Source organism: Gigantopelta aegis, chromosome 14 (genome assembly GCF_016097555.1).
Source record: "Gigantopelta aegis isolate Gae_Host chromosome 14, Gae_host_genome, whole genome shotgun sequence".
NCBI lineage: Eukaryota > Metazoa > Mollusca > Gastropoda > Neomphalida > Peltospiridae > Gigantopelta > Gigantopelta aegis.
The window spans coordinates 31,102,383-31,174,471 of record NC_054712.1 but is presented as its reverse complement, the minus strand read 5'-3'; the positions used below and the strand labels follow the sequence as shown (position 1 = coordinate 31,174,471).

Sequence of the window (72,089 nt, the reverse complement as noted above, 5' to 3'; positions counted from 1 at the left end):
AAAAAAAAAATATTTTATCATAAAATAAATCCGCGAAAATGTTTTCATAAAAAAAAAATCCCATTTCCCTTTATTTTCAGGGATTTGTTTGTTATTGCACTTCCACTAAACCATTTTCTTAATGGCTGTTCGCTTACCTGCAGACAGTGTACTGCGATATAAGACTGATGACCAAATCACTTTTCAATCTGGGAGCCAGTTTCTTTAGGTGGAATCCCCGTACAGTCCTCTATGTTAACTTTTCAATCTGGGAGCCAGTTTCTTTAGATGGAATCCCTGTTTAGTCCTCTATGTTAACTTTTCAATCTGGGAGCCAGTTTCTTTAAATGGAATCCCTGTACAGTCCTCTATGTTAACTTTTCAATCTGGGAGTCAGTTTCTTTAAATGGAATCCCTGTATAGTCCTCTATGTTAACTTTTCAATCTGGGAGTCAGTTTCTTTAGATGGAATCCCTGTACAGCCCTCTATGTTAACTGTTCAATCTGGGAACCAGTTTCTTTAAATGGAATCCCTGTACAGCCCTCTATGTTAACTGTTCAATCTGGGAGCCAGTTTCTTTAGATGGAATCCCCGTACAGCCCTCTGTGTTAACTTTTCAATCTGGGAGTCAGTTTCTTTAAATGGAATCCCTGTACAGTCCTCTATGTTAACTTTTCAATCTGGGAGTCAGTTTCTTTAAATGGAATCCCTGTACAGTCCTCTATGTTAACTTTTCAATCTGGGAGTCAGTTTCTTTAAATGGAATCCCTGTATAGTCCTCTATGTTAACTTTTCAATCTGGGAGTCAGTTTCTTTAAATGGAATCCCTGTACAGTCCTCTATGTTAACTTTTCAATCTGGGAGTCAGTTTCTTTAGATGGAATCCCTGTATAGTCCTCTGTGTTAACTTTTCAATCTGGGAGCCAGTTTCTTTAGATGGAATCCCTGTATAGTCCTCTATGTTAACTTTTCAATCTGGGAGCCAGTTTCTTTAAATGTAATCCCTGTACAGCCCTCTATGTTAACTTTTCAATCTGGGAGCCAGTTTCTTTAGATGGAATTTCCTTACAGTCCTCTACGTTAACTTTTCAATCTGGGAGTCAGTTTCTTTAGATGGAATCCCTGTACAGCCCTCTATGTTAACTGTTCAATCTGGGAACCAGTTTCTTTAAATGGAATCCCCGTACAGCCCTCTATGTTAACTGTTCAATCTGGGAGCCAGTTTCTTTAGATGGAATCCCCGTACAGCCCTCTGTGTTAACTTTTCAATCTGGGAGTCAGTTTCTTTAAATGGAATCCCTGTACAGTCCTCTATGTTAACTTTTCAATCTGGGAGTCAGTTTCTTTAAATGGAATCCCTGTACAGTCCTCTATGTTAACTTTTCAATCTGGGAGTCAGTTTCTTTAAATGGAATCCCTGTACAGTCCTCTGTGTTAACTTTTCAATCTGGGAGTCAGTTTCTTTAGATGGAATCCCTGTATAGTCCTCTGTGTTAACTTTTCAATCTGGGAGCCAGTTTCTTTAGATGGAATCCCTGTATAGTCCTCTATGTTAACTTTTCAATCTGGGAGCCAGTTTCTTTAAATGGAATCCCTGTACAGCCCTCTATGTTAACTTTTCAATCTGGGAGCCAGTTTCTTTAGATGGAATTTCCTTACAGTCCTCTACGTTAACTTTTCAATCTGGGAACCAGTTTCTTTAAATGGAATCCCCGTATAGTCCTCTATGTTAACTTTTCAATCTGGGAACCAGTTTCTTTAAATGGAATCCCTGTACAGCCCTCTATGTTAACTGTTCAATCTGGGAGCCAGTTTCTTTAGATGGAATCCCTGTATAGTCCTCTATGTTAACTTTTCAATCTGGGAGCCAGTTTCTTTAAATGGAATCCCCGTATAGTCCTCTATGTTAACTTTTCAATATGGGAGCCAGTTTCTTTAGATGGAATCCCTGTATAGTCCTCTATGTTAATTTTTCAATCTGGGAGCCAGTTTCTTTAGATGGAATTTCCTTACAGTCCTCTGCATTAACTTTTCAATCTGGGAGCCAGTTTCTTTAGATGGAATTTCCTTACAGTTCTCTATGTTAACTGTTCAATCTGGGAGCCAGTTTCTTTAGATGGAATCCCTGTATAGTCCTCTATATTAACTTTTCAATCTGGGAGCCAGTTTCTTTAAATGGAATCCCTGTATAGTCCTCTATGTTAGCTTTTCAATCTGGGAGCCAGTTTCTTTAAATGGAATCCCTGTATAGTCCTCTATGTTAACTTTTCAATCTGGGAGCCAGTTTCTTTAAATGGAATCCCTGTACAGCCCTCTATGTTAACTTTTCAATCTGGGAGCCAGTTTCTTTAGATGGAATTTCCTTACAGTCCTCTACGTTAACTTTTCAATCTGGGAACCAGTTTCTTTAAATGGAATCCCCGTATAGTCCTCTATGTTAACTTTTCAATCTGGGAACCAGTTTCTTTAAATGGAATCCCTGTACAGCCCTCTATGTTAACTGTTCAATCTGGGAGCCAGTTTCTTTAGATGGAATCCCTGTATAGTCCTCTATGTTAACTTTTCAATCTGGGAGCCAGTTTCTTTAAATGGAATCCCTGTATAGTCTTCTATGGTCACTTTTCAATCTGGGAGCCAGTTTCTTTAGATGGAATCCCTGTATAGTCCTCTATGTTAACTTTTCAATCTGGGAGCCAGTTTCTTTAGATGGAATTTCCTTACAGTCCTCTGCATTAACTTTTCAATCTGGGAGCCAGTTTCTTTAGATGGAATTTCCTTACAGTTCTCTATGTTAACTGTTCAATCTGGGAGCCAGTTTCTTTAGATGGAATTTCCTTACAGTTCTCTATGTTAACTGTTCAATCTGGGAGCCAGTTTCTTTAGATGGAATCCCTGTATAGTCCTCTATATTAACTTTTCAATCTGGGAGCCAGTTTCTTTAAATGGAATCCCTGTATAGTCCTCTATGTTAGCTTTTCAATCTGGGAGCCAGTTTCTTTAAATGGAATCCCTGTATAGTCCTCTATGTTAACTGTTCAATCTGGGAGCCAGTTTCTTTAGATGGAATTTCCTTACAGTCCTCTATGTTAACTGTTCAATCTGGGAGCCAGTTTCTTTAGGTGGAATCTCCGTACAGTCCTCTAACATTAACTTTTCAATCTGGGAGCCAGGTGGCGCCAACTGCTATTTCTTATATAGATAGAGTGAAAATATTTCAGTTTCCAAATGAAAAATATGGTCGCATATGCGATCAAATCGGTCGCAATGTAGAGACCTGCCATACTGAACCCATTCTCTTTTCTACCGTCCCAAACAAGTATTCTTTGACTGCTGTATCAAAGATCTGTGGGAAAGTGCATATAAAAAATTCCTTGCTGACTATGGCAAAATTTGGCAGGTTTCCTCTGAAGACAATGAGTCAAAATTACCAAATGTTTTACATCCAATGATTATTCAGTCAGTTGGCCCTCATGATGTCATTAAACAAAACAAGTTCAACCTGATTCTCAGACATACATACACCCATGCACATACTTAATGCGTAACCCATTTGGTTATTATTCAAAGGTTATGATTTAAAGGTTAAAATTGCAGGAATTATGATCATTGCTATTCAAGGGAGTAAACTCTTGGTCATTTTTCCATTTAGGGAAATAGCAATTCTCTAAGCATCATAGTTACCCTATACTTAAGGGTTTTGATAAAGTAAATTTAAAACCAGACAAAATAATGTTTTGCTATGTTGTAGTTAAATATGAATTATTAGATGACTTTACATATGTTTTCATTTCCATTAAAGGCTATTTCAATTTTATATATATTATTGAAAATCTTACATTAAAATAGCTGTTTGGCTAAAAGGAGAAAGGTCCAAGAGTTAACTCTCTTGATTATTGATGTAGTTCATGTGATTTTCCTTTTGAATGGTAACGTAATTTGTGTGACTTGTTGTATAGTGTATGTACTGAAAACATTGTTTTCAGTTTGCTCAGTGGTACAGCGCTCGCTCGGTCTGGGATCGATCCGCGTCGGTGGGCCAATTGGGCTATTTCTCGCCCCAGCCAGTGCACCACGACTGGTATATCAAAGGCCATGGTATGTGCTATTCTGTCTGTGAGATGGTGCATATAAAAGATCCCTTGCTGCTAATCGGAAAAAGTAGCCCATGAGGTGGCGACAGCGGGTTTCCTCTCTCAATATCTGTGTGTGGTCCTTAACCATATGTCCGACACCATATAACCGTAAATAAAATGTGTTGAGTGCGTCCTTAAATAAAAACATTTCCTTCCTTTGTTTTCAGTTTAAAATGACATGTCCTTGTTTTCAGATAAAGTATAATAAAGGTATTTTTTAAGCTGCTTTGCAGTACTTACGTCAAAGCAAAATCATGAATAACCTGTTTCACTTGTTATTGGGAATACAAAGTATACAGTAAAATAGATTTAAACAAAACAGTTCAAACAGGGACATATCCAGGATATTTTGCCAGGGTCCAAGATCCGATGGAATTGGGGAAAATAGTGCGAGCAAATCATACTTGTTTTCAGTCCAATGAATAATGCAGTATACCACTGTTACATTAATGTACTGGAACCTGTAGACATAAATATATACACTGTATATATTGGGATTTTTTTTTAACAGAAATTGGGAATTTTCAGTGCCACTTGTTTAGGGCAAGGAAGGAAATGTTTTATTTAACGACGCTCTCAACACATTTTATTTACTGTTATATGGCGTCAGACATATTGTTAAGGACCACATATATATTGAGAGAGGAAACCCACTGTCGCCACTTCATGGGCTACTCTTTTTGATTAGCAGCAAGGAATCTTTTATATGCACCATCCCACAGACAGGATAGTACATACCACGTCCTTTGTTAGACCAGTTGTGGAGCACTGGCTGGAATGAGAAATAGCCCAATGGGTCTACCGACAGGGATTGATCCTGGACAGATTGCACATGAAGCGAACGCTTTACCACTGGGCAACATCCTGCCCTGTTTAGGGGAAGGGGCCTATGTTCAGACCCACAGAATGCCTGAATAAACCCTGGTTCATAGTTCATAATTTTATTATAATTAGATGGTTAACTTTTAAATGAGCGTTATTCAAAACACAGTGTACTGGGGTGTCATTAATCTGTTCACATGTTTCTTTCCTACATATGATTGTTTAAATCTCAGGGTATCTGGCAGGCGTCTCGCTGGCTGTTCTTGCTGATGTTTGGTCTGCCCACGGTGATCATCAGCGTCGTCTGCTACAGTTTGTGTTACATGGAGCCCATCGATGATCTCCCCGAGGAATCCGATGAGGATGAGATCGAAGAGGAGAGAAGTAATCTTAAAGTTTTTTCTTTTCTTTTTTTTTCTTTCCCCTATTTTTAAAAAATAAACTTTAATGTTAAAAGAGGAAGGACTTAGCCTAGTCGTAAAGCGATTAGAGGCCTGCATTATAGGCAGAAAATGGGGCAGCACGTAGCGCAATGGTAAAGCACTTGTTTGATGCTCAATCAGTCTGGGATCGATCCCTATCGGTGGCCCGATTGTGCGATTTCTCATTCCAGCCAGTGCACTACGACTGGTATATCAAAGACCGTGGTATGTGCTATCCTGTCTGTGGGATAGTACATATAAAAGATCCTTTGCTACTAATGGAAAAATGTAGCGGGTTTCCCTTCTATGACTCTATTAGAGTTACCAGATGTTTGACATTCAATAGCCGTTGATTGATTAATCAATGTGCTATAGTGGTGTGGTTAAACGAAACAAACAAACAAATGTCTTAACGTTAAAAGTTTGTTTTGTTTTAACGAAACAACTAAAGCACATTGATTTATTAATCACTAGCTGTCAAACACTTGATAATTCTGACATATAGTCTTCGAGAGGAAACCTGCTACATATTACCATTAGTAGCAAGGGATATTTTATATGCACCATTTCACAGATGTGACAGCACATACCACTGCCTTTGATATACCAGTCATGGTGTACTGGCTGGAAAAGAGAAATAACCCGATGGATCCACCGATGGGGATCAATCCTAGACCCGCCTGCACATCAAGCGAGCACTTTACTCATGGCCTACGTCCTGCCCCAATAATTAATGCTCCATTATAAAATGTCAGGATAATATTGAATCCTTTTTATACGCCTGTCTATGATGAGTCGTATTATGTTATAGTGTTGTCCGTCCTTATGTACGTATGTCTGTCCAACTGTTAAGTTTTTCTTGTCCAGACCATATCTTACATACAGATGCATACAGGATCATCAAACCTCACATGTAGGAACAACATAGGATGGCGGTGTGTCGCGTACTATTACTAGGTCACTGTGACCTACTTTTCGCGGTCTACTGCATTTAACACTAATAACAGTAAATCCTTGTCCGGATCATATCTTGCATACGGGACCATCAAATCTCACATGTAGGAACAACTTGGGATGGCAGTGTGTTGTGTATTATTATTAGGTCACTGTGACCTAATTTTCAGTCTACTGCACATAAAAGTAAATCCTTGTCCGGATCATATCTTGCATACAGATGCATACAGGACCATCAAACGTTACATGTAGGAACAACTTGGGATGGTGGTGTCTCTCACATACAATTACTAGGTCACTGTGATACCAATAAATCAAATAATTTGTCTATATTCTGAACATCATATGTTTTTTTGTCAAACTCCTGATGGGCGTATCATGTACTTCACCGGTACTCTTGTTGTTTTATCCTGCAATCACTGTATACATTGGCAAGATATGATGACTAGATAAATCTCTATATTTTTGGTCAGTGATATACATGTAGGTCACGTGACATAAGCCCAACTCGACTTGAGTATTTCAATAAACATACTCTTTAAATCATTTGTTGAAGTGCCGTAAATACAAATAACTTTAAGTTTTATGATAACAATACAAAACTTGTATATATATTTATGAATTAGAGTTTAGAAACAGTTTTTTAATGTGACAGAATGTAGCGAGCGTCTTACAATAATGATGTCATGCATCTTGTATGACGTCATTCGGCAAAAGCCTTGCTAGGTTGACAATACTCAATTTGCATACACAAAACTGGAATAAATAATCATTTTCCGAATATTACTGTAGAATTGCAGGATAAAAGAAATAACTGGTTACTGTCTTAAGATATCGGCTGTATCCTGCTCAGGTCGAATGGCGAATGCAGCTCGACAGAGCCTCGCTGCATTTGCCATTCTAACCGTCGCAGGATAAAGCCGATATCTTAAGACAGTAACCAGTTATTCCCTATATACGGTATACTGTTACAGATCAATTTTGACTTTCATGGCGATTTACCCTTTGTTTTTCACAGAGTCATGGCTCCTTGAAATTAGGAGATACGAAAATGTGTTGGGGCCCTGTAGAGGACGTATAATGCTTTAACAGTTCTCTCAGAATGCTTGTTCATATAACACCTATATTTCATAATAAAATACTATTTTACAAGCTTCTTTTTCTTAATTCTTAGTTTGTCTGTTTAAAAATAAAAACTGAATGATTTAAAATGATCATCTACATTGACTGAATTGTTTGTTTTTCAGTTGGAGATGGACAAGGCCACACCCATCCAAACTCTTTACATGCGAAAAGTGAATAGAACAAACAAATAAAAAACTGTGATCGCTGTCAGTGAATTGACAACAAACCATTCAAGAGCTGCAATGATTCTTGCCTCATCTCTAACAAATCAGCATTTAAAGCTATGACGGTTCTTGCAGTTATATCATAACCCATAAAGAAAGAGGTGCATTTTTTACAACAAACCAGGAATGATTGCATTGATTCTTATTGAATTTACAACAAAATGGAAAGAGTGCACTGGTTCTTACATAATTTACAACAAACCCAGGAATTAATACATTGATTCTTACAGAATTTACAACAAACCAAGAATGAATACATTGATTCTTACTGAATTTGCAACAAACCAGGAATGAATACATTGATTCTTATTATTGAATTTACAACAAACCAGGAATGACTGCATTGATTCTTACTGAATTTGCAACAAACCAGGAATGAATACATTGATTCTTATTATAGAATTTACAACAAACCAGGAATGACTGCATTGATTCTTACTGAATTTACAACAAACCGGGAATGAATACATCGATTCTTACTGAATTTACAACAAACCGGGAATGACTGCATTGATTCTTACTGAATTTACAACAAACCGGGAATGAATACATTGATTCATACTGAATTTACAACAAACAGGGAATGACTGCATTGATTCTTACTGAATTGTTACCAAATTGAAATGAAACCAGAAAAGAGCTGCAATGAATCTTGTTAAATTTATAGTAAATTAGAAAACGTTGAGAAAAGGGCTGCAGCAGACCAAGAGAAATGAACTAGTCATAATTATAGTATAATAATTGTAAAGTGTAATTATTTGTTATAAAAGCTTGGATTGGTCAAATTAATATCAGGGCCCATGTTTATAAAAATGTTTCGAGTCTATATTCAAATCTTATGACATCGCATGCATGCAGTTTGTATGCGTTGCCATGTCGTTAAAGTATCAGGAGACTTGAGTCAAGACTTTAAATGTTTTATAGTCACAGGGCAAGATGATTTAAAAACCTGGGCCCTTATTTTTCGAAGCAATCTTAGCGTTATGAAATCGTAAAACCATCGTAGGGTATGACGTCACTACAGAACACGCCACAGTGACTGCCTCAGCAGCCATATTTTATATTAATACCTTACCTGAATATTTTATGCCTGGAACATTAGCTTGTGTCAGATTTACAGTTTGTGACCTCTTAGGTGGAGTTGATATCACAACCTGGTCACAGTCAGATTCCAAATATGACCATAGTATGATATGTTAATAATATTTTGACAGAGGTTAATAAAAAAAAATGCAATACCTTTGATGTCAAATATTATTAATTCATTTTCAATTCATGTAAATAATTAATATAGACAATTGATTTAATTTTAATGATATTCATAATTGTGAAAAATGGAGCTGATTTACACACTCGAGTATAAACAGCTATGTGTTAGTGGATATCAAGATCTGGTTACTGTCAGATTCCAAATATGGCCAAAGAATGATATGTTAATAATATTTTGATTCTTGTTTTGACAGATGTTAATGAAAATGCAACAACTCTGATGTCAAATACTATTCATTCATCTTTTTAAAAAAATCAATGTAAATAATTTATAAAGACAATTCATTTAATGATATTCATAATTGTGAAACATGGAGCTGATTTTCACACATAAGTATGAACAGATGTGTGTTAGTTAATTGCCGTCATTGAAATATAAATTGCCATAGGTAGAGAACAACAATGGCAATAGGTCATATATTATCTGCCAATATTTAACACTTGTACATTTGAAATAGGTCTACATACAGCAAAATAACCTTTCAGTCTTATTTATTTGCTGCAAATGTCACTTTAAAAAAAATAAAAATTGGTGGAGACAATTTTTTTTAATTCAAGCCCTGAAACAGGATAAGTTTTAAAGTAAAAATGATACATTGCAGTGTTCGAGATTAAATTTTCTGGCCAGTATCCCAGTTGGATACTAACATTTCAAAATCTGGTATCCCACCTGAGAATTTAGGATTACACATGTATATGGCATCCCGGTGGGATACTGGGTTCTTGAAAAAAAGAAAGAAATGTTTTATGTAACGACGCACTCAACACATTTTATTTACGGTTATATGTCGTCAGACATATGGTTAAGGACCACACAGATTTTGAGAGGAAACCTGCTGTCACCAATAATTGGGCTACTCTTTCCGATTAGCAGCAAGGGATCTTTTATTTGCACTTCCCATAGGCAGGATAGCACAAACCATGGCCTTTGTTGAACCAGTTATGGATCACTGGTCGGTGCAAGTGGTTTACACCTACCCATTGAGCCATGCGGGTTTGGAGTCGGTATCTGGATTAAAAATCCCATGCCTCGACTGGGATCCGAACCCAGTACCTACCAGCCTGTAGACCGATGACCTAACCACGACGCCACCGAGGCCGGTACCATTCATTGGAAGTCCATCTCTGTACAATACATGTGATTGCACTTTTAACATTTTCTATGTGAAGGAAGGAAGAAAATGTTTCATTTAATGACACTCAACACATTTCAACTGGCCAGGGCCACAGTGAACTATGTGGAATTGTTTTCAAAGTCTTATATTATACTTCCAACAGCTGTGGTTTCAGAATGACACGCATGCTTGGAATTCTTCTGGCTTTGACCAACCATTTGTCAGATGTTTGTTTAGATAATAAAATATTACATAACAAAATGACTCTTTCACATTTGAATACGTTACGTAGACTGATAAACTACTCCCTGAGATTTAATTGTTAGATCATGACCACATAAGATGGAGTCTTTTTCTCCCATTCAATTGGTAAATAAACCATTATTTTACACGAACAGACAAAGATGGCTGAACAAGTAACTTTTTTATTTGACCATTTTATCATAAATAAACTACACTATCGTATTTGACGTGTTTGTTTCATGTGTTAAATAAAATTTAACACTACAAATTAACAGGATAGCTTTTATAATGAAGGTTTTAATAACAAAATATTAATTTAAAACTGTGTGTGTATAATGACCTCATGTCACCATATCACATTAATATGACGTCATTTATTACCAACGACGTCATGTTAAATGCAAGCATGTGATATCCCACGAAAGATAGAAATTTCTTACATGCATGCAGTGTTCAAGATTAAATTTTCTGGTCAGTATCCTAGTTGGATACTAACATTTCAAAATCTGGTATCCCACCTGAGAATTTAGGATTATATGGCATCCCGGTGGGTTACTGGGTTCTTGAAGTCTGATATCCAAAGTAAATTCTGGTATCCACGGGATATTGGGATACCGTTAATCTCGAACACTGATTGTTTCATCTGTTAATGAATTTCAGAAATTAACAAGTTCAGTCATTTGTTTATTCAAGTTAATTGTTTGCCTTTTTATAAGTGTTTTCAAGTTGGTGCTAAAGTTTGTTTTTACTTTGTGATTCATAGTAAAGTCGTGTACAGTGTATGTGTAATGCAGTAAGTACTGTTTAGAAATGAAAGAGGTTGAGATCCACAAGTGACTAATGATCTAATATACTTTCACTGTTTAACATTTCAGGGTTCTTCCACCCCCTCCCCCCCCCACCCCCTCCCCCTCGAATTACATGTACTTAATCAGTGCCCATATTGGGTATTTTTGAGCAGACATAACATTAAAAAATATATATTGTTTTGAAACAGAAAATACATAGTAAACTTATTAGAATATGCTTCATTCATTGACTTCAATTTAGTAAAGCTTGTTACATGCTCAGATTTTATAAATAAAAACAAACCTATAGGTAAAAGATGAAAGTTAAACACATCGACCAGGACCATAGCCAGGATTTTTTGTTTGGGGGGGGGGGGGGGGGGCAGCTGAGTAGTTAATAGTCTAAAACTCCCTAAACAGTTAAGAAGAGAATTTTCTTTAAAGTTTCTATAATTTTTTCCAGATTTTTTTTCTGCCCCCCCCCCCCCCATTAACTACGGCCCTGATGACAAGGGACAGTTATATATCTGTGACCATCGAAGAAAACCCTGCAAAAAATAATTAAAAACAATAGGTTACTAAAAATATTATTATATTTGTAAATGTACAGGTAAAAGGAGTTTGGCCTGCTTTGTCTTAGTAAACCTTGCATCACTAATTAGTGATTATAAGGTTACAAACAATCATGTTTTACATCTTTCTGAATATTTTAACCCGTATATCTTTTGTAAGTATGAAGTAAAGATATTATTTTGTATCATTTTCTTAATTTAATTTTTTTTTTTTTTACTTTTTGTGTTAATTACTTAAAATTACATCATGCATGAATTCTTATTGGCGACTTTGACCCAATTTCCCAATAGATTGTCACATTTTGACTGGCTTTATTATAGATTGTCACATTTTATTGTAACAAATTGCAATTAACATGTTTGTTATTTAGGAATTTTGTCCTGTTGGTGTTCATTCTGTTTATTTGGTTCAGTTACAAAAGTCTAGTAATGTGAAAGGGTTGTCTTTGTTTCCAATGTGGCAACAGCATTAACTATTGCTTTCCAGAGAACATTTTGTTTTCAAAATCTTGATTAGCGATATTTCTATAGTCAATTGAAAATTGATTAAAAACTACTGTTTAATGTTTCAAAATTGTGTAGCAATCTCTGAAACATGCGTAGCGAATAGTGATGCGATTCTGAACAAAATGTTCCCTGCATTTAGTTTCAATCTTAAAGTTTTTGTATTTAGCTCCATTTCTAACAAATTGTAAATCCCAAACCATTAAAACTTGGATTATAGTTACACCTACACCTACATGTAGGTATTAGTCTTATTCAGCTTACTGTACTAGCACAACAACTATGCTATACAACCACAATGGAGGGCTGCAGAATTGAGAACGATCGTCTGCCCATGCGCCGATATGGATATACATCCGGCAAGGGAAGACAATTCTGCAGTGGAGGAGATGACTCGGGTTGTATAGCATAGTTGTTGTTGTGCTAGTACTAGGTAAGTATGAATAATAATGAAAATTAGAAACAAATTTTCAAAGTTCATATCACTGCATGTTAATTTTTTTTTTAATTCAGTGAAATATGGTTTAAAAAAAGATAAATTTTGGGGGGGTTAAAGTTTTTGTTTACATGCATATTTATGCAAATGAAAGTGATACCAAATATGTTTATGTTAGGAGAGACGTACAATTCTGCACAATGTTATAAATAAAATACATGTCAAAACCTTTTTGATGGATAGGAAGGATGATGCCACTGCTAAAAAAAAGATAAAACAGTCATCAAAATGAAACATTCCAGTTTTTAATTTAACAACGTCACTAAGGGTTTTATTTACTTTGCTCATTACATTTCAAAAACATTTTGTCCTTTGCAATTATTTGTGTCTTATATTAATATTTTATAATCTTGGTCATCTTACATTTGTTTAACAAATATTTACGTATTGGTGTTTTTCTTTTGTGTGTGTACATGTATATACATGGATGTGTGTAATTTTAAATATGTCTGTTTTTAGTCTTCAAATATTTCAGTTTCTGTAGATGATTTTGCATTCATGACAAAATGTAAAGTAAGAAATGTGGTTGTGTTAATACCGGTATATATTTATATGTTACGTTCAAATCTTGTTCATGTGCATCAGTATATTACTGCCAATCACACGGCGACTCATTGTGTAAATGTGTAGTCTGTATCTAACTCTTCAGTGCAAGCATGTTTTCCTGGGCATGTACATATAGCTCAGTTGGTGAACTGCTTGTCCCAGAAAGGTTAATTAAAGGAACATTCCTGAGTTTGCTGCAATTTTAAAGATATTAACGACCAAAAGAGACTTTTTAATGATTGTAATTACATATCAAATATATTTTTCTGCATAAAATATTAGTGGCTGTATATTAAACATGTTTCTGATTATTTTAATATTTGTATTAGGTTAAATTTCATTTTATTTCCTAAAATATATTTTTTCGTACATGTTTACAAAATTATTTGAAGAAAAAATCCAGTTTGAGCTTCTTACAAATATTAAGACGACCAGAAACACATTGAATATACAGACACTCCTATTCTAAACAAGAAAATATATTTAATATGTAAGTTTAATCGTAGAAATTAGTCGAAAACATCTTACAATGCAGCAAACTCGGGAATGTCCCTTTAATGTGGTTGCTCATTTCATCTGTTTAATGAGGGGATGTAAATTGTGGGATTTCTGGGTTATGGTTTGGTTGCTTTGATCACAATGGTAGGGGCAGATCATGGGCTGAGGTGTTTCAGGGTCGAAATAAGTCACGGACAGTCAGTCAGGTTACTGTCAAGTGCTGGGGGGGGGGGTATGGAGGTAATAACCCTTCCTCCCCCAATCACGTTTTTCCCCCCCCACACCTTTTATATACAGTATGGTGAATCTCCAATATGAAATTCTGCCTCCACCAATGACCAGAAGGTTACCACATGTCAAGGAAGTCAGTAACGATATTTTGTTTTCCACCAAGACCTGTATGTTATTTAGATATTCAATAGCATTAATATAATGAATGTGAGTTATACAGGTATTTAGTAGTTTTTTTGTGTTTTGGAGTTGTTGTTGGGTTTTTTTTAACTTGCATGAAAGATGTTGTGTATTAAAATATTTCATGTTAATTTGTTATTGTATGTACGGTTGTTTCCAAATTTGGAAACTTATTTGTATGGTGTAACACCATAATGGTATACTTGCTTTTGTTAAAAGGTATTTTTAAAATATTAGTTGATGTATTTTGTTGTGTTTACAAATGGTCTCATGAGTGCTAAAAAAATTAGTGCAGATTGTACAGCAGATACTTCATGTAATGCAATCCAAGACTATCCAACTTTCTTATCCATATGGTTCAACATAAAGGAGTTAATAAAAAAGCATATGAAGCACATGTGTAATAACAAGACCAATGACAAAATTTTGGGAAAGCGATGTCATGTATGACATTACTTTCCCAGTCGTAACTCAGATTGTGCATGTGAAATATATGGGCCCGTGCTTATAAAACTTAAAGTCTAGACTTTAATAAAGTCCAGACTTTAACGTAATGCTATTTGAATGGCGTTGCCATGACATTAAAGACTGGACTTTATTAAAGTCTACACTTTAAGGTTTATAAGCACGAGGCCTGATGTCATTTTGTTGTCTCCTTTTAGTTGTGGTTGAAACAATTTCAAACAGTCTTTGATATGCATTATAAAAAATAACAATAATAATTATGATAATAAAGAAATTACTACACTCTCGTGTGAGTCATTTTGATTTTACGAAACTTGTGTCAGGATTCATGTATTACTCTCACTTTCGCTCGGGCAATACAAAAATCCTGACACTCATTTCGTAAAAACAATAGGACACACAAGCTGGTATAATGTCTATACTAAAAACAAAGTATTGTGTAACAGATTTAAACATAGTTTATTTTCTAGCCTTGATGCCATTGAAACTTTGAAAGGTGAGTTCATTTCTTAGCCTTGATGCCATCAAAAGGTGAGTTCATTTCTTAGCCTTGATGCCATCAAAAGGTGAGTTTATTTTCTAAGCTTGATGCCATCAAAAGGTGAGTTTATTTTCTAAGCTTGATGTCATCAAAAGGCGAGTTTATTTTCTAAGCTTGATGCCATCAAAAGGTGAGTTTATTTTCTAAGCTTGATGCCATCAAAAGGTGAGTTTATTTTCTAAGCTTGATGCCATCAAAAGGTGAGTTTATTTTTGCCGTGAAGTTTTAAAATGTCATGTTTGGCTTCTTTTCTAACAAACTACAAGTCCTAGATCAATGAAACTTGGTTTATAGTTACATCTATAAATGTTCATCTCAATACCGGTACATGTTTTGGGGGGTTTTAAATTTTTTTAATTTGAGTTTAATTGGGGTTTTGTTTTGTTGTTTATACTACTAATTATGAATTTTACATTACAAATTATATATAATATGTAATATTACTACTAATAATATACATTTTACATTACAAATTATATATAATATTGTAATGATATAAATAATTAAAATTTATCTTTTCAACATGCATTTAGATGAATATATATGGATGCAGCTATCAGCAACACTGAATATGGCTATTGTAGTCAAAACATTTAATTCCTATGAATTCTTGTTTTATGTCAATATTAATATTTTATTCTTATAACCATTTTTTTTAAAACATCATGTCAAACAATATAATTTAGCTACTTGTACAGGAGCATTCTCATAGCTGCAGTAATATTAAATTGAAATAAATTGTTTTAATAAGTGTAGGTTCGCATGCTGTAGTTATTATCACCCATTTTCCAGCATTAATTGTGATAACAGTGTTAATCGTCTCTTTTTTACAGCTTTGTGAGAGAATATTACCCAGTATTAATCATGATAACATTTGTCTTGTGTTGCATTACAGAAAATTAATCCGTACATTTTTGTAGGTTTTTAGTTGTGTTGAAGAATATGATGCCCGACTGTTTATTGTATTGTTCCGGATTTAAATTAAATGAATTTTGAACGTGTTTGTGTAGTAACTTTTGTTGAACATTTACAGTGATATCAACCGAGTATGGACCTTTTGTGGAAAAAATTTCAGATGATCACAAGTAATAAAAACAATGCATGATTCTTTTTCTGTTAGTCACAGATAAAAGGCATATTGTCACAGACCACTGACCTATTTAATGGCCTAACAAAGTATTACCTGAACAAAATAATTTGATTTGTCCCTAAATGTACTTTATTCAACCATCTTCATAACCACCATACTCCATTTATTAATGATATTTTGTAAAAATAATTGACTTATGGCAATGGTCCATAATTCAAACACTGAAACTTATTCCTGTTGTTGTTCTTTGATGAAAAGCTCAAAGTTATACCTTTGAAAACACTGTGAAGATTTTTGGATTTTTATTCCAATATAAATTTCCTATCTAGTAAATGGGTCCTAGTGCACACAACTCAATATTGCATTGTTCTTTCAAGTTCCTTTACACTGCACTGCATAATTTCGAGAATGGGGCCTAATTCTCAAAATTGTCTTGGGCAACATCACATTGTCCTTGCAAATCTTTTAGCCATGCAGTGCAAAAATACAAAAGTTGTGAAAGTGTAATGAATTAGCCACCAGGGCCTCCCTTCCACAAACTGATGTTAATGCTAAGATCACCTTAAGTGCATAACTACCTTATGCTCTTAAGGTGACCTTGACATTAAGATAGCTTCATAGAACAGGTCAGGTCAGGTCATAGGTTTTAATGTGTACATTCAGAACAAGCTGTTAAGCACACGCCTGTCATGGGTGCAGGTGTTGATCTCTGCCAGTTCCTCCGTCCAGGACAGGAAAAGGGTTGGGGGTGGGTGGGAGAGGGGGTTGCCTGCGTTGGCATGTGCAAGGGAGCACAAGCAGTCTGACCAGGGTCGGTAGCAGGCGAGGGTTGGTTTTGATGCTGTTGAATTTGCAATTGTCGCATAGGATTAAAGCCAAATAGAAAATGTTACGTAATTTCTTGAAGGTAATTTTGACACATAATTTAGAATGGTTCATCAAAATTGAAAATGAAGCTAATTGGTTGATTTGACTTAGTTGATCAAAAGGTAGCTTCTTCTTGGAATAGGGCCCAGGGCCCCGTTCCACGAAGCGATCTTAGTCCTAAGATCAACTTCAGTGCATAGGGTAGCTATGTGCCTATGGTAATCTTAGGCCTAAGATCAACTTCAGTGCATAGGGTAGCTATGTGCCTATGGTAATCTTAGGGCTAAGATCAACTTCAGTGCATAGGGTAGCTATGTGCCTATGGTAATCTTAGGCCTAAGATCAACTTCAGTGCATAGGGTAGCTATGTGCCTATGGTAATCTTAGGGCTAAGATCAACTTCAGTGCATAGGGTAGCTATGTGCCTATGGTAATCTTAGGCCTAAGATCAACTTCAGTGCATAGGGTAGCTATGTGCCTATGGTAATCTTAGGCCTAAGATCAACTTCAGTGCATAGGGTAGCTATGTGCCTATGGTAATCTTAGGCCTAAGATCAACTTCAGTGCATAGGGTAGCTATGTGCCTATGGTAATCTTAGGGCTAAGATCAACTTCAGTGCATAGGGTAGCTATGTGCCTATGGTAATCTTAGGGCTAAGATCAACTTCAGTGCATAGGGTAGCTATGTGCCTATGGTAATCTTAGGGCTAAGATCAACTTCAGTGCATAGGGTAGCTATGTGCCTATGGTAATCTTAGGGCTAAGATCAACTTCAGTGCATAGGGTAGCTATGTGCCTATGGTAATCTTAGGCCTAAGATCAACTTCAGTGCATAGGGTAGCTATGTGCCTATGGTAATCTTAGGGCTAAGATCAACTTCAGTGCATAGGGTAGCTATGTGCCTATGGTAATCTTAGGCCTAAGATCAACTTCAGTGCATAGGGTAGCTATGTGCCTATGGTAATCTTAGGCCTAAGATCAACTTCAGTGCATAGGGTAGCTATGTGCCTATGGTAATCTTAGGGCTAAGATCGCTTCGTGGAACGGGGCCCAGGTATATATATATATATATATATATAACCCCAGCCCCCTCTGCAATAGTAAGTTATCCTATCTCAGGCACAGTTTCTGATGTAGTAATTGAAGTACGGATTCCTTCCACAGTCTCCACTGTGGCTGTAGCATGTGCTGAAACTGGTGTAGCAGGCACGGCCAGACGGGTAATACTCGATACTGCGACAACCATCGGACGCCTTGCAGTACTCAAGGCAAACGGACACATTCTCCACATCAAGATGGACGCCGTCATTAAATGAAGGAAGTGTCCAGTTGTTCTTGCGAGAGAAGGATGAGCCATAAGTTGTACACTCTGCAAGGAAATAAAATAAATCTACTCCCAGAAAGAAAGCTCCTGTGCATATATTGCACAAGGTATATATATATATATATATATATATATATATATATATATATATATATATATATATATATATATATATACATGTATATATATTTAATGATAGTGAAGAAAAAATCTAATTGTTTTAATTCATTATTTATTCGATAAACATTATGGGATGATTTGCACAATGTCACAAATTTCAACCAGTTACAAAGTTTACAGTTGGTTTGAGGCAAGTTTAATTGGTGCACATAAACAATGAGTGTATATATTCTCTCCCTCTCCCCCCCCCCCCCCCCCCCCCCATATATACAGTGAAACCCTTTAAACTGGACACCCATGGTCTGAAGTAAAAAGACAGATTAATGAATCAATGTTCTTTAGTGGTGTCGTTAAACAAAACAAAATTTTAACACAGTTTGTCTTGAACACACTTCCTGGGGAAATCTGAGGACGTGCCCAAGACAGACATGCTTGAACCTTCAGTGAATGTCAACACATTTCAAATTGATGTTTGACTGTGAGGCAACTATTTCCTATTGACAGTTTTATAGCAGAAAAAAAGAAAATCTTATCTTCAGTAGATCTGTCCAAAGAATTTGGAGGTTGTGCCCATGGCAAGCATGCTTGAACCTTTGATTGATGCATGCATGGCATTGTGTCGAATGGCCCATTGATTGTAGAATTTTTTATTTTTTTTTAAATAAAGTCAAAACCATTTTAGTGTCCTTTGTGTCGGGTGGTGGTTGTACATGACCGTAGGGGAAATTAAACAAGGTATCTGGGGTGGTAGCACCCCAACACACACACGCCTAAATAATTGAACATTTTCCAGACAAAAAATCAGGCACGTGTGTAGGGGTGGGTTTCGGGAGTTGACCCCCTTCCCTGCTCAATCAAATGTTCTTGTTTTTCGATATATTTTATGAGGGAGAATGGCTTGATCCCCCTATAAATTTCGCTCGCCAGTCTAAGACTCCCCTCTGCCACCCTTGCTAAAATTCCAGCACACGCGACTGAAAGTGAATATTTTTTCTTTAATTTCAGCGAAAATTCCTTTTCACTCCAAAGTAAAATGTCGATTACATGTACGTCTATCTAAATGATGCTCTTTTTACTGATTTCGACTATCTTACCATTAGCATACATACATGTAATACGTACCCGACACACACGTATCATTGTTCTGATTGTAGGCATAGGAAATGTCGCACTGACAAAGTCCATCTCTACATTCAGTATTTTCAAGTTGACAGTCTAAAGAATCCACGCATGCCTGTCCAACGATCCGAGTCTGTGAGGCTGTCAATTAAAAAAAGAAAAAGTTTACGTATGTATATTGGTGGGATTAGATCAGTACCCCTATCACAAGATTTCAAAATGTATCAACTTTTATACTTCAAAAATCATGAAGGCATATTGGTATTTGAGACAGAACAGAAAAGAACAGAACTTTATTACACTCAGACCGTTATTCAACGGCGTAAGAGGAACATACGTATTATGATTTTGACAAGATCGTTAACAGGAGGATACAAATAATAGGAATACATTGCTTGGTACATATAGAATATAGATACAAATATAGTACATATCTTGAATGTGCTACTGTTGATTCCTTTGTAGTGTTTTGGTGGTTCTTGGCTTTCTTGAGGCTGGTGGTTGTTGGTTTTACTTTGGCTTTACTTTATTATTATTTTATTTAGTAATATTTTTTTTTTTTTTTTTTTTTTACATGGTCGTCAGGTTGCGGATGGGAGATGAAACGCTGCCACAGGCGCACGTAAGGCTGTAGTCACGTGTGTCCGCAAGCGATCAGCCTCATTTACAGTCACTAAAGAGAACGTATTGATGCCCATTTTCGTGATTACTTAATTACTTAACTGTATTTGAATACATAGAGTATTTCAGAAGCACAACAAGAAATGCATAGTCATATATAATAATAAATTCATTTAAATATATATATGTATATATATAGTATAATAATATCATTGTAGAAATGTACAACTAAACACCACAAAACGTAACATACCGCATTTAACAGAACATCGTTTATCCTTGGTACACGCTTGAGAAGACAACACGTTCTGTAGTACCTATAAAGAGATAGCAAAGCTTGTTTTGTTTAACGATACCATTAGAACACATTGATTAATTAATCATCGGCTATTGGATGTAAAACATTTTGTAAATTTGACATAGTTTTAGAGAGGAAACCCACTACATTTTCCCATTAGTGGCTAGAACGAGAATTAGCCCAATGGGCGCACCAACGGGGACCGATCGCGCATCAAGCGAGCGATTTACCACTGGACTACTACCCGCCCCCTACCTATAAAGAGAGAGAGAGAGAGAGAGAGAGAGAGAGAGAGAGAGAGAGAGAGAGAGAGAGAGAAACACGAAGATAAACGAAAGGAAACACAAAGGGAGCGAGAAATGCACACTGACGTATGCACACATGAATACTAAGATGAAACAGATAAGTTTAACATGATACTGTAAAACGGGATATAACGGGATATTAGCAATGCAAAAGCCTTACACAGCAAAAGGGAGACTGTTCTGGAGACTAGAAGAAAAACAAAGAGTAGGCTACTAGAAATAGAAATAAAGACTGAAAGAAGGGAAAAAACTTCCTTGAAAGATAAGATATGAAACCTTAAAAAGAAAAGAAAATATAGAATGATGAGATACGTTTTTCAAACTGGCGATATTTTGCATAAAAGTATGCTTACTAACATATTCGTATATTTTGTTATTAATAAATTTATAAGTGAATTTATACAATTTGTTGGAAGAACTGCTGCCAATGTTCCCACTGGTCATCGAAGTTTTTATATAGGCAATGTTTATAAAATATGTATTTTTCAATCTGTATTTTATCAATAATTAATCTTAGCATTGCGTTTTTATTTAATCTGATCTGTTGTCATTTCGTTCTATATATATAATACTTTATATTAATAATCAACTAATTAATAAAACAATGTTTATATCCAATCGAAATTGTTCACTTTTTTTAATTTCAATTCTTCTACTGTTTTCCATAGGACTAACTTTAGAGCACTCATAAAATAAGTGTTCGCAAAAATATTATTGGTAGAAAATCTTAAGACATTTTTTTTTTACTTGTTCAATGTAGGAAATTGCATTTCGGGACATCAACATTTTACGGGGGACCATACCCCCGAACCCATAAGCGTACGAGAAAATCCTCAAATTCGGACAAAAGCAATAGAAAAATTCGGGCAAAATGAGCTGGCCTAAACACTTTTCACCGTGTATTTTTTTATTATTCTACCCGCAATATTAGTTGTAATCCATGTACAAATGTGTGGCGATTCGTTTGCAACCCTATATAGCTGTTTGACGGTAATGCTAATATGAATAAACAATCCAGATTCGGGCACTATTGTTCAATTCAGGCAAAAATCAGCCTCCCCCCCCCCCCCCCCCCCCCCGCCCCCTGCAAAATGGAAGCCTATGCCCGAACCCCCTAGAAACTTTGCTTGTGCCATCGATATTAATCAGCCACCCCTGCCCAATGTCTACTTGCTTCCGCAGTACCTAAATAAACCACTAAATTATTTACAGTTTTGGTGTGCAATCCCAGTGGAGGTCAAATTTATAAAATACAGTTAACTTTGCTGGTATCTACAAAATAATATAATTTCAATAATAATAATAATAATAATACCACGGCGTTGAAGGGACATAGAAAAAAAAAAATTTAAAGCGTGCGCAAGAGTTATTAAAGCATGCACACGAGATATTAAAGCGTGCGCACGAGTTATTAAAGCGTGTGCAAGAGTTATTAAAACGTGCACATGAGTTATTAAAGATTACGCCCACGCTTTGACGTCATTGAGAAATGAACAAACTTGGAGAGTTCCTGTTAAAAGATCGCGGCAGGACGATTTGACTGTATTTTTTTCTCCGAAAGAGTGAAAGGTCTCTCAATAATCGCTTCAAATGGCGAACCGAAAGTACAATGCCATGATTTTTAGCAAGAACATATGTCATATCTACATAGGTGAAACCGAGACTGAAGTAGCCTCGAATGAAATCGCATCTTCTTGCCATATCATCCACCTTCTGTACCTGCTGGAATATTCAATCGCTCATCTTTTTAATACTGCACGTGAATGTGTACCAAAAATGCGTACAATACTAGCTTTAATAACAAGTTGTGCCCACGCTTTAATAACTCGTGCGCACGCTTTAATAACTCGTGCGCACGATACGCTTTAATAACTCGTGCGCACGATTTAATAACTCGTGCGCACGATTTAATATCTCGTGCGCACGCTTTAATAAGTCGTGCGCACGTTTCAGTAACTCGTTTTAAATTTTATTATTTTTTTCTTTGTATGTGCCTTCAACGCCGTGGTAAATAATAATAATAATAATAATAATAATAATAATAAACCCTGCTAAATGGTATAATTTTATTATTGTTATTTCATAACATATAATGAGGTTATATTTTATATTTTATATAAATATGTATTAAAACAATGTCATGTACAACTATTCTTAATATACGTGTGCACAAAGTTAACGTTTAAACTGTCCAAGGTCAGTTCACTGATTTAGTAACAAATAATCTGAAGAAAAACCCGTTTTCACCGAGACCAGAAACTAGAGATATATGATTTTAAGTGGATACACGGCTTCCATTACACGTCTGACAATATCTAACATCAACAACTCTGTGAAATTTTCTTGTTAACCTTGTGGGAAACTGACTGACACTAATTGCAAAGGTTTTGGGAAAAAACGATAGGCCCATACGACTCCCAACATCATTATCTAATTGAGAAGATAATGGGTTGGCTGTCCTCTTTAATTTCCGAATTCATATATCTTGGTTTTTAGTTTCAGATATGTAAATTCCCCAAACATAATTTCAGATTTATAAATCTGGCGGTTGACAAGTTCCAAATGTGTAAATCCCGATATTTGTTTTTGTGATTTTTTTTTTTTTTTTAATTATTATTATTATTTTAAATGGAGGATCGGCCATAATTTGGCCTACCTTGTAAATGTCAAAGATTGAAAGGAAACGTTACCACCAATATGCTACTTTATTTTAGTGTTTTAACTTTTATAGCATACAATTAGGAATCCCAGAGAAATGTCTATGACATCCAAGAGTGCCAGTGATAATGACTTAGTTGATACATATTGACGTTGGAATGTTGGACTCATTACATAAAACCATCACCTTACCCCATCATCAACGTCTTCATCAATGTCAACATAACTGAATCCAGACTCTTCAACCATAGCGTATGAAGACTCGCAGTAGAAAGTGTCCAGTAATTCGCAGACGTCTACTCCAAGATTAAAAGATTTACAGTCAGGATTTCCCGCACAAAGCGAGGCACAGTGTATGGCACTGGAAGTCGGAACGGAGGCTACAGGGTTAGACAAAAGACGTATGTCCTTTTTAAAAGTAAAATGAGCATGAAAACTTCTGTATTGAAAATTTACAGAAACTTGGATCAAAATTCCATATACAAACACAATACATTTAAAACATTCCATAATTGTTTCGTATGTTATAGCAAGGCAACGTTAAATGGCACTGACTGAGTAAAAGAAATTCTGCTTCTTAAGTGATGGATATTTTCCAAAGAAAAGTTACGAGAAAGGGGTTTGCGCTAAAGGCTAATCAATTAACCGAATTCATCAAGTCGAATATAATTAACAGTAAATATTTGCATGAAAGCTATGCATTATTAATGGATATTAATTATTGTTGAATGTATTTAGTACTTGCTCAGTTTGGATTTGAAGACTAACAGAGAGAGAGAGAGAGAGAGAGAGAGAGAGAGAGAGAGAGAGAGAGAGAGAGAGAGAGAGAGAGAGAGAGAGAGAGAGAGAGAGAGAGAGAGAGAGAGGGGGGGGGGGGGGGGGTGGGGGGGGGGAGAGAAATAGCAAGAGGAAGCAGGAAGAAGAACGTGCATAAAAACGTAGCAAATGAAGTATACCTTTAGAAGCGATGCCTATGAACTCGAAACTTTTTTCATTTCTTATTATTATTATTTAAATTTTGTAATTATATATATATTTTGTAATTTTTGTTGTCAGTCGTGTGTGCAGGAAAGTATGCTGGGGGTCTACATTGTGATTTCGACCTCTCAACCACCCCTTTGCACACGCACCTGGTCATGGTTTCAAATTTAACAGTATTTTATTATTTTTCTTTGTTTCTGTTGTCTTCTTCTTCTTCTTGTCTTTCTCACATTTTTTCTGCTCTTCTGTCTTTCTCATAAGTTTAGGGTTGTCGTTAAGATCGACTTGTGACAATTCGGTATTTCTTTCGTTCGTTCTTTTCACTGTAATTATGGGCTTGTAAAATCTGTATGATTATCGATTCAATGTATTTACTGATCAATTTACGCCATTATTAAATAATAGATATTATATACCCCTTTCCATTTTTATTTATTATAGTAATATATAACTAACTATACAATTACTATCTACTTTAAGCCACGAGATTAATGTAAAATGTTAACGTTGCTCATGATACCACAGTGTCATAAGAAAAGACCACGTGTGTGTGTGCTATTCGCGGTCATGACCTCGAGATAATATTTGTCGTGTAAATACAGAAATCAACCAGTCGATAATTAATATTGGAAACACAGTTACAATGACGTTTAACAAACACACACTGCTGCAATTAATTTTGTATTCTTACACACCCGTTGACGAAAACACCACTCGTTAACTTGTTAACTCGTTTAACACATACTATTAACACACGTACGTGTGATGACAATTTAAAGACATGCGATTGGCTACAACTAGGTTAGGACCATGTCACCACTGCCAAGTCATCCAATAAAATAAAAAAGAGACAGAAAAAAGCACAACGAAAATCGATTTGGTCTGTGAGGTAGGCCTATAGGACTACATTAAAAGTGGGACTGATTTCTCCATGATCCATAAGTTGTTACTACAAGCGCTAAGACTGTAAATAGGTTTTAGTTGGGAAATACTTTTTCAAATTTATTTTAAACCAAGGATATGTAAAAAAAAATTAGAATACCTAGGCCTACATTCCATACCATTTACCTGTCGCTAGTAGATATGTTTTAAAACAACTCGTTGTAAGATAAATGGTATTCATGTTGTATTATCTATGCGTGGCATTGGCTATTTGTACCAGTTTTATCAGAAAGGGGCAATTCAAATATTAGGCGTACGTAACGCTCCAGGGTATGAGTGCGTGTAGGTCCAAACGTTATGTAGCGTTACAGAGTATAGGTGAGCGTATTTAACAGCGTTACGTAGCGCACGTTTATATTATCTCTTTCTTCCGTCTGTCTGTCTGTCTGTCTGTCTGTCTGTCTCTCTCTCTCTCTCTCTCTCTCTCTCTCTCTCTCTCTCTCTCTCTCTCTCTCTCTCTCTCTCTCTCTCTCTCCCTCTCTTCATAAACGCTCTGTCATGGCTACACTGTTTAACGTACGTAATTATAGCTAGACGCTTGCTACACACAATATTTCTAAATAAGGATTATAAATCGAGCTGAAATGTGTACGAGGTGCTATCAAAAGGTTTACCGGCCTCGGTGGCGTCGTGGCAGGCCATCGGTCTACAGGCTGGTAGGTACTGGGTTCGGATCCCAGTCGAGGCATGGGATTTTTAATCCAGATACCGACTCCAAACCCTGAGTGAGTGCTCCGCAAGGCTCAATGGGTAGGTGTAAACCACTTGCACCGACCAGTGATCCATAACTGGTTCAACAAAGGCCATGGTTTGTGCTATCCTGCCTGTGGGAAGCGCAAATAAAAGATCCCTTGCTGCCTGTCGAAAAAAGAGTAGCCTATGTGGCGACAGCGGGTTTCCTCTTCAAAATAGTGTCAAAATGACCATATGTTTGACGTCCAATAGCCGATGATAAGATAAAAAATCAATGTGCTCTAGTGGCGTCGTTAAATAAAACAAACTTTACTATCAAAAGGTTCCGATACGACGCCTCTAAAACCGTAAAAACCGTGCCGGGTCTAATACCTTGTGCAGCGATACACCGCTCCCGGCGCTTCTGTCACGCTTGGAATGCCCCTGGAAGTCACGTTCTTTAAGCGAGTCAAGAACAATCTGCGATTCCACGGTGTCAAAACGGCGACCCTTCAGATTGAACTTCATCTTGGGGAAGAGAAAGAAGTCGCAGGGAGCCAAATCCGGCGAGATGGGTGGGGTGTGGGGGGTAGATGTGTATGTGTGTGCGATTGGTCCAGGTGAAAAATTCATGATAGCCATCGCGCCACAGTTGAGGTCGTTTGCACCGAATGTCCTCCTTCAAACGCCTCAGAACGTTACAGTGGAACTCGGCGTTGATAGTATGACGCTGGGGACGAATCGACGGTTCACAATCCCGCGAATGTCGGGGGTTGTGCTCGTAGAGGGTCGCCCTGACCCCTCGTAATCCTCAAGTGACGTTCCGCCCCTCTTAAAGCGAGAATGCCACTCGAAACACCTCGCCCCCGCTCATTGCTTCGTTGCCGTAGGCTTGCTTAAAGGGACATTCCTGAGTTTGCTGCACTTTTTAAGATGTTATCGACTAACAGAGACTTTTTAACGATTGTAATTACATATCAAATATATTTTTCTGCATTAAATATTAGTGGCTGTATATTAACCGTGTTTCTGATCATTGTAATATTTGTACAAGGTTAAATTTCATGTTATTTCCTAAATATTGTTTTTTCGTACGTACGAAATTATTTGAAGACAAAATCCAGTTTGGGCTTTTTACAAATATTTTGACGATCAGAAACACATTGAATATACAGACACTGATATTCTAAACAATTTTTTTTATTTAATATGTAAGTTTAATCGTAGAAATATTTTATTAGTCGGAAACATCTTACAATGGAGCAAACTCAGGAATGTCCCTAAAAGTTAAGCATTTCGAGGGTCTCCGTTGCTGATCAATCTAATTAAAATTAGCTCCACTATTACATCATACATGTGGATCTAACAGCAGCCAGTTGGAGCTCATGTCCACCAATCAAAACCTTACTTGCAGAATCATGCCAGTGATTTGAGCGTTACAGGGGCAGGGTTGGTGTTAAATTTTGACCAAAATAGTGTTACGTAATATATATGGACGGCTTTAAAGTGTTACATAATGTTGGCAATGGGATTAAATTTGCTTCAACAGAACCTAAACCTAGCGGACAAAAATGCAAATCTGCTAAATGGGTAGATAACTCTAAATTACAATAACTGCTGTTCAAGTAAATTGGTTGCCGCAAAAACAAAACTATAAACTCGAATGATACACAGCTTCATATTTAGAGGGTGGAACAAACGATGAGTCGCATGTATGTTATGATATATTAGCTTAAAATAGTACGATGCATATGTTGTAAAACTTGTTATTAATGCTTAGAAGTCGCTCGTAACCAATGTAAACTATGGCTCACTTGCACGGACCTGCATAAATCGAATGCCTATTTATTTCATTTCATGGGTGTCACCGGGGATATCTGAAAGGGCTTCATTTTCATAATAATTTAGTATATTTTATAGCAAATATTAATATATTTTTTAAAGCGAACAACTTCAATAATGAAAAATAATTGCCCAAAGGGAGTTTGCATTGTCAGACACCTTTCCTCCAGCCAGGGGCCTTGGTGTTGCGACTGCAATTAATTTTAAAAAATTATTATTCTTTGCCCTTTATATTGTGACTTAATATAGCATATATAAGTGTTTAGTGTACCAAATTTAGAGATAAAAATCCCTGCAGGCTGCAAAAAACATGTTTAAAACAAAATTTAATTTGATATGCTTGCTTTCATAAATGGATGACAAAAATGTAAAGAATATTTTATTAATTAACCAAAAATAATATAAATTACAATTAAGTCACGTGATAAAAATAAGCAGAAAATTTCACTAGACTACCAGACAAATATACTACTTGTCCACCAATATTTTCACTTGTCCAAATAAAATGGTTTGTTTTATTCAAGTACAGGATGATGTTTTCGATAGTGCAAAATAAAACTTCACTGAACATTTTTATTTGTCCTATGGATAACCACTGAGGTATCGGATCTACAATGTATGAAGTATTTAACCAGTCGTCCAGTTTTTAATATTCATTATGTGTTTAAAAAACTAAAACCGTAACAGATATACTGTGTGATTTATAATATAAGTAGTTTCTATTCAAAGGTAAGCTTGAAACATGATATATACATCAAGCAGAACCCATTTACAGGTTACCACAAAAAATAGCCTGGTAACCTATAGGTTACCACAACTGAAAGTTAGAATTGAATTCCTGTTACTACTACTTTTAACGCAGACGTTCTGGTATTATATCGATGCGTGCGAACATTGGTACGAGAAACGAAATCCAGAAGTAAATTTATCTAGTGGGTGCTGTTTAAACGTGGATTGCCAAAATTACTTTGCAACTGCACAAGTGCGCGCGAACATCAGTGTAATTCCTTACGAGAAAATGAAATGCGGAGAAGTTTGGAATGCATTGCCTGGTTTACGTTTGGAAACGAAACTACCATTCGTTGAAATTTTTGTCAAGAACGAAACACCGTTCTCGACTTTTCTTACATGTGGTGACCTACCGGTAACCTGAATGACCGTTCTCGACTTATTTTGATGCCTGTTGTTTGTGGGCATGCATATCCATGTTTAGGTCATATGTGTATGTGTTCATAAGTTAAAATGATTGAGGTAACAAAATCTGGGTGAAAGTTTGCAAATGTACCTAGATGTAATCTTAGTCGATGAACAAACAAGCAAAACACTATTTTACTAAACTGATAACAGATTTAATAGTCATTTCCTACCCTGCATTTTTACCCGTGTTTGGCCATAATTAAGGTAGGTAGGTAGGCAGGTAGGTAGAACTTCTTTTAGATGCTTACATCCAATTACGGTTGACAAAACCAGAGTTTGTTACAAAAACAAGAAGTGGAGGGAAGGGGTAATAATGGCGGACTGTGAACAATTTGGAATAACATTTAGTATCTGTAATTTGAAGCATTTGAGGACAATCCAAAAGTGAAAAGAGAAAGAAGGCAGAACCAGACTATTTAACAAGGTCAGGGAGGGGGATAGAAATTTGACAGAAAATTTTGAACGAAGGGCTAAAGGTTTAAAGTCTGATCTATGTGTTCCTGTGTGTTGCCTCGTTAAGGTCATTAAGATGCACTGCGGGTAGAGACCTGGACCCATATTCACAAAACATCGTAAGTCTAGTTTTACACGTAAACGTAAATCAACGACCGAAGAGCTATTCACGAAACAACAAAAACGTAAGTTACGTGTAAAGTTGGACGTAAATATAAGAGTGCCTCCGGTTACAACTAACGCTGCACGTATGTCGTGTATATATAATAAATCAAGCACGATCGCCGTCATTTACTATTATTTACGGAAATTGGCAACATTCCAATAACTGAAGCAGTTTGCGATGGCGAACGACCACGGATTGAACATATTTTTGTTGGTGATCGAACGGATGTTTTCGACTCGGCCAATTTCTCCTGAGTTATCTTTTCCTTTTTAAGAAATGTACTCAAGTTCGTACCAAAAATCGGATGCCCACCAGTACCAAAATGCCATGGTTCACGGTTCACGATGTTATTGTAAGCAGACGACAAACAAAATTGCGTTTTGCGCATTTGTTATTTACCCGGTAGCCATCGTTTCTAATGTGTTTTTATTAATTACTCCAGTGAGAGTGTTAAATCGTAGATTTACGTCCAACTAAGTTACGTTTACATTTACGACCGTCTTTGAGAATAAGGTGCTTCTTGCACGTAAACGTAAATCTACGGCACACATAAGTGCTAGTCGTAGACGTAAATTTACACCTTTTTGTGAATATGGGTCCAGATGGGTTGCATCCTGTCAAGAAATCAAGTTGAGCACAAGAAAAGTGCCAGACACGTGTGCAGGGTGGTCTGTACTGTGGTTAGCAAAGTTTTTAGGGGATTGGGTTATGCTACCCTAGAAACTATATTGAAATTTGTTTTGCTTGGAACAGAATGGGGTTTTGACCCCTGATATCTCCAGCACATGCCTGAGCACGTGCAGTGGCAGAGGTGAAGCCGAAATATCTTACTGCGGCGAGCTCCAGACTGGGAACCTAATTTAGAACAACTACTATTGAATATATGGTCAAAACCTCTTAATGGTAATACAACTAGTCAACTTCGGGGAGTGGGGGGGGGGGGGGGGGGGGGGGGTAGACCACTATGGGGCACTGTTCAGTTGGCACTTTATCAGAAAATCTTCAGTTACACAAGTAGTATGTGCATGGAAAGTGTCACAGTTCTAGCACAAAATGTTTAATCCTGGCTTTTTTATGTCGTTATCTGCCTGACTAAGATCCATTCATAATTGTCAAAGAAAACATTTTCATTTAGTTTTACATCCTGTGGCAGATCTTAACATGATTTCCCTTCTGGTTGAAGTTGCTAATGCAAATGTATATAATATTTGTTGCAGAGAGTCGGAGGTAAAATTTTCACAAAGAAGAATTAAACACGTGGAAAAATATTTTGGTTTAATTTGTGATGTTCTTGGATCTATCACCAGAAAGAATGCAAGACTTAGAGATAAAGGTATGTGTAAAAATTCTTGAGTTTAATGTTAATACTAAATAGGTCGTACATCCCCAGCCATTGTACCTGTAAATTGTGTCATTTTATGGTTACTTTAAGATCTTATTACTCTCTAGGTGACAGTTTTAGTGAATTAAATTTTTTATGGCAGCAGTCCTTAACATTTAATGTGCATGATCATGCCCGAGCACATCATAATTTCATCTCAGGAGTGGGTATTTTTTTTTTATCATCCACCTAAAATATGGTAAGAGCACTCCTTTCACTGGAGGTTTGAACAGAAGCTGGTTTAATACCAGCCGGTTCCGGTAATTGATACATCCTTAAGTTATTATCATTGACAATGTAAGTTGGGATCATTTACTTAATTTATGTTTATGCCTGTGCTATTCAAAACATAATGTACTCAACATTTTTCTCTTGTCCAGAACACTAATAGCTCACCTTGAGCTTATGAGACGAGTAATTTATCACTTGCCTGATATTTTCAAACATGAAGGACTGGCAAGTTGCCAATGCATAATTCCCATGTAAGAAAGTATGAGTATCACATGCAGAATTTTTTTTTTTCTTACTCACCCATTTGAGAGAATATCCTGCCAGACATATAATATCACACAGCAATATCCACCCTATGTTTAGATTAGGGGTGGTTATCATCTATGCATACTTACTGATCCACAAATGTCACTTAGCAGTGTTTGTGTGTGTGTCTGTGTGTCATTTTTTTTTTAGTGAAAGGAAATAAAATTAAAGGTGCATTTTTTATTTGGCAGCTAAAGAGGTGTTTAAGCCCCCTAAACTATTTACAATATCTTGCAGGCGATATGTTGTGTAAACACCTGATGAGTTATGTGGAGGCAGAGACGATCAATTCTTCGAGTAGTGCCTCTATCAGGAGCTTCGCAGAACACTATTCGGCTGTACAAGACTACAGAAATGCTGAGGTTACCATCTTTTTTTGTCTTGCTTTTACTATTTATTTATATATATATTTTTTTAATTTAATGACGCCACTAGAGCACATTGATTTTTTTATCTTATCATCAGCTATTGGACGTCAAACATGGTCATTCTGATACTGTTGTTTAGAGGAAACCTGCTGTCGCCACATAGGCTACTCTTTTACAACAGGCAGCAAGGGATCTTTTATTTGTACTTCCCACAGGCAGGATAGCACAAACCATGGCCTTTGTTGAACCAGTTATGGATCACTGGTCGATGCAAGTAGTTTACACCTACCCATTGAGCCTTGTGGAGCACTCACTCGGGGTTTGGAGTCTGTATCTGGATTAAAAATCCAATGCCTTGACTGGGATCTGAACCCAGTACCTACCTACTTTTCCCACTGCAGCAGCTTTTGGATTTAGCTCAACATTAATGTCTCGCTGTTAGCTCCATTTCTCACGCATTATGTCGTACTTCGATGAAACTTGCTTTATGGTTACATCTATGAATATTCATCTCAATGTGTTTTAAAAATTTGAACTTTAGTAAATTAAAATTTTAATAAAAAATGTTTTGTTAAATGGAATTTGTTTTAAAAAGTTTTAATTAAAAACAAACAGTTTTTTAAGCATGCATTGAGATGAGATATCTGTGGAAAGAACTATCAGCAACATTGAGTAGGCGAGATGTTTAACAGATTTCTTGTCTCATTCAGATAGCGAGTTAGAATCCATTTGTGTAAAGTACAGCTAGTGTCCTGATTGAATGCCCAGTACACACTGCACTATTTCCCCCTCCCATCCAGTAGATGTGTTCCAATGGTTACTAATAATTAAAGGCATATTGTCACAGACCACTGACCTATTAAATAGCCTAACAAAGTATTATCTGAAAATATATATATTTGATTTGTCCTTAAATGTAATTTATTCAACCACCATACTCCACTTATTAATGATATTTTGTAAAAATAATCGAATTATGGCAGTGGTCTATAATTCAAAAACTAATATTGCCAACAGGGTTGACATAGCTTTCACTCAATCGTGGTTCAGTTAAGGTGATGCGATACCTAGATTTGGTTTCCAAATATTAAAGTAATTTTCATTCATTATCCATTTTTAGAGAAATAATGTTCTTAAATCTGTGACAGTATGCCTTTAAACATTGATTGGTTGGGCTCTACCGTTAAAAATCTATATATGGTTTAGGAAAATGTTAACTAATTATTCCTACAGTTTAGATAATGGAATTGATATATATATATATATATATATATATATATATATATATATATATATATATATACTGTAGATCCTGAAATTAAAGCGTCACTAAATTAATGTGAGTGACAGTGGGCAGACTAAAATACAACATGAAATTAATGTGTGTGGCCTCCCTTTGAAATATTTCTTGACGGGATGCAACCCATCTCGTCCCTACAAGCTGTGCACCCTAACAGCCTTAATGAGGCCACTCACATGGACGTATAGATCAGACTTTAAACTTTTAGACCTTTGTTCCAAATTTTATGTCGAAATTACTTTATTTTTTTAATATTATTAAATAGTCCGATCCTTTCTTCTTTCTCTTATTTATTTTTGGATTGTCCTTCTAAAATGCTCCAAATTATATAAATATTCGGCCAAGCAGTCAATTCTTTTTACTTTTGGCTTGTAACTTTTTATTTTTTTACTAATTGCTGTTTTCAAAATTCGGCCCATTTTCAACTCTACCCCTCCCCTTCTGTCCAGGACCCAGTCACTGGCAAAGTCAGAGTTTATGCCCGGGAGAGACATGCTTGAACCTTAAAGTGGATATACACATGTAGGCACGTTAATATGTTATTCAATTCAATCCAATTCGGTTAAATCCAAGTTACAGGCATCTACAATGAGATCAATTCACTAACATGTCTGTGTACACATCAATTAACAACCATTTTAGTCCCTGTTGCTTTGGTGACATGAAAACAAAGAAAGGTCCACCTGAGGATTAGCGTGCTAAAACCCATTCTCACGCAATGGATCGTGTCGGCTTTTGATAGGGTGGCCAAAAACCCTGCAATCGTCACAAGTGGCTGGCATCGGGCTGGACTATTGTGGACAGTTGTGTTTTATAAATATATTAGAATTTTAATCTTTATTTGTTTTGTTCTAATGATGTGGGACACATAGACAAAACATACAAATAAATGCGTCATATTATTAATGTGAATAACACGAACTCGCATTTTTCAAATTAATATTATGTTTAAATTAATTTCAGAATCTACAGGATATATATATATATATATTTATGCCAGGCTTTGACAAAAGTTTGTGTTTGTTTTTATGTTCGGTGCCTTGTTATAGAAACGTTTATTTGTTAATAGTAATAGAATAGAAGTACATATAGAACAACTTTTATGTTTTGCATTTACTATCAACACATTACAGGAGGCATATCTTGATATCAAGCAAATGATTTTCCTCTGAAACAAACTCTTTACGTAATGAAATAGTAACAGTTTTTTTCTTTCTCATGGCTTTTCGACTTGATGTTTTGCATTTACTATCAACACAATGCAGGAGGCATATCTTGATATCAAGCAAATGATTTTCCTCTGAAACAAACTCTTTACGTAATGAAATAGTAACAGTTTTTTTCTTTCTCATGGCTTTTCGACTTGATGTTTTTGCATTTACTATCAACACAATGCAGGAGGCATATCTTGATATCAAGCAAATGATTTTCCTCTGAAACAAACTCTTTACGTAATGAAATAGTAACAGTTTTTTTCTTTCTCATGGCTTTTCGACTTGATGTTTTGCATTTACTATCAACACAATGCAGGAGGCATATCTTGATATCAAGCAAATGATTTTCCTCTGAAACAAACTCTTTACGTAATGAAATAGTAACAGTTTTTTTCTTTCTCATGGCTTTTCGACTTGATGTTTTGCATTTACTATCAACACAATACAGGAGGCTTATCTTGATATAAAGCAATTGATTTTCCCCTGAAACAAACTCTTTACATGTGTGAAATAGTAACAGGTTTTTTTTCTTTCTCAAGGCCTTTCGACTTGATGCTAAGGTTGTGGCTCCCTTAACGAAGTATGATGCAATCTGTAAAGAAATGAAGGTTTGTGGTTTTTCTTTGTGATAAAAGAAACACACTAATTAATTTATTACATGAAACCCTTTGTGAAATTCAAATTCTCACTGCTTACATACCTAAATAGAGACTACAGTCAAACTTCGTCATACCGCCATCCCCACTTATCGCCTAAAAATGTTTAAGCACAGATCCTTGTATTTAAATGTACATAAATTTACTGTTTTACCACACCACACCACACACCCCCGGTATCGATAATGCATTAGATGACACATTCCTATATAAAAGCGATCTCATGTACCATCTACTAGTTTGTGACAAATAGCTGACCACGTCTGTGTACATGAGAACGTACACATACACACAGGTCATGTTCAACCGCTTTTCGTTAACCCTTATTAGACTGTTTTTTTTACGCTACACGGTAAACCGAATAAGTACTTCGGGAACCAGTCAAACATTAGTTGGCTGAACTTGGGTGTAGTCTGCCAATCACTCATTTGCTGAATGCGATGTCATGCCAGCTTTGTCTCAGGTGTTTGTCGTTCAACAATTCCGTAATGGAAATTCAAAATTGCTACCTTTTTATTTATTTATTTATTTATTTATTTAATCCTTTGAAATAGTATGTAGCCCCAACTCCACCCTTCAGAATTACTTCATTAACTCTTACAAATAAAAATAATTTTTTTTCAAAATGTTACGTAATTCTAAACAAATACCGCTCCCTCAAGTTTTATAACATACCCTATTTGAGCCTCTCATGTTCATCATTATGTGAGAGTAAAGAGGGCTGTAATACAGCATATTTTGTGTTACTCTGTATCACACCTAGGATACTTTGGGGCCGGTCCTGACCTTTGGTGCACCTACCTGAGTGGAAATAATAAAACTTGTAATAACACCGAACCCATTATAACATCAAAATCAGTTGTGTCCTAAAGTGGGCGGTATAATGAGGTTTGACTGTACATGTACATCATATAACTTAATGGCATAGAGATTTTGATGGAGAATTATTTTATTTCCACTGAGCCGATTTGAACCAGAGTCCAGCTCTCTATCAACTGATTTGAAATTAAAATGTTTTATGAAACCATTTGCTGTAATCTGTGTGGATAATAAAAAGAAGTACTATGTTCTAGTGACATACAAAAATATAGATATAAATATGCTAAAAGAATCTGACAAATCAGACTGTCATCTTGTTGTAAATAAATAATAAAACTTTAGAAATTTTGACAGTTACTGTAAAAGAACCCCATACATATTGCTTTTTTTCTGAAACGACAAACATCTTGAATTAACTGAAATAATATAAACATGGCCACAGAAAATACTACATGTATATTGTCGTAACAAAATGTTTTTTTTTTAAACAGTTCTACAATATGTAAATACTATTATCAGCCTTCAAAATGTACTGTATATACGTAAATTTTTTAATTTTTAATTTCAGAAACAGATCAAGGAGAATATGTCAACGTTAGCAAAGGAAGATAAAGCCAAACAAAAGCTGGCGAAAGCGACTGCAAAGGGAGACAGAATGCTCATTGTATCTTTTTTCACAATGTTTTAAAATGAACTGCAATATAAATTGCAGACTAGGTGCACCGATTGGTGATAAGCTACATGTAAATGACACCAAAATACTTTCCAAAAGTGTCTTGTTGACCCCATACCAAGTTATCTCTCTTAAAAAGTACCAATTGGAAAACTTTTCTGAAATCTTAACTCCAGCCTTTAACATAATTTAAAAAATCAGTAATCTTCTTGGAGGTTTTAAAGTGTTTTATAGGTGCTCCATCTTTAATTCTTCCCTTTTTAAATATGCATATTTGGTCATGGTCATAGAGTTTATCATGCACATTCAGAGCAAGCTGTTGTAGCACACACCTGTCATGGGTGCAGGTGTCGACTTAAACGCCGGCTCCTTTGTTAAGGACAGGAAAGGTATGCACATTTTAACAGCTGTTTGCTTTTACACATTAACCTGACCTATCACCATGTGCAATACCTCCCCCATACCCCATTGTGCCTGGACCATAACAGCAAATGAGAAAGGAGTAGGAGGCAATCACATGATGAGAAGTTGATACCCTAATCAAAATGGTTGATTATAACCTTTGGGAAGAGTGGACCAATCCATGGCTATGGGGGTGGATGGAGTTGGGGGTTGGAAGGAGAGGAATGCATGTGATGAGAGGTCATGTTATAAATTCATGAAACGTCAAAATGTGAAAACCTACCATTAAAACTTTTAGACTTATATGGCATTATGTTTCCCCTACCCTTAAATATAGGAAATTCTGACAAACCTCCATATAAAAATCATGCCATTATATATTTTTATGTCGGAACCAGTTAACTAAACCTGTTGTTTTCCTCTTCTATTTGCCTAGAAATATACACGAACTGTTTAAAAGACTTGTTAAACAACATTTTATAGAAATAAAAGAGAAGTTTTAACCAAAGAAAACGGCTCAACTATTAGGCGTCAGTAAAAGCAAATAGTGACTTTTTGCCCTCTACCAACCTCATTAATCCGCCATCCACCTGGAAATGCACATAATGGTTACTTCATGCTACTACCTTCAATTTGAGTTGTACTTTATAACCATACCATTAGAACTTTCAGAATAATGTGGCATTATGTTTTCACTACCTTTAAATCTAGAAGTATACAAAAGCTGTTTAAAAGACTTGATAAACCACATTTTATAGAAATAAGATAGAGGTATGACCAATTTTAACATTGGTTAAACATTGTGACCTTTTGACCTCTGATGACCTAGTTAATCAACCAGCCATGTAGAAATGCAGATCAATGATTATCTCATGTTATCACCTTCAATTTGAGTGGTACTATATAATCCTACTGTTAAACCTTTCAGAGTTATGTGGCGTTATGTTTCCCCTATCCTTAAATATAGAAATGCAGACGAACTGTCGGATCACGAAAATCATGCCACTATATATGATATGTTGGAACCAGTTAACTTTTTCTGTTGTTTTCATCTTCCATGTACACAGAAGTATACACAAATAGTTTAAAAGATTTGATAAACCACATTTTCGTGGCAGGTACCGGCGTCGTGGTAGGCCATCGGTCTACAGGCTGGTAGGTACTGGGTTCGGATCCCAGTCGAGGCATGGGATTTTTAATCTAGAGACCGACTCCAAACCCTGAGTGAGTGCTCCGCAAGGCTCAATGGGTAGGTGTAAACCAATTGTACCGACTAGTGATCCATAACTTGTTCAACAAAGGCCATGGTTTGTGCTATCCTGCCTGTGGGAAGCGCAAATAAAAGATCCCTTGCTGCTAATCAGAAGAGTAGCCCATGTAGTGGCGACAGCGGGTTTCCTCTCAAAATCTGTGTGGTCCTTAACCATATGTCTGACGCCATATAACCGTAAATAAAATGTGTTGAGTGCGTCGTTAAATAAAACATTTCTTTCTTTCTTTCTTTTCCTTCGTGGCGCAGATTTCAACACTTATTAAAAACATCAACATTTAAAAATATCCGAATAAACTACATATATGAGGGTATTCAAAAGTACCATCAGACTTTTTGGACCTTTTTGGTTAAATAAACACACGCCTAGCAGGGCTCAAAACTCGCCAAAAAATATGGTGTCCCAAAAAATTAATAGTGGCTTATATGTTATAGCTCTAAAGAAAATCGGCTAAATAATATTATTTGGGCGAGTAATGCCATTATTTTTTAATATTTAACTCGCCCAAATGGAACATTGGTTGCATTTGGCGACCTGGCCACAGGCCGTTTCAAGCCCTGCCCTAGCTCTTGGACCATGTGATTATGTTAATCGTTTTGGTATAAAACTAACAACATACTTGTGAATGAGTTTTTTTCTTAACCAATTGCAGTCACGGGTAAGAAATTGCAGGAAGATTCAAGATGAATGTCACTGTGTTAAGGGACAGTAAACTCAAACAAGAGCCTTATGTGTTGGAAAGATGTATACCCGGACCACCAACACATACTGACACTTTAACAAATGAAAAACGCATAATTTAAGAGTTAATAAAGAAAAGTTCCTGCTAACTGGGGGCAGCCATTTTCTTTTGTTTTCGTGGCATCCGATACTATAGTTTGGGGTGAGGTGACGTCACCTCCGACCAATTCCTGTATGCACAGTGCATTCATTTATGACAAGGCGCTTCACTTTCATCAACCCGACTTGTAAAACAACAGAAATGACTTGATAGTATAATAAACTATTTAACTAAATATATTTCAGTTTGTATCAATAGAACGAAATGGAATTATTGTGTTGCCATATTTTTTAATTAGAAAGCATGTGCAGACATTAAGCTCTTCCTTCACTACCCAGCGTATGGTTTGTATGTTCGTGAAAACATTGATCACAGTGAATGACACATAAATTTTGTTTTGTAATGTAAAAATAATATGGTACCATTTAACATTTGATACAAATTTTAGTATACAATGTATTGTCACAAGACTGATAATTTTAATAAACACAAAAAATAATGAAGTTTAAACTGAATAACTTTAAATAAATGAAAGAAAAGTAATTTAACGTTTAAAACTATATAAAAAAAACTTTAATTTTTTTTTTTTATATATAAAACTTTAAAAATACTTTAAAAAAATTAAAAACAAAATTTCTTTAACTTTAAAAAACTTTATTTTAAACTTTAAAAAACATTGTTTTTAAAACTTTTAAAAGTAAACTTAAATTAGTTTTTAAAAATTTTCATTACTTTTGTTGTTAGTCTATATTTTGTGTTTTCTGTTTTTAGGCCCAATCAGAGTTCGAACATGCCAATCGACATGCCGCCGACCACCATGACAAGTTGGAAAGTGCGATGGAGAAATTTGAACAGCAGAAGCTTTCAGACATCAAGGTGAAATTGGTATTCGACAATGTTACTAAAGTTACAATATGATTTTTCTGAATGTTTTTTTCGCAATACCTTGAGATATTGAACTGAATTTGTTTTGGTTATAGCTTTACCATTTACTGTTACAGATCAAGTTTAACTGTCATGGCGATTTATCTATTTTTGACAGAGTTATGGCCCTTGAACTTAGGAGATACAGAATTTTTTTTTTGAGCTTTATTTGTTGCAATGCTTCAAGATATTGACCTAAAATTTTGTGTATAGCTTTATTGTTACAGATCAAGTTTAATTGTCAAGGCGATTTATCAATTTTTTACAGAGTTATAACTCTTGATCTTAAGAACCGGCCTCGGTGGCGTCGTGGTTAAGCCATCGGTCTACAGGCTGATAGGTACTGGGTTCGGATCCCAGTCGAGGCATGGGATTTTTAATCCAGATACTGACTCCAAACTCTGAGTGAGTGCTCCGCAAGGCTCTATGGGTAGGTGTAAACCACTTGCACCGACCAGTGATCCATAACTGCTTCAACAAAGGCCATAGTTTGTGCTATCCTGCCTGTGGGAAGCGCAAATAAAAGATCCCTTGCTGCCCGTCGTAAAAGAGTAGCCTTATGTGGCAACAGCGGGTTTCCTCTAAAAAACAGTGTCAGAATGACCATATGTTTGACGTCCAATAGCAGATGATAAGATAAAAATCAATGTGCTCTAGTGGCGTCGTTAAATAAAACAAACTTTGCTTGATCTTAGGAGATATGAAAATGTGTTGTTAGTGCAAAAAATGTAGTGGGATTCTTCTGAAGATTGTATATCAGGATTATTAAATATTAGCCATCCAATAGTTGATTAATCCAATTAATCAGTGTGCTCCTACTTAGGGTTATGACATTTGAACTCAGGACATATATGTAAATTTGTTGGGCCCATGTATTTTCTGTAGTAGTACTTTCAGAATGCTTGTTATATATATACCGGCCTCGGTGGCATCGTGGCAGGCCATCGGTCTACAAGCTGGTAGGTACTGGGTTCGGATCCCAGTCGAAGCATGGAATTTTTAATCTAGAGACCGACTCCAAACCCTGAGTGAGTGCTCCACAAGGCTCAATGGGTAGGTGTAAACCACTTGCACCGACCAGTGATCCATAACTGGTTCAACAGAGGCCATGGTTTGTGCTATCCTGCCTGTGGGAAGTGCAAGTAAAAGATCCCTTGCTGCTAATTGGAAGAGTAGTCCATGTAGTGGCGACAGCGGGTTTCCTCTCAAAAGCTGTGTGGTCCTTAACCATATGTCCGACGCCATATAACCGTAAATAAAATGTGTTGAGTGCGTCGTTAAATAAAACATTTCTTTCTTTGCTTGTTATATATGGGAAACATATGTTATCTCTTGATAGTTTACTAAAGCTGTATTTCTTTTTCTATTTTGAATGAGTAAAATCTATTACAGGATGGGGAAGAATGGTTGCAGCTTTAATTCAAAAGTTACGTTTGCTCTTGTCTTTCAGAAAATCTTGAAGGAATTTGTAACAGTTGAAATGCTCTTCCATTCCCGGGCACTGGAGTACCTGGGCAAGTGTTTTGAAGACATCACTTCGATAGATGAACAAGCAGATTTGGATGTGAGTATACTGTAAAACGCTTTTCTGATGCGCGGTTGGTCTGGGATCGATCCCCGTCAGTGGTCTATTGGGCTATTTCTCGTTCCAGACCTTGCATCACTACTGGTATATCAGAGACCTTGGTATATGCTATCCTGCCTGTGGCATGGTGTGCATATAATAGATCTCTTGCTACTAATGGAAAAATGTAGCAGGTTTCCACATTACAAAATGTTTGACATCCAACAGCCGATGATTAACAAATCGGTGTGCACTATAGTGGTGTTATTAAACAAAATAAACTTTAACTTCAATGTTTAGTTGTGTCATTAAAACAAATTTTAACTTTAAAAGGACGGCTGTTCAGAAATTACATAGTCATCTAAAAATCACCTTAACCTTCTGACTACTCGCCTGCAATCTTGCCTATCTCAAACCGACACACTATACTGCATACAGTACATTCATTAATTCATATATTTCCTGCCATTTTGCACACGGCACAAATCCGGAAATTATAATAGAACAACACTGATCAAGACTAGTCTTAATAATGGCTGCTTTTATTTTTTGTTTTCGTTTGAGAAATAAGTGGAAATATTGATTTCGTTTTTGGTGAATATTTTTGCTTAACAACAATTGCATAACATCGCAGTCATTATCAGGAATTCATAGTTGATTGTGACAGCTAATTTGATAATACGAAAATCGCAAAATATTGGGATATGAATCATAGTTCGTTTCTAAAAACAATTCTGGTCCAAAAAACACAGTTATTGAGAATATATTCATATTCTTTAAACTGACAATTTTTTTTAAAGATATATTTTTCAATTTGTATTCTATCTTTTATAATATTTAAAAGAACATATATGTTAGGTTTCTGTTTCTGCTTTTTACTTCTGTATATATATATATAATATTTAACATTAATAATGAGCCAATTAGCAAATACCATTATGCTTTTGTTGCTGTTTAAAATTCCAAACAATATTGTCTGTTTATTAAATTGTATATGTTCACTTAGCTTGGTCCTGGTACCACTTTTCAATTTATTTCCACATAACTAAAATTTTAAAACAGTCACAGAATAAATGTCTCTGTCTCTGTCTCTCTGTCTCTCTCTCTCTCTCTCTCTCTCTCTCTCTCTCTCTCTCTCTGTGTCTCTCTCTCTCTCCTCTCTCTCTCTCTCTCTCTCTCTCTCTCTCTCTCTCTCTCTCTCTCGCTCTCGCTCTCCAACTTCACTAACTCACTATCATATACTTCATACTTCTAATGTTTCAGAAAACAAGGCCCCATGATTTTTCCCCTTGCAAATTTATATTTAGTAATTATTTTTTATTTCAGAAATTCAATAACACAATGAGCACTATAGCAGGGACTCACGAGTACCCAGGTTTGCAACCAGTGGTCAGTCCACTGAGTCCAGGCCCGGCCGATCCATTCATAACGTCCAGCCAGCCTGCCGTCGAACCCACCGTCTTCAGAGATTGTGCGCCACACGTACGCATAGAGTCTGTGAGTTGAAATGTTTACATTTGTTAAATTTGTCCAAATAATGATTGCCAAACTGTTTTGCCAATGTTATCACCATATTTATGTTATGACCATATTTGTAAGATTTTACTGAGAATGACCACAACATTGAAGTTAAAAATGTATACAAATATTGTTTTGGTTAAAATGCGTGGATAGTTTTCATTGGGTAATATACATGTTTTTTTCTTCAATAAATTATAATTATTTTTAGGTACAAAATATATGGATAATTGCTACATATAGAAATTAAACGAGTTTGCCTGTCATACTGTTTTTATGAAACGAGTGAACAGTTTGGGTATCTTGACGACCGAAAGCGAGTCGGATACCAACACTGTTCATGAGTTTCATAACAATGGTATGACATGCAAGCTAGTTTAGTATTTAATTTATTACAAACCAATTGCAAACAAGCCACAACGCAGAAGTAAACAGATGTTGAGACCCACTACACGTTATTTTTCTGCGAATTGGGTCAATAAGTGATCTATGTCACACGTAAACTTAAATGACATCACATTGAGCAATGAGACGTCAGAAATGTACAGTTTAGAATTTGGCCTAAAGCTTGCATTATAAATTGTCAGTTAATGAGGTTTTGAAAGTCACAATAATGAGTGAATTGTTGATTGTACCAGCAAAGATTGAGCTGAGTGAATGGGATTGACTAGATGTGGGATTGACTAGATGTGACGCTGACAATTTGTACATAGGGCTGTAAAAATAGTAGCAGTTTGACAATGACACTTTCCGCAACATCGTTTTGTCTTTGACCCAAATATAATAGTTTATCTTATCACATCTACGCATGCCAATATTACTCTAGTTAGATATTGAGTGATTGTTATGATATGAGTAATATCTTACACTGGCGTGTAATAATAAGTAATATATACCTGCGATTCAACACATTCATGTGAAAAATACATGCTATTAGATTATTGCTACTGGGTAATACACTTGTTTTCCCATACTTTTATAAATATTTTGTGGTGAAAAATACATTCAATTTGATAACTGTTACTGTTTTTTCCCCCAAGTACATTCATTATTATTTTTAAGTGAGAAATACATGGATACATGTTACTAGGTAATATAAACTTGTTTTAAATTCTGTGAACACGTGTATTTAGGAAGCCAATTTGCATGAGAGTGACCATGAGTTGCATTGGAGTGACCATGAGTTGCATGGGAGTGACCCTGAAACTGAAGTGGTTTCAATTTCTGACCACATGGTTTAAAGTGAGAAAATGCTATCTAGGTGTAGTCGCTAGAACAGGTTTTGATGAGGTGTGTGCTACAGATAAGGCCCTGCTACACGATACGTACGAGTGACTTGAATTGCAATGCAAACAAGCAAATCGTAACGTGTGGCATGCCATATGATTGAATCGGCCCGAGTCACTAGTACGAGTTGAAGTTTAGAACCTGTTCTATTTTCATACGACTGAATCAGACGTTTGGTGACATTGACCAGTCAGATCATGGCACAGATAACCGCGATGTTCTGAGTGTAATGGCGGAAAACTCTGTTCGCTTGTCGTCAGCACAGACCCAACAGCTCGTAGAGTCGTATCAGGGGCACAACTCTTTGTGGGATGTGTCCAGTCATTTATATAAATACAGAAACGTTACGACAGCCGTCTTCTTATCAATACACGACATTGTTGACCATGGTTACAGCAAGGATGTTTTTCAATGACGTCACGTTTCATACGATTGACAAGTACTGTGTGGCAACATGTCCGATTCAGTCGGTCTGATTGACTGGTGCGAGTGACTCGTTCGAGTGACTCGGTCCGATTCTATCGTATCGTGTAGCAGGCCCTATAGTATGCCATAATATATAAGAATGGTTTTATACTGCTAGATTTAGTTACTGCAGTATATTTCTGTGCAATTATATGTATACAGTGTGCTTAGATGTGTTTGTGTGTGTGTGTGTGTGTGTGTGTGTTTGTTTGTGTGTGTTTGTGTGTGAGAGAGAGAGAGAGAAAGACAGGCAGACAGACAGATAGACAGACAGGAAGATACAGATAGAGACAAAGAGGGAGAGAGAGAGAGAGGAAGGAAGGAATGTTTTATTTAAGGACCCAGTCAACATTTAAATTACAGTTATGTGGCATCGAAAATATGTGTATGGTTAAAGACCACACAGATTATGAGAGAGGAAACCTGCTGCCGCCACACAATGGGCTACTCTTTCCCATTAACAGCAAGGGATCTTTTATATGTATCATCACACAGACATCATAGTACATACCACAGCGTTTGATAAACCAGTTGTGGAGCACTGGCTGGAACGAAAAACTGTATAGTGTATATTGTATATACCATTCGGTAAGAGTGTCATGTCAGTACCTATTTATCATACCAAGCAAATATCAAAATACAGAAAGTTTGGAATTGAAAACTTGTTTTCTGCCATTTGGTAAAGCAGATGGACATTGTTCTTCCTCAGAATCAACAGAAAGGAATGTGTGTGCATGTGTTTATGTGTGTATCTGTGTGTTGAGCGTGTGTTGGTGTATGGTAGAATCGACAGAGAGGAGAGTGTGTTCATGTGTTTATGTGTGTGTCTGTGTGTTGAGCGTGTGTTGGTGTATGGTAGAATCGACAGAGAGGAGAGAGTGTGCATGTGTTTATGTGTGTGTGTTGAGCGTGTGTTGGTGTATGGTAGAATCGACAGAGGAGAGTGTGTACGTGTGTTTATGTGTGTGTTTGTGTGTGTCTGTGTCTGTGTGTTGGTATATGGCAGTTTTGATTCATTTCCTCAGTTAAATGTTTAGTTAACCCCTATCTCACTTTATGATAGCAGTCATCGTTAATTGCCATTACTAAATGGTGTGATCTGCTACTGTTGAAACTAAAACTGATACATAACCACTTTAGCTACAATGTATTTCACAAATGTTCAGCATTCAGCATTCAGACATTTTCCCCACTACAAACATGTACCAGTAGTAATGGGTGATGTTCTTTATTATTAAATATTTAAAAAAAAAATATATAGACATTTTCCTGAAGTGATCCAGAACTTTTGAATTGCCTGTTTGTCTGTATGTGTGCATGTGTGTGCGATATGGTTGTAATGTTGCTGAATTCTGAAATTTAAACAGATTTCTTATGTATGTATATAAATATCTCTTTGATAAAGTACAGGCATGTGTACAGTATGTATTGTATTCCTTGTTCATGTTTGTAGCGAAAGCCTCAGAGAAGAATAGTGTACCAACTACTATACTAAGACAAAACATTTCTGCAATTTGGTACTACTGCATTATACTTTAACAGTAAGCCACATTCAATGACATCACAGTTACCTAATTAATTTTGTATTGAAAATCTCCTGTTACATGTACAGACAAATGATGCATCAATTAAATCCAACATCTTATTTCACTGTGAAAGTCAAACATTTTCTTTTATTTTAGCACATTTAAAGGAACAGACCCTAGCTTTAACCCGTGAAAATTAAAGGGACATACCCTAGTTTCAGCCCATAAAAATTAACACTACGTTTAGTTAATCTACAAACCTGTAACACATTTGGATAAAGTTACAACTGAGTGAAACATGAGTCTGTAACTTTGAAATGGTGAAATACCCACTAAAAATAGACTAAAACTCGACTCCATAACTGTTACCTCTCAGACGCACGTGCGTTTTTAAAACTATGAGAAATGCATTTTAAGATATTAAAAACACCAGGAGGACCAAAAACACTTTGAATATATGGAAATGGATAATCTAAACAATAAAATCTAAGTAAAGTATGATTTCAGTTATCAGAAACAGCTCTAATAGTCAAAAATATACCTTGGTGTTTAAAAACTTGGGTATGTCCCTTTAATACCAAATTGCTAAACGTTTTTTGTCATAATATATGGGACTGTAATTAAATCACATAGAAATGAAATTATTTTCAAGTACTGTGATGATTTATGATGACTATTTTTGCTATTGCTAAATTATCATTTCTCATTGTCATTATTTAGTCAGCATACCATCATCATGTCTGTTATTGATTAGTTAAAATGTGGTGCTCATTTTTGATTAGGAAACCGAGTCTGAAGACGAATATCACCAGGTATGACATCATCGTTTTCGACAGTTCTGTTCCATTTCTCACCAAGTGTTCCACTTCGCATAAGAAACTAATCAAACCCCTTACCATTGTGGTCTGCATGCCAGTCAGTGTACACCTAAAACATGCAAAATAATACCAGTGTTAATTAAAAATTAGATTATTTGCATTAGCCCAACAATCTATTCCAGTTAATAAACAAATAAAAAATAAATCCCATTCCGTCACATGTTGTATAGTCTGCATGCCAGTATACACCTAAAACATAAATAATTTTTTTTTTTTTTTTTTTTTATAGTAACCCAGTAACCTATTCCAGTTAACAATTTTTTTTTTTTTAAATGTTTCTATTCCATCACATATTGTATAGTCTGCATGCCAGTATACACCTAAAACATAAAAAATAAAAAATATTATTTGCAGTAACCCAGTAACCCAATCATCTATTCCAGTTAACAAATAAATAAGAAATACTTTTCTGTTCCATCACATATTGTATAGTCTGCATGCCATCTAGTCAAACACTTTTCATAACATAAATATATAGAAAACCCAACCCCAAAACCTTTTCCCTGTCTGTCATGTAGTGACATAGGGCTTTCAGCAATGACATAACATTAGAGGGTGGGTGGGTGGGCAGGAGGGTTCCTGGATATGATACATACCGGTATATGTTTGAATTCAAAATATGTTAAAGGCATACTGTCACTGATTTAAGGAACTTATTTCTCTTAAAAAATGGATAATAAATAAAAATTACATTAATTGTTGGAAACCAAATCTAGCTATCGCATCACCTTAACTGAACCATGATGGAGTGAAATCCATGTCATCCCTCTCAGCAATTTTAGTTTTTGAATTATGGACCATTGCCACAATTCAATTATTTTTACAAAATGTCATTAATAAATGGAGTATGGTGGTTATGAAGATGATTGAATAAAGTACATTTAGAGACAAATTATTTTTGTTCAGGTAATTATTTGTTAGACCATGAAATAGGTCAGTGGTCTGTGACAATATGCCTTTAAAGACACTGATGCTTGTTTCTGAGGTGTGTGGTGGGACATAGCCCAGTGGTAAAGTGCTCGCTTGATGTGCATTCGGTCTAGGATCAATTCCCATCGGTGGGCCCATTGAGCTATTTCTTGTTCCAGCCAATGAACCACGACTGGTCTATCACAGGCCATGGTATGTGCTATCCTGTCTGTGGGATGATGTATATAAAAAGAAGAAAAGAAGAAATGTTTTATTTAACGACACACTTAACACATTTTATTTACGGTTATATGGCATCAAACATATGGTTAAGAACCACACATGGGCTATACTTTTCGATTAGCAGCAAGGGATCTTTTATATGCACCATCCCACAGACAGGGTAGTACATACCACAGCCTTTGATATACCAGTCGTGATGCACTGGCTGGAATGAGAAATAGCCCAATGGGCCCACCGACGGGGATCGATCCCAGACTGACTGCACATCGAGTGAGCACTTTACCACTGGGCTACATTTGTATGTCCCGCCCCTTGATGTATATAAAATATCCCTTTGTACTAATGGAAAAATATAGCAGGTTTCTTCTCTAAGAGTGTCAGAATTACCACTGAAACTCACTGGATTGACAAAATTTAACCAACACATTTTAAGCCATGAATAACTTAACAGTAGACAAACTGTAATAACTGAAAAGTTAGTGTCTAATAACTAGCGTTAGTGCCTTTAAAGGGGGCAGGGAAATGGAGTTTTTAAAAAATTGACTGACTTTGATTATTATGTCATTGTTGAATAGCCCCTCTGCATGTCAGCTAATTGATATATAAAACATTCTTGTGACAAATCAGATGATTTGTTTTTGAAAAAAAGAAAAAAAAATCAACCAAAAACCCCCAAAAACAAACCTTTCCCTATCCTGTGTTACTGTATAAACATGTATTCTGCATGCCAGCTGTGAGATAACTAAAACATTTTGTGCTACATGTAAATTGGACCAATAATTATATAATTAATGTACCAATGTTTAAACAAAATAGACTTGCTTTTGTTATGAGCTATATATATACAGAAATTATACAGGGTATGTAATATTTACGTGTATTTATGTACCGGTACATAAATACACATAAATTTGTTTTTAATTTTGTTTTATTGCATACATTTATTGTGTAAGAATATATACAGTAGAACTCTCGAGTGGTATGTTCTTGTACACATTAAGTTCTGGTTCGACAGACATTACGTTTGCATTTTTTGGGATAAATTTACGAAGCCTGTTTTTCTTAAACTCGGGTGTTTAAGCTTTGTAAATGCAGAGGCGGATCTAGAGGGGGGCTTCACGGGCCCGCTCCCCCCTAAATTTTGCGACAGTTATAATTTTATTAAAAATTAATTTTCACCCCCCTCCAAACCTCCCCCAAAGTTCCCTTGATATACCAGTCATGTCATTTATTCGGGCCCACCCCTAAATGGATTTTCTGGATCCGCCACTGAAATGTATGTAGTTATATGCGTGTAACTTGTAAGTCTAAAACAGGCTTTGTAAGCTCAGCTCTTTATGTTTAGTATCCAAACACATACTGATTACTATGACAATGAACAACAACAATAAAAAAAAACCCTACCCCCCCCCCTAAAAAAAATAAAAAAAAAAAACCCCAAAGAAAAACAAAACAAAATAAACAAACAAACAAAACAAAAACCCTGAACAGTTACACAGATCTTTACATTATTGCTTAATTTTTGTAGACATATGAAGCAAAAACCACAATCCATTTCCAAAGTTCGTCAAAGCGGTGCTAAAGTAGGAAAAGATAGGGTTGTTTTTGGTGATTCCGTTGATGTTCGTGTTTTGTTCTTTTACTTGTTTTTGTTTGTTAATTTTTAAACAATATTGATTAATTTTTTATTAACTAACTAATCAAAGATAGTGTTTATATTAAGATACCTTCCTACAGTTTCAGAGCTTCTAGATTATGGTAGCCCCACTCCCATGGCTAGTGATATTCAATGTTGGGCTAGTAAATAATAACTACTATTACCATGCCCGACGGCTAGTGAAATTTGTTTAGTCAAATGTTGCAGTTAAGTCTTATTTTGTAAATATGAATATCCTGCCCCCACACAACCCACCAATGTTTTTAAGCTCATCTCCATCTTTTGATGACATATTTGATTATTACTATTATTTAGTAAAATTGTATTAACTTAAAGTAAGTGGCTAGTAAATTTGTTAAATCACTGATCCAATGGCTAGTGGATTTAAAAATACTTCTAGAAGCCCTGGTTTTACAACGTACATTGTTGTAGAACCAGGTAGACCATACTGAAACCAGTCGACTACGGTTGACGACACTCACATTCACATCCTTATTTTGGCTTTGTATGCAATATATATAACATATCCAACAGGGTTTTTTATGTGATATATTTGACAAATGATTTTTACTGTTTCTTTCATCTTTTAAAACTTAAACGTAACATTTTGTCTAAAATTATGAAAAATAAAAACATACCAATACGTAAGTAGCAATGTCTGCTCAATATAGAACTGAACTATTTTCATAGGGGTCAAAATGAGTAGACCGGTTTTATTTTAATGTGGTGGAGCATTGTAATAATATAGCTAATTTTGAATTTGAATGACGTCAGTATTCTAATGATGTCACTTTGCTTCTCCTTACAATAACAATAAATTAGGTGTATGATGTTTCCATTTTTCAGAATGCTAAACAAATTCCATTGCAAAATTGCTCTTGAAATAGTTTTTTTGAAAATGACTAACTTAATACACCTTACTGTCTTTGAAGAAATCTTGGCATTAAATTTTGTTTCACTATTTCTGGATTTGAAGTGAAATTAAATTTTAGAAAAATAGAAAAAAATTAGGACCTTTGTTAATGTATATATTTTTTTTTGGGGGGAGGGGGGAAGGGGTTGCATACACACCCGTCACCCACCCCACCTGCATATGGGCCTGCATTTATTGAGTAATGTAGTAATACATGGACACATACATTGTAATAAATAATACACGAGTAAAGGATTGTCTGTTATTTCTGTTTCATCTGGATATGAACCAAAACAAAATAAATCATCTGACAAAGTTTTTGGATGAATTTTTTTTCATTCATACCCCGATGATTGTAAAAGAAATAACAGACAATCCTTTTATTTAAATTTACAACACACTTACCAGTAACGACACTAAATGTTCATATTTTATTTTGAATACTTTTTTTTGTTCATAAACAATATAAAGTGACGTCATTAGATGTGATGTTCTATGACAATGTTATTTTTACCATATCTTCATTGAGAAATGAACAAACTCTCATTGCTATGACTGGACCAGTGATATAGCTTGTAACGAATAATTGTAATGAATATAATGAAAATTTATTTATTGTCCGATCTAGATACCATTTATCTTAAGAGTTTTTTAAAACATCTTATACATGGTGTCTTATGCACATAAATGTAATATTATATTTCTTACATATCCTCCAAAATCAGGTTTAAAATAAATTTAAAACATCTTTTCCAAGTAAAACATATTTTCGACTCTATCATTTACAGTTAACTTATGTATCAAGGAACAATTAATTTTGATAATGCTTTTTTTTTTTTCATTGGATGATATGGCTATGGCAACCAGGTCAATCATATGTTTTTAAATCAGTATGTCAAATACAACCTGTATGTGTCTTATTGATGTGTTATCACAAATAATAAATGATATTCTCTCCAACGGGTTGTTGCATGTACATATAAATTTGCTTTCTTTACCAGACCATATTTTAAAGCCATATGAAAGACTAGCTTGCTTTAATAAGTAATTCTTGGATGCTATAATATATCATATGTGCATATACATTCAGTCTTTCTTAACACTCCACTAAGTGTGACAGCTCTTGGTTTTTTTAGCGTTATCAAGGACTGCCTCACTTTAATAGACATTGAATATTTTTACAAGGTAATTCTTAATTGTTATAGCTTCTGTAGCTTCTTGTTTTCGTGTTGCTAAAATTAGAATACTATATAACAGTTTCACATGACATTGGCACATGTTTTGTTGTAGATATTTGTTTTTACTTTTTAAAATAGTAATCTTCTATTATATTTTCCAAATTATTTAACTTTTTATACTAATTTAATAGGAAATTACTCTCCCACCCCCCACCCCCCACCCCCCTCCTAAAACCCAACTATTTGTCTTTTTGTCCGAATTTCTTTTGAATATTTTTAATTAAATGTTTTCAAACTCTTTATACCTCTTTGTTTTAATTTCTTTATAGTCAGGTTCATTATGTATTTTTATTCAAAATTTATGGAGATTACCAAAGCAGCACATAATATTATTTTGAAAGCTTATAACTTCAGGAATCTGAAAACCAATGTTTACATTTGCGCAGATGCCTGTATTGCCGCCATTTTGAGTAGTGCCATTTGTCGTGTCATTAAGTTTACTGTAGTGAATTACAGTAAATAAAACCCCAAATAGTTAAAGCTTGATAGTGTTAAAATACAAAACAGACTTGCAGTAAATCAAATCTCAAATAGCTACAGCTTAGAGTTAAAATACAAAACTAAATTTTATTTTTAATATTAGCATGGCTTCTAATGTTAAGTTAGGAATACATACACAATGTAATTAAATGTATATATTTCACTTTGTAGGTTTTAAAAAAAAAATGTTTTAATGGGACAGAACTGTTGAATCACTAATAAGAATGACAGTTATATTTTATTTTATTGGTTTGAAATAATAATGCAGTATACTCGTATTGACCTCCATGCTTAGGGCTGAACCAGAATTGATTTCATAATATCCATCCAAAACTTTGGGGGAGGGGGAGGGCATCATTTCAAGATCATTGTGCAACCATAACCTTCCCTAGTGCCAAGCTTGTTTTTGTTTGTTTTTGTAACCCACTTTCCTTTCTGTCTATGCATTGTATGAATTAAAGTTTATTTATTGGCGGATGGGGTATACAAGTGTATTTGAAGAGTGCTCAAAAGTGGCATCAGTAGCTGCTCCCCAGCCTCATCATCAATTCTGGAACAACCCTTACAAGCTTTGAAAAATCTATGTATTAACATCCATATATCATTCACAGTCTAGACTTGCCCTACCCATTGCCAAATTAGCCAGTGCTAAGTTTTATACAAAGTGGCTACAACATTTAATATTTGGCTAATAAATGTTTGTTCAAATTAACAGCTTTTTAACAGTTTTTGTACAAACCCCCAAACCCCTAACATATATGTACCTCAAAATTGGCTAAAATAAAAATCTTTCCATTGAAAATTATCAGCATTTTCAGTGGACAAGCCATACTCTTTTTTTTTAACTCTTTTTTTGTGGTACACCCTCCCTGCTTCTAAATGCATCAGAATAGTGATTTTGTAAGGAATATTTGTATCAACATTTTAAACAATTCGTTGACATTAACCTTATTTTTTCTAATGTACATATGGTCATGAAAATGTCGATGGTTGTTAACAGCCCCTAACACAGGCAGGCTGCAAATTTAACATGATCCTGTGCCTCCGTGAATCCAGCATTTTGGGTTGGAAGCATAAGATTATGAGACTGAATCCCAGAATATCTATATTAAATTACATTTACATGTATGCTTCAGGTGGAATCCTAAAAAAATAATCCCCAACTTCAATGCCCAACATGCATATTATCAGGCATGTGATTCTTCCGATTTTTAGCGGAATTCTGCTTTAAAAAAAAAAAAATCTTTTATCGTAAAATAAATCCGTGAAAATGTTTTCATTGAAAACAATCCCATTTCCCTTTATTTTCAGGGTTTTTTTTATTATTGCATTTCCACTAAACCATTTTCTTAATGGCTGTTCGCTTACCTGTAGACAGTGTATCGTGATATAAGACTGATGACAAGTCAAAGAAATCGCTTCGCTTTTGTATGATAGAAGATTTTCAGCTTTTTTTTAAGAATACCAAATCACATGCCTGTATTATACATGTAGAATAACTCAGTACTGGTACATGTACCAGATGTCAGTTTTTTAACTAGAGTGGATGTGGGTAATTTGTGGCATGCTTCCAAGCATGCCTGTCTTGGACACAACCTTGAACATATCAAAGAGTTCTGTCCTTGACAAGTATTTTTAACCAGTTTGTTTTGTGTTCACAGTCTTAAAGGTAAGAGTCCATAATAAAATGGGTCACACTACCTTTTACTACACTTGTTCAAGCCAGTGCTCCGCGACTGGTATATCAAAGGCTGTGGTATGTACTATCCTGTCTGTGGGATAGTGCATATTAAAGATCCCTTGCAACAAATGAAAAAATATAGTTTCCTCTCTAAGACTATACATCAAAATTACCAAAAGTTTGACATTCAATAGCCGATGATTACTAAATCAATATGCTACTAGTGATCACTGATGTCGTTAAACAAAATAAACAAACTTTTAATATATATATAGTTTGTGTCCTCAAGTGCTTTTCTTACTTGTACTTTCACTTACCGGTACATGTAAGTGGTGAAAAATTTCAGATGATCAGAAAGATAAGCTGCACAAGAAATAAAAAAAGAAAGAGTAAAATGTCAGCAGTATTGAACACTTACTTTACAGTTACTTTCTTGTCTGGTTTTGGCCCACTTTTTGTCTCTGACTTAACATTTTTGGTTGTTTTTTTGTTTTTGTTTTTGTTTTGTTTTTATCACCTCAGTGAAATAAAGTGGGCATTGATCCAGGATTCAGCATTAAATTAATTGACTTACAAAAAAAGTTACATAAAGTGTGATTTTACAGAAGACATTTCTTTTTTAAAAAATCAAATTGGTCGTCACAAAATCATTGGCGGTTTTGCTCAACATCATTCAGAGTGTACACATATTTTTTTTAATTTGGAGCCAGTGCTGCCTCCTGTCCAGTGTTTTTATAAATTTAAGTTACATTATGTTTCTGTTATGTTAATTAGTCTTTCTATAATAGCATGATTGGTGAACAGCATACCATTCCGAGATGTCCCAATTTTTCATGTGTTCTAACAGATGCAAAAAAACAATCGAAGAAAAAAAACCCTAAAACACGTCCACAGTTCATCAAGGGGATTAAGCCATGATTTACTTTACTCATATCACAGGAGATATTAATTGTTTTTTAAAACTGATATAGCCTTCAATGAAAAGGAATTCTTACATAATACTTGAATACAACTTGACAAAACAGGTTTGCTTTTGGCTACATTTTGCTTTTTAGTGTATTATGGACTTTTACCTTTAATAACTTCTAGTGATTACATTAACAAGATCATATTAATGATTTACAAGTTCATTAATTTGTATTATTTTGTGGGTTTTTTTTTTTAACCTAACAGAAAATTTGAATTTTGTGTTGTATTATTACTAAATTACTATAAATGTTCAACATATCAACCACTACATACACGTATCTTGAAAATTACTGATTTGTTTAAATTCTTTTGAACTTCCTTGTTTAATAGACATGTAAAAGTTTTACTTTGTTTACTGATCCAGGGTAGTAATAAACCATTAATTTTTTTTCACAATGTCACATTATAGCTTCCAGTTGGTGTTTTTGTTGGATTTTAACCCTTTTTTATTGATCAGAAGTGTCAAGAGTTTTAATTTTAACTTTTTAACCGTTTATAGCTGTTTTTGTTGTTGCAGTTAAACTATATAGAATGCTGACTTTGATTTTGGTGGTTTTCTCAAACAGTACTGTGTGTGGGATAAAAAAAATCCCAAAACATAATTTATTTTAAAAAAACACACAAACAGATGTACAACAAAACAAAAACAACAACAACAAAAAATAAACAAACATAATTATTATTTAAAAAACAACAAAAAACCCAACAAAAACAAACAAACAAATCACTGTGAAGAGTAATGTCATTGGATTGTAGGATGTGACCATTATCACATAATGACTTTACATACAGGTACAGGTACATGGACGTGAAACTATTTTAATATGACCACATCCTTTCAAGGTTCGGCCATGTCCCTCAGGCCCCAGCTACCTCTGGTTTGGTCTCACTACACAGATCACTTCCGGGTGAGAGTTCATTCATCACGGTCCACTATAGTTCCTAATTGTGACACATGTTATGGTTCACATATTCACTTCTAGGAAATGGTGAAGAATGAAAACAATATGTCTGTTTAATGGTAAGCCTTCTGGCTGTATTTTGTTCATGCTATTTTGTAATATTGTGCATTGACTTTTTGGGACATGAGTGTATAGTGTAAGAGACAGCCGGAGTGAATCGGTTAATGAACCACCTGTTTAGACCGGTATTACAGCCAGAAGCGGTCATATAGCAAAAAACAGACGGAAATGTTCTTAATTCTGGAGTGAAAATAAATGTTTATATAATGTATGTTCGCAATGGTGTATGTTGTTAGTGCCAATGAGAACCCGTTCTATTGGCAATCTTCATTTGAAGTTGGGCATGGGTTTCAATGGCAGATGACATCTGTGTAGTGAGACCTTTGGTCCAGGGTACCGGTGTATGTAATTACACCATTATACCAGAGGGACGGGTCAAGTGTCCTGCATCAAGTCATTATGCAATGTGCTCATTACAACGGGCTCTGGGCCCAATTTCACAAAACATCGTAAGCCTAGTTTAGCACGTAAACATAAATCTATGATTAAACCACAATTTTTATTACTATTATAGTACAACAAATATAGTTAAAAGTACACATATTTAAGTTTCTTTTGTCCTTAAAATGCTCCATCTTCTGTAATGATGTAATGTTCTGCGTGAAATAGATGTCAAACATGTGTAAATGTATGCCCAGTATAACTGCTAGTCGCAGATGTAAACTTACGATGTTTTGTGAAATAGGCCCCAGGGCCCGTGCTTATAAAACTTAAAGTGTAGACTTTAATGAAGTCTAGACTTTAATGAAGTCCAGACTTTAACGTAATGCTATTTGAATGGCATTGCCATGACGTTAAAGTGTGGACTTTATTAAAGTCTAGACTTTAAGGTTTATAAGCACGGGGCCAGATGTATTGAATTTGCTGTACTGTATACATATTCAGCTTGTACATGTATTATATTTTGCTTTATATTATCATCTTTCAACTTGGATACTTTTCTGCATGTTTCCACAATATCGAAATGCATTACCAAGTCAATATTATCTTCTTTCAACTTGGATACTTTTCTGCATGTTTCCACAATATCGAAATGCATTACCAAGTCAATATTATCTTCTTTCAACTTGGATACTTTTCTGCATGTTTCCACAATATCGAAATGCATTACCAAGTCAATATTATCTTCTTTCAACTTGGATACTTTTCTGCATGTTTCCACAATATCGAAATGCATTACCAAGTCAATATTATCTTCTTTCAACTTGGATACTTTTCTGCATGTTTCCACAATATCGAAATGCATTACCAAGTCAATATTATCTTCTTTCAACTTGGATACTTTTCTGCATGTTTCCACAATATCGAAATGCATTACCAAGTCAATATTATCATCTTTCAACTTGGATACTTTTCTGCATGTTTCCACAATATCGAAATGCATTACCAGGTCAATATTATCATCTTTCAACTTGGATACTTTTCTGCATGTTTCCACAATATCGAAATGCATTACCAAGTCAATATTATCTTCTTTCAACTTGGATACTTTTCTGCATGTTTCCACAATATCGACTATTACAGGTATTTTAACAGTTAAATTAGACATTATTTCCAAGTTCTTTCTTAAATTGTCAAAATCAGCTAATCCAACATGTTTCTAGTCATTCATAGGAGCACAAAATAAATTTTATGTACAAGGTATATACCTTGATATTAGGGTCATTGACTTTAAGACACTGCCTATCCCTTAGTGCAATTCTCCCTGCACCACTGGCAGGCTAACGGTTCTACAGTTATGATGTGATTCTCTCCAAAGTGACATGTGTACATAATTAATTCATTAAGCGGCCATGAGTAAACAGTGGTAATGCCCTGAAACTTAAATTATTTCAGTGATTCCCCTATCGGTTCTAGCCGTACAATAATGACTTTTATATTGCTGTGCCTGTTAGTGGGCCCATTGGGCTATTTCTCATTCCAGCCAGTGCATTACGACTGGTATACCAAACACTGTGGTATGTGCTCTCCTGTGTATGGAATGGTGCATATAAAGCATCCCTTGTTACTAATGGAAACATGTGGTGGGTTTCCTCTCTAAAATTACCAAATGTTTGACATCTAGATGTATGCCATGGAACCATGGACTGGCGATGCCAGAACATGGATCCATGGTGGGCGTGCCTGAACCATGTATGGATAGGGGCACGAGAAAATAGTTCCAGTTCCAGTTCTAGATGTATTTAGTTAATTTACCATAAGTACTATGGGGCCATCCATAATTTTCAACATTTTCATGAGTATACAAACCGTACGGGGGGGGGGGGGGGGGGGGGGGGGGGGGGGTGTGTGTTATGGAGCCAGCATACACTTTTTTTAAAAATGAAAAATGTCAATCAACATTTTTCATTTGAGGATGTACACGTTTAGAGGGGAGGGAGGGGGGTGGTCAAAAGTGTACTCTTTGTATACTTGTGAAAATGTTGAAAATTATGAATGGCCCTAATAGAATCACAAAGTTAACAGGTATTTTGTGTTATAAACAATCATGTACATTATTTTTAGAAAACAAAATATATATCAGAAGACAGTTCAATTAAGCAGCTATTTACCTGAAATGCAAATACTGTGTATGTAATCCTCACAGTGTAAATTAGCAAATGAAATTAATTAAAGCAAAAAGATCTATTGTTTCAAATCACAAAATTGCAATAATTCTATATTCTACAATTTCTCATTACCGCCTAAAACAATATTTTGTGTTATTATTTTGCATTGTCGCATTTCTTTTGTCACTATATATTTAAAATAAAATTCTTCAAAAAGTAAATTTAACAACCATAAATAAATGCCATTTTAGCTAGCCTTTATTTAATTTTATTTAGATTTGGAACAAAGTTTTTAATTGTGCTAAACAAAACAAAACTCAGCAACTGGTTATAATGTTTTTCTTGTTGTCCTGCTTAAAACCTGCAGTACAATTACAGTACTGTTGTTAAATCCAGTAGCATATAATATTCTTTTTTTATTAATACAATTGCATTACAAGTACTTTAATCAATGTCTTGCTTTGTTTCAGCAGCCTTCAATGTATGGCGAAGATGACGACGATGATGATGAGGGTGATGATGAAGATAGTGAAAACCGGAACGTCCCACCCGGATTGCATTCATAAACGTGATCGATTCCATGGCAACATTTAAAACAATATTTGTAACACATGCTTTTGGCACTTATTCTGTCTTATCTCAAAACTGGAACCTTGGTTTCAGCAGGGTATTTTCTCTCTCTCAACAAATGCTGTAATCATTGAAATTAAAATCAATTAACAACTGAAGATAAAAAGAAGACTGAAGTGTAAATAATGTACAGCTATGTCAACATGTATCACTTGTTCCATGGCTACATTTAAAACCACATTTGTAACATGATTAAACTATGGCTGTACACATTTTGCTTTTGACTTAACTTTTCGCCAGTCATAGAACTTTTAATATGGCCGAAGGCTCTACAAACTCATAATTTGCCTATGCCTTTACCTACTGATTTACAAAACTGGGACATATTTAATTTGAATTTCTTTTCCCAGTAAATGTTTAACTGATAATAAGCATAACAGTTAAATGCTACAGTACCGGATCAGCAACATGCTAAAGCAGTTGCCCAGCAACTCTTTGAGACGTCACTTGTTTGGTTTGTCCAGCTACTGTTACACCATCTATACCGGTAACAAGAAAAAACAGACTAAACCTTCTATCTGATCACCTACTTGTATGTCTAGTTTACTTTATCGTTGGTTTGTGTACTGTTTAGTAATGACAGGTTAAAAACATATTTTAAATAGCAGTATAATATTTATTTAAAAGTTGTTCCATAACTTCATGTATGTTCCACAATTTCTCTTTCAATTCACATCACTCACAGGTTCACATTTTTTATTTATTTTGTAAAAATATTTATTGCCCCAGATATTTATATATTGATAATGTCAGGTTCACATTTTGGCCAGTTGTTTCACATGATCTCTTCTCAGTAGAAGCTGTGACTGATGATTAAGTTTACATTAGGTTCCAGTAGTAGCTGAAAATCTAAATTTACTTATGGACTTGAAATACATTATTTAAAATAATTTTTAAGGACTTTTTATACTCAATTTGTAAAGATAAAATTAATTAGAAATTACACTGTACATACAAAGAGTATCTATCGTGAGTGACTGTTGCAGATGGGGGAAGTCCCAACTCAAAATTTACATCTATTTGTCTTGAAACATGCCTTGTCGAGTTTCACACAAAACAATTGTATCTTGAGGGTTGTGATTTTCATTCCTTTTTTCCAACAGACACTAACAACTAATATGTCCTGCCTACTCAACTCTACAGGTATAACTTACAATTAATTTAAACAAATAATATCAAATTATTCAACAAGTTTATCACTGCTCAGCTTCTCTGTCCAGCACACACAACAAACATGTTACATATTACCTATCTTATTTTGAAGTGAAGGGACAAAAATAATCACCCCCAAAAAATATTTATATCTCTATACATACTTCTGGCTCCAAATTTTCGAAGCTATCTTAGCACTGCAATATCATAAAAACATTGTAAGCTATGACACATGCCATAGTCTACGATGGTTTTACAATAATTTAGCGCTAAGATAGCTATGAAAATCAGGGCCATGGTATACATGTGAGGAAATCACCGAAAGAAATTAATATTCCATAGCACTTGGAACAATTAGATTATTGCATTAGGTAGCTGGGGGTCAGAGGTACAATTAACCAGCTACACAAAAATAAAGACCAGCTCGTCTCATATTGGATGCAGTTTTATACTGTAATTTCATCTTAAACTAAGTATCATAATGTAATTATATTGACTCACAAATAGCCAAATGGCATATGAAATAGTTACTCAGAAATTTACACCAGTTTTTACAAGTAATACAAAATGAGTTCTGTACTATGATTTCAACAGAGTTAAATATTGTAATATAATTAAACTTTCAATTTGTATGATTAGCAAATTTGCCAGTTTGCAAATTTTAAAAACAATTGGCAAATTTTTATTTTAATTTTGGTGAAATAATTTCATTTAATAATTGAAATTTTGTTACAAAATAATGGGGATTCTTCTATTTTTATTTTTTGTTTAGATGATTTGGTGAAAATATCTGTGGAGCCTGAGCTAGCCCTAGTATCATTGATACTTCTTAATATCTTTTAAAGTTAAGTCTTGGTAATTATACGGCCGTCTTTGACCTGTTGTATTATGGTATGGTGTCTGTCCGTCCGTCCGTCCATAAACGTTTCACTTCCAGAGCATATCTTTCTTATCAATTCATATACAATCATCAAACCTTGCATGCAGGTACAACTTGGGATGATGGTATGTCACATACCATATCTAGGTCACCATGATCTACTTTCCACACATTACTAGACATTAAAGGATAACCTTGTCTGGGCCACAACTTCCTTATCAATTCATATAGGATCATCAAACCTTGCATGCAAATACAACGTGTGAGTATAACTAGGTCACCACGACCTACTTTTTATGGGCATATCATGTACCTCACTGGTACTCTTTGTTTACCTTTGAATGTCTGATCATCAGCCTAACTTCTGCTAAACATGTGTTTCTTCCACAACCATTAAGAGAATAGAAAATTAATAAGACCGTCTTCACCTCACACAAACCAAAAGCAAAATTTAGTCCTGGTGCCAATTGTGTGAATCAAATTAAATTTACTGGTGCTGTGATATTTTGAAACATTTAATCATGCGGTTAATCATGACTTTAGTGTGTTCTTTTACTTGAGTTCATATACATCATGTTATAAGACCTGTTTATGTTTATTACATGTTATGACTATTGTGATACATAACCAGTACACAACTGTTACTCGTTTTAAACAGTACAATATTTTTAAGAAGCTGTTTAACATTCAGATTTAAAAAATTAAAATCGGATAGTCTATACAACTAAGGGTTTTTTTCATGTCTGTTGTTTATAATATTTAATGTACTGTTATATATATAAATATATATATTTTTGTTCATAAGACTTATCAAACTATAAAGCAGTTACCTCCCCATATAATGGATAAACCAAAATCCACAGTAGCCAATCAAAAATAAGTTGCTTAAAGGAAGGACAAAGTATTTGGTCATGTGACAGGAACTTTGGTCTATGCGAGAAGTAAAACTACTTTTGATTGACTGTTGATACTATAATATACAGAGGAAACTGCAACACTTTAAATAATATTTTCAAAATTTCCTTCTAACTATTTAATTAAATCATTAGGTCAGTTAATCACCAGACATTCCATATTTTGATTATTGACAGATTTTAATGGATTATCGTTTTGTATATATTTTTCATATACATGTGTAGATGTTTGTTGTTTTCCCTTTTATTTATTTACTTTATTTAAATTGGTCATATAAAACGCATACAGTTGATCATTAGTCATGGTTTTTTATGTTAGTTTACATATTTGTATGTTTTTCCTGTTTTGTTTCTTTTCTTACTTTTATTTAAGTTTGTCACTTAAAAGTCACATTCCACCATCTTTAGAATTGTACATAAATTGTTGTTCATATAAATTATTGATTTACGAAATTTAATTATGTAGTTATTTTTATGTTTGTTACTTCTTAGTTGAATATTTTATTAGTATAATTAGACACTGTTTGTGTATTTTTTAATGTTGTTTTTCTTTTATACGTATATACATTATACAATATATACTTGTAAATATTTTTTTATGGTAGTTTAAATAATATATACCATATTGTACGAAATATTTGTTTGATGCGTATATTATGACTAATTATTGTGATACATAACCACTCCGTCCACTTAATGAACAATAAAAAAGATATATAGATGAAAAAAACCCTTAGTTATTTGTTTGGTACCACGTACAGTTTCAGCGTACAATATAAATCGGTTTCATACCTCATCTATACAATGATTTAATTTAACAATGGTCTTTATATTAAGCTACTTTCCTCGGTGGCATCGTGTTTAGGCCATCGGTCTACAGGTTGGTAGGTACTGGGTTCAGATCCCAGTCGAGGCATGGGATTTTTAATCCAGATACCAACTCCAAACCCTGAGTGAGTGTTCTGCAAGGCTGTATGGGTAGGTGTAAACCACTTGCACCGACCAGTGATCCATAACTGGTTCAACAAAGGCTATGGTTTGTGCTATCCTGCCTGTGGGAAGCGCAAATAAAAGATTCCTTGCTGTCTGTCATAAAAGAGTAGCCTATGTGGCGACAGTGGGTTTCCTCTTAAAATCAGAATGACTATATGTTTGACATCCAATAGCCGATGATAAGATAAAAAATCAATGTGCTCTAGTGGTGGTGTTAAATAAAACAAACTTGTTTTTCATTATAAGTCGTGAATATTGTATTTCCCAATTCACAAGTTGTGAAGAGCATTTGTTTGGCAAAAGGACCCTCGAACACAGCTTGTGAACTGGGATTGGTTTTTTGTATCAATCTTCACAACTATGGAAAAAAAATGGCAGAACAAACACCAATCAAATCGTGCAGTTATGAGTTGGGGTGTGTGATTGGAGTGACAGTGCAGATTGTCTATAAATCACCTAAATGCTCTCCTCTTGGTGAAGTCGTGTCCACAGTTGGGAACTTTTGAATTCAGTATATTCATCGATCTAATTAAAATTAGCTCCACTACTTAATTACTATTACCTGTGGATCTAACAGCACCTCGTTGGAGCTCATGTCCAGTTGACCAACTCCAAACCCTGAGTAAGTGCTCCGCAAGGCTCAATGGGTAGGTGTAAACCACTTGCACCGACCAGTGATCCATAACTGGTTCAACAAAGGCTATGGTTTGTGCTATCCTGCCTGTGGGAAGCGCAAATAAAAAATCCCTTGCTGCCCATCGTAAAAGAGTAGCCTTATGTGGCAACAGCGGGTTTCCTCTAAAAAAACCTGTCAGAATGACCATATGTTTGACGTCCAATAGCAGATGATAAGATAAAAAATCAATGTGCTCTAGTGGCGTCGTTAAATAAAACAAACTTTTTTTTTTATTAAGCTATGTGGCAAAAAAAAAAGCTTTCCAATTGTCAATTTTACTTTTATATTTAGCAGTATTCCTTCTGCTCCAGATTTTGCTGTCTTAAATGTCGTATTTGATATCTATCATATAACTTTTGAGATACTTGGGGCATGTTCATTACATGCCAATTTTGTACAAAGCCATATCATCCTGACAAACAAGTTGTTTCATCTTGGTTATGACATTCAAGGACGCCTGAAGGCTTTCAAAAACATCTATGAAAGAAATTCAGAGACTGTTTTGTAATATTGTGCATCAATGGCTAAAAATGATATCTTATTGTCACGGGGATCCTATAATACCCGTAACTGAATGAAACACGATTGTCCAAACATCTCTTCTAACTGTATATCTATTAGATCTCTCTGTAACAGGCAGTTATACCCGCTGTGGCTCGTCTCTAGGTATGATCAGAGATACGATCTTATATAAAGTATATATTATTATAGCACGTTTAGTTCACTAGAAAACACAACAAAAACACAATACACTTTGGAATCTGTATTAATCTATGCTGACAAATGTACTGCCGCAGTAGTTAATTAATAACATCTATAATAACAACCCAGAACTGATCACTTAATTAGTTAATCTCTAGGTGTCTAGTTTACACAATATGCTAATCACTTCACCGTGACACAACACCCACACGTGTGATAATTGAGAAACGCTTCCAGGGGAACTTAATTAATAAAGGAATTACAGCTCTATTCCTAACTGGTTAATTTTTAATTAACCCTTAACTACTCATTCAGTAACCTTGTAATACAGAATTAATACTGGTACCTATCACAATAAAGACAATAGCCTACAGTTTACCTAGGTCCTCTAGGATGACTGGTTAAGCTTTTTATAATTATTTAGGACAGTGAGCCTACAGATTACTGCGTCAGATGACCGGCAGCACTGTCTAAATAATATTGGTATAATACAGTATTAAAATATTTAAAGTCACATCAATCACATCAAGGTTATACACAGAGCAAAAAATATATATTTACCAAAGTCCCGTCTGAACTAATATAGATCGTTCAGTGGACGACGACCGTTCCCCTGGATACTTCAAAATGTTTCTCCTCGATATATCTAAAATCCTAGCTATTTATTAAAAACTCTGAGAGACAGCAAATATCGCCTGGGGGTACAAGGCGGTACCTCGCGTATCGTGGATTTTCCACAACCACCATGCCGGCAATATTTTTCTCTGATCGTCAGACTGGCTGTCGCCAATTCGCGAGCAATCCCCTGGCCATAAACAGCACTACCGGAGATATTACGTAACTACTAGCCACATGGCCTCCGCACGTGGGCTGGGTGTGTAATAGACGACCGTCGCGCAAAGGTATCACGTAACAAGTTGCCCATCTGGGCTTAAGTGCAATTTGGAACTGCACACGGCCCTCTAAAACAATTAATATCGCCACAGGCGAAAACAAATTAAGAGCATGTTCCGTCACACTTATGATATACCCTAATTTGACCATTAGCATTCCATTTCATAATTAAAAAAAAAAAATTGAGATAAAAGTCATGAACATAATTTTCAGTTTAAATAAATCAATGGACTTGATAACCGAGTGCATGCCATCATAGCACTAGTTTCCACTGAGCTCTGTCTTCTGCAGGTCTAGATTTGTGATCCCAGTTTTGGGAGTGGCATTATTTTTGGTAATAACACCACTAGAGCACATTGATATATTAATTGTTGGCTACTGGATGTTAAAACATTTGCTAAATTTAAACTTGAAGAGAAAACCTGCTAAATTTGTTCTACAAGTAGCAAGGGATCTTTTATATGTCCCATCCCACCGACAGGATAGCACATACCATGGCCTTTGCTATACCAGTCATGATGCACTGGCCGGCATCTTGGAGAGTAACATTTCTATAAACACAGCACACGATGGTGATCCAACTGAGCTGTAAAATTGTGGCCTTGACTTTGACCTTGACATGAAAGAAAGAAAGAAATGTTTTATTTAACAACGCACTCAACACATTTTATTTACGGTTATATGGCATCAGACATATGGTTAAGGACCACACAGATTTTGAGAGGAAACCCGCTGTCGCCACTACATGGGCTACTCTTTCCGATTAGCAGCAAGGGATCTTTTATTTGTGCTTCCCACAGGCAGGATAGCACAAACCATGGCCTTTGTTGAACAAGTCATGGATCACTGGTGGTGCAAGTGGTTTACACCTACCCATTGAGCCTTGTGTATTCAGCCACTCAGGGTTTGGAGTCGGTATCTGGATTTAAAAATCCCATGCCTCGACTGGGATCCGAACCCAGTACCTACCAGCCTATAAACCGATGGCCTACCACGCCGCCACCGAGGCCAGTTTGACATGAAAGAAACCGAGGAGAGAGCTTGATTGCTCATCTAACTTGGGATTATGTGATTAGTATCTTAAATCGCTCCACAATTGGGGGTGGTTGTGGTGAGTAGGTTGTAGGTGGGCAGTTAATCACTCCCTTCAGTTTTGTTAATGTTGAGACCTACAGCTTAGCACATATTGGCATTCAAATCAGTGGTTTAGTCTGGATAATAATAGGGATTTATTTTAATTTTAAAGTTTGATTTTAAGCTCGTATCCAACTTAGGTTCAAGTATGCTGTCATGGGCATGCAATTAAAATACATGTGCTGCTTCCACAGGATAGGTGTTCAAGAATTAGATTGGCAGACAAAGCTTGCTGCTGTCATTTTAACTTGGTTTTTATGTTTATTTCCAAGGTTCAAGAACACTTCTGGGTATTGGGTTGTTTGTCCAGAAAAGTATCTTGTGTATTCAGCCACTCAAACTTATTCTAGGTGGGAGCTGGTTCCAAGAGGTGAACAAAGTACCTAACAGCCTTAGAAGAAAGAGGGGTGGGACGCAACCCAGTGGTAAAGTGTTTGTCAGATGCACGGTCGGTCTGGGATCGATCCCCACTGGTGGACCCATTGGGCTTATTTCTCTTTTCAGCCAGTGCACCACAACTGGTATATCAAAGTTAAAAGTTTGTTTTGTTTAACGACACCACTAGAACACATTGATTAATTAATCATCGGCTACTGAATGTCAAACATCTGGTAATTCTGACATGTAGTCATCACAGAAAACCAGCTACATTTTTTCTGATGCAGCAAGGGATCTTTTATATGCACTTTTCTAGTTGTGGGGCGGGATGTGGCTCTGGTACAGCGCTCGCTCGATGCGCGGTCGGTGTGGGATTGATCCCTGTCAGTGGGCCCATTGGGCTATTTCTCGTTCCAGCCAGTCCACTACAACTGGTCTATCAAAGGCCGTGGTATGTACTACCTCTCTGTGGGATGGTGCATATAAACGAACCCTTGCTGCTAATTGAAAAGAGTAGCCCATGAAGTGGTGACAGGTTTCTTCTCTCAATATCTGTGTGGTCCTTAACCATATGTCTGACGCCATATAACCGTAAATACAATGTGTTGAGTGTGTCGTTAAATAAAACATTTCTTTCTTTTCTAGTTGTATCAAGATACAAGAAGTGGCAGTAAGATTTTTATTTCAGTTAGATTGCATTTCTAAGTTATTGACCGTCTTTTCTTCTTCCTTTTTGTTTTCTAGTGAAAAAGAAAGAAATCTGTAACATTGATTGTTAAACTGTTTATTCTTTAATGTTATATATAGTACATACATGATGCAAAAATGCCATACAACAAAACAATAAATAAAATATACATTTTGTTCATAAACAGTTTGTATGATAATGGCACTGGAGGACAAATTTCACATTTAATGAAAAATAATTTTATTTTTCTGGAACATTTTGGCAGGCACTTAAACAATATTTTAAAAACTAAATTGAATTACTTTTATTTTAGCTAACTTCTGCAAAACAAAAAAGGTATTTTTCCAAATTGAAAATTAAAAATATTGAATGTTCAATCCATTAATGGAAATCTTGATCACTATCATAATGGTATAACTACAATAACTGAACTGTTTGATAAAATAAATGTTACATTTCTAGTACTAATGTGATATATTATACATGCGATTATAATAATTTCTATAATTTTTTTATATAAATAAGAAAAATTTAACAGTGATGAAAACATTAATTAATACACTGACAAGTACTTCTGAATCAGATTTACGCTTAAGAATCTAACGGATCCAAATTATTTTACAAACATTTCAGTGGCAGATCCAGAACATTCATGGTCCCAATGACATGAGGCCAAATGCCGTAAATATTCCCGAAGGATTTCTCGGGATTCTCCAAAAATTGCATTAAAATATTTCACTTGAAAAAGATGACATTGTAAAAAAAACTCTGAAATAAGGCAAATGCAGTTAGGTTAAGTATGAAAAGATATATATATTTGCAATAAAGCTTATGGCGCAAACACAACTTCAATTAAATGTTAAGGATGAAGTGAAAATAACTTAATGAAAAATGATTCTGTTCTATTTGTTTGATCTAACACTCAACACATTCATGCATGGATAACATTAAAACATATAAAGCATCATATTATGTCTATTCCAGATATGCTCAGTATATGGAAGAAATGAATCTGAAACACAAGTCATCTGAATACCAACCATAAATTAATTCAATAAACTGTCAACACCCACAACATTATACTTGAATGTAATATTTACTAAGACTCACCATTTGTATGTGACAGACCTAAAATTGCCTGCGATCACATCATAGTCCCTGGGCTTTTCCCAATTTTTGCTGTACAGAATGCATTACAATAATCTGTTATTTAACCATGTATAAACAATGATGTTCCAGCCAGTACTTCACAACTTAGGTAACAAATGCTGTTTGTGGGATAGTGCACATAAAAGATCCCTTGCTGCTGATTTCAATGCATAGCCCATGTAGTGGAAAAAGTGAGTTTTCTCTATAATCATTTTTGAGGTTGTTAAAACATGTACAGCACCATATAACCATCATCAAAATGTGCCGTGTGCATCAATAAATAAAAACCTTTTTCTTTTTTTCTTTTCAATGGAAAAATCTAAAGACTCTTTGTTTCCATTCTTCAAGGGCTTGTTCCCCACAAACAAGACATCACATACCACATACTTTAGTACATTAGCAGTAAATATCAGATAATCTTGCACCATGCCATATGTCAAACAAAGAATACGAGAGAGTTTGTGTTAATAATACAACACATAAACCAATAGGAAGTTAAAGTCAGACTCAAGGCCCTGAGTTTCCGAGGTACATACCATGTCTGTTTTCACATCTCATGCATTTTGAAATATTACAAACTGTACATCAGGACAACCAGAAAAAACCATGTATTTTATTTAGCAAATTTTGATAATTTAACAGTAAAAAATGCTCCCATGACCAATCATATTTTATACTAACAAATACTCTTAGAATACTGCTGAATTATGCAATACATGCCATCTACTGGGACCAACCAATTTTTGTATCTCCTAAATTCAACGGTCATTATTCTGTGAAAAATGAGTAAATTGTCATAACAGTACATGATAGACTTATACAATTTGTTTTAGCTCAGTATCTTGAGGCTTTACAAAAAACCCAAACACCCCACATCCGGACAACTATATGTGGGACAGACAGACCGACAGAAGGACGGAGATGAAACTTATTGTCCCCTCCGGTTGGACCGGTAGGGGTCTAATAAAACAAGCTGAGAATACATTTATTTTCACAACCACTGCATGTTAAAAAAAAACAAACCGAAACACGATGCGTATCAACACATTCATACATAAAATCAGGTCATTCATCAACACATATTAAAACATGCATATAATTACAGTAATCTGGACGGAGTACAACATAACAATTCATAACAATATAAATTAAAAAAACAAAACCCCAGAATGTACGGTCTTTAAACAGTTTTTATGTATACATATATACATTCAATTGGTCACATTCAACCCCATGAACACAAAACTGTTTTAATCCAGGATGTGCATCTAACAGTATACAGTGAAAATTGCTTAGAACTAAAAAATAACATCAATCTTAGTTAACTCCATATCAAAGCAGTTATATACATGTGTATATTTTATTTAGGTATCCATTTACTAAATATGTGGGTTTTAAAAATAAAAATAAAACTGTACATATGAGTGATTTATTGCAGTGTGATCATGTTAGTATGTAAACATGTCTAACATATGACTGTGTGTGAGCCTGTGTATTCTGTGCAATTACAAGTACATCCCTTTGACAGGCTTTGTTATTAAAAAAGGAAGGGACGTAGCCCAGTGGTAAAGTGCTCACTTGATGCGTGTCGGTTTGGGATCGATCCCCATCGGTGGGCCCATTGGGCTATTTACAAATCCAGCCAGTGCACTACAAATGGTACATCAAAGGCCGTGGTATGTGCTACTAATGGAAAAATGTAGCAGGTTTCCTCTCTAAGACTATATATCAAAATTACCAAATGTTTGACATCCAATAACTGATGATTAATACATCAATGTGCTCTAGTGGTGTCGTTAAACATACAAAAAAAGATTAAAAAAAGAAGAAAAATTGTTGTTGAAAATGCAACAAAAACAACAATTATTTCCTTGTTCAAATATGAGTGCATGCGTGTTTCAGTCATAATTTTCACACATTTGATTGATTTTCTTAATATTCTCTCATGTTTCAAAAATGGAGATTGAACACAGCCTGCTGATATGTTTCTGATGCTTTGAACAGGACAGTTTAGCCTAAAATCATGATGTTGTTTTTTCATTAAAATTTGTCTTTTTGACATCAAAATTATGCCCTTTAAAATTATTAACACATGAATTTAAATTTCGATTTTACAGATTTATTCTCTTCACTTACTGGTGGGCCACAAACATACTTCTATCTAACCTACTCCTTTTAAAATCTATAGTATGTACAACAGTGATTCAGCGATCCCAATCCTAACAATAATATCATTTCATGATCTGGGTCAATAAATATACAAAATTGTCAACAAAAAACACAATAAAAAATTAACCTGAGTTACAGTGAGTGAAGGACCAAACTTCACTCTCTTCCAATGTCAAAAGTATCTTATGTTCTCTCCTTATCACATACAAGTTAGTAGACAGATGGCTTGTGCGAAAAAAAAAGTCAGGTATATGCTACACAAATTTAATATACATTAAAATAACAGGCAATTTCTGACCAAGAATAACAGAATTTGTAGTAACAGCTAAAACATGGAGGGATTTTTTTTTTTTTTAAAAAATCTTTTTTCGTACTTATATCCATTTAAGGCTACAGCACACTGTCCTGGACACACACACATCTCAGCTATCTGGACCTGTCTGTCCAGGACAGGGGTTAAGGGTTATTTGTAGTGGTAATGAGTAAGAAGCAGATGAAGTAGCCGTATGCTGCGTTCATTTGGTGCTTGTGAATATCCAATCTGATTAAACTTAGCTCTACTGGTCTTACTCAGTAGATCTAACAGCATTGTGTGGACTCCCATGTCCAGGTGAAATTTCATCTATAAATAACAATTTAAATATCAACCAATTACACTTCACCTTTTATAGCGTTATTCGGGAGCATACAAATTCTAAAAATATCGGGCGAGACTATTTATGCAATAGACAAACTTGTTGGT

At 35.3% G+C, this 72,089-nt stretch overlaps 2 protein-coding genes across 6 annotated transcripts in view; both read left to right on the top strand.

Annotated features, from left to right (window-relative positions):
* Positions 1–9,464, top strand: part of LOC121388103 (protein disulfide-isomerase TMX3-like) — a 122,795-nt gene extending 113,331 nt beyond the window's left edge. The window contains exons 13-14 of the mRNA XM_041519322.1: positions 5,169–5,319; positions 7,559–9,464. Coding sequence (XP_041375256.1) covers positions 5,169–5,319; positions 7,559–7,614 — 207 coding nt within the window. The 3' untranslated portion in view covers positions 7,615–9,464. The remainder of the gene's footprint in view (positions 1–5,168; positions 5,320–7,558) is intronic.
* An 18,248-nt stretch (positions 9,465–27,712) lies between these two features.
* On the top strand, positions 27,713–63,294 carry LOC121388426 (protein FAM92A-B-like). Of its 5 annotated transcripts, none has more exons than XM_041519741.1 (12): positions 27,713–27,817; positions 30,981–31,096; positions 31,919–32,043; positions 35,103–35,171; positions 36,607–36,702; positions 39,037–39,042; positions 39,937–40,041; positions 41,540–41,653; positions 42,980–43,150; positions 47,232–47,261; positions 50,008–50,062; positions 59,462–63,294. In XM_041519741.1, the coding sequence occupies exons 1-11, from the start codon at positions 27,807–27,809 to the stop codon at positions 50,059–50,061; spliced, it is 897 nt and encodes a 298-aa protein (XP_041375675.1). In that variant the 5' UTR covers positions 27,713–27,806; the 3' UTR covers position 50,062; positions 59,462–63,294. The 5 variants fall into 5 exon arrangements, with proteins under 5 accessions (XP_041375675.1, XP_041375674.1, XP_041375672.1 ...); XM_041519740.1 differs by having other exon boundaries at positions 59,459–63,294; XM_041519738.1 differs by lacking the exon at positions 50,008–50,062.
* The last annotated feature ends 8,795 nt before the right edge of the window (positions 63,295–72,089 follow it).

Excerpts from the sequence above, each read along its gene's own strand:
- LOC121388426 (XM_041519737.1), top strand. Across the intron at positions 31,097-31,918 it reads TGCAAGACTTAGAGATAAAG|GCGATATGTTGTGTAAACAC; the intron begins GTATGTGTAAAA and ends AATATCTTGCAG. Across the intron at positions 40,042-41,539 it reads AGAAGCTTTCAGACATCAAG|AAAATCTTGAAGGAATTTGT; the intron begins GTGAAATTGGTA and ends CTTGTCTTTCAG.